Source organism: Panthera leo, chromosome D2 (assembly GCF_018350215.1).
Source record: "Panthera leo isolate Ple1 chromosome D2, P.leo_Ple1_pat1.1, whole genome shotgun sequence".
Taxonomy (NCBI): domain Eukaryota; kingdom Metazoa; phylum Chordata; class Mammalia; order Carnivora; family Felidae; genus Panthera; species Panthera leo.
The window spans coordinates 26,405,298-26,477,386 of NC_056689.1; the positions used below are offsets into that span (position 1 = coordinate 26,405,298).

The window sequence follows — 72,089 nt, forward strand, 5'->3', positions numbered from 1 at the left end:
GGAGGGTCAGAGAGAGAGGGAGACACAGAATCAGAAGCAGGTTCCAGGTTCTGAGCTGTCAGCACAGAGCCTGACGTGGGGCTTGAACTCACGGACCGGGAGATCACGACCTGTCCTGAAGTCGGACGCTTAACCGACTGAGCCACCCAGGCACCCCAAGAGAATGAGTACTTTAAGCAGGCTCCATGTTCAGCTTGCAGCCCAACATAGGGCTCGATCTCATGACCCTGGGATCATGACCTGAGCGGAAATTAAGAGTCAGACCCTCAACCGACTGAGCCACCCAAGCACTCCTGGCTCTGTTTATTTCCAATTCCCTTTTCTGTTATTGTTTTCGTCTGTATGGCATGCCAATTTTTTTTTTCTCAAATATCTGGCAATCTTTGGTTGTCTAATAAATTAAAAATGAAGCACTGAAAAGCTGGTTGGAAACTCTTAGTATATGGAAAGAATTTCTCAGTAGCAGGTGGCACTTTAATTTGACAAATCTTTCATGAAATTGTTGAACGATGACTGATTTTCAAAATCTATAGGTTCTTTTTCCCTTGGCCTAATAAATTCCTCAGAGAGAATTCTCCAAGCTCAGGCTTAAGAGAGAGAGAGAGTCTTGTCAACATTCTGAGAGCAAAATCAGGACAGGGCTGTGAGCCTTGAGGATTGGAATATAGTCTTTCAATTAATCCCCCTGTTTCAGTATTGCTTCCATGTCCTAGTAGTAGTGGGTGTCCCTGAATTCAATTTCTTGGGTTCAGTAACTTCAGAGAGGAAGCTGCCAGTACTCTGCTGGAGTAAGGATAGGCTAGTTCTTTGCTATGTAGATTGATGGGAAGAGATCTGTTAGGCTAAGTGCTTGCAATTCCATTGGCACTCTCAGAGCTATTTGGTATTTGTTAGTATTGAAACTTTCGCGGTTTCTGCAGGTAAAGCCATCTTATAATTGGAGTTTTCTCCACTATCAGCTTTGGTTTCAGATTTCTTTAGTTTTGCTAAGTCACTTAACACCTTTCCATCTGCTTTTCAATTTGTTGCTTCTCCTTTTCTTTTTACTCGGGGCATATTTCCTTTGAAAACCTCGTCATCATCATTTAGAGTTTGGAAGGCAACCAAAACAAACATTTTTAATAGAGCACGTTTAAACAGAAGTTCACAAAGCCCTGGGATCTACGCATGATCATTCAGGAACACTATGGAAGATAGACATTTCCAAAAAAATTGAAAAGTTACAAAGCAGAACTTTCGATAGTTGTTTTCACTTGAAACAATCAAATCACCTTTCAGTCTACCTTATTTTGGTCTCTAAGTCTTAATATTTTGAAAAAAACTTTTTGCCATGTCACCAGTAGCAAATATATCATTAGTTTTTACTGTCTTCATCTAAAAAGTATTCTGCCATTTCTATTCACACAAAAAAATATTTTATACAAATCCCAGGTATGATACTAATTATCAAATTATTTTTATGGACTCAGAGTATCTACCCTGATGTTGTATTTAAGGGGTTGCCTTTGCTACTCGAACTGACTCACTTGTGCTCTATTTTTTTTTCTTTTCCTAGACTGTAAAACTAGTACTCCATTACTGAACCATAAAAGACTATGAATATTTGTTTATTAATTGTAAAAGCCACTGGTTAATCCAACAGAGAGACTCAAATAAAAACTCGTAGAGAGGGTTTTTCTACTCCCAGATTAGATGACAGGTACTAAAGTCAAGGAAGTGTAAGGCAGAGAAAGGGGACGGAAGATCGAGTCAGAGAGGAAAGTTCGAGACCAGTAAGCAGAGGCCATCTATGGCACCCATCTCGCTGCTGCCCGGTAAAAGGTGCTCATGGGGCATGGCCAGAGTGCCACTAGCCTGCAGTGACACTGATCTGTAAGGAGTGACAATCCCACATCAGTGGCTGATGACACTCAAGAGACTCCTGGAAGTGAGATACCATCATGTGCTGTACAATAACAGCGTATATGGACACTGGACAGGGACCAAAGCACTGTAAATGCATCATTCTGGTAAAAACTGTGTTAAGAATTAAATTCTTGGGGCGCCTGGGTGGCTCAGTCAGCTGAGCGTCCGACTTTAGCTCAGGTCATGATCTTGCAGTTTGTGAGTTTGAACCCCACATCAGGCTCTGTGCTGACACCTCGGAGCCTGGAGCCTGTTTCTGATTATGTGTCTCCCTCTCTCTCTGCGCCCCCCTCACTTGCTCTCTCTGTCTCTCTCTCAAAAAGAAATAAACACTAAAAAAATTTTTTTTCTTTAAGAATCAATTTTTTTTCTTTTTTTTCTTGGCTACTTTCTTCCAGTGACAGAGTCCCAAAGTGTTATTCATGAACTCTGACATCAAAATCATTTAGTGTCATCTAGATTGTTAAAATATATGCCCCTCCATCCCACCCCAGCACAAGTGGTGGTGGGGCCTAGAATACTCTTGGTGGTGTTATGTTCACTAAAATTTTAAAGCCTCTGCTATGATTATTTCTACCTTGAATTATTTTCAGGAGGAGGAGTATCACATTAATTAGTGAAATTTTAAATGCTTCTGTTTGTTGTTTGATAGATTTTTACCCCACATTTGCATTAAGGGCCTTCATCATCTGGTCTAAAATTTAATCCCCTATAATTGACCTTTGTTATTCCTAAATACATGTCTATTATCTACTCATCCATCCACCCATCCATTTGTCCATTTATCCATCCATCCATTCATTTATCCATCTATCCATCTCTCTCATGAATTTGTTCATTCATGAATTTTACAGCCATTTATTGATCAAAATTATGTAGTAAATATTTTAGTAGATGGTGACCTCAAAAAGATGAGTTTAAGAAAATCTAATATAAAAGATAGAGTTTAAATAATACATACCTGGATATGAATCCTAGATATGTTATTCAGAAACTGTTAATTTAGACAAATTAGTTTAATTTCTATGTTTATATCCTCAACTTCAATAGAAAAATGATTTCTACTCTGCAGGGTAACTGAAAATAGTAAGTCATACCGTTAACACAAAATATACAGTATATTGTATAACACATAGTGATACAATTTGTTAGTTGCTGTATTATTATTATAATCATTATGAGCCTTACCCTGTACCTCTTGTATCATCTCCCTCTATGCAGAACTACACTGTGGCTGAGGATTTAAGCACAACACATCTTGAAGGCTTTTCCCTGACAGGGATTTGTCCCAGGTGTGGAGTGGAGAGTTTGAGAGTGATTTCTGGAAGGAACACGCTATTATATTTTTACTTCGGTAACAAGTAGACATTCAGCAATTATTTTTCAGTCTCTCAACAGTCAAGTATGAAGAGCAAGGTAATGTGTAAAGCCAAAAGCATTGGAAAACAAGGGCATTTGTGGACAATGAGATTCAAAATGCTAAAGATCAAAGAAATTCTCTGAACTGAAATTTCAGTTTTGGTCATAAGTTGTGTGTGGTGCTATCAACATGGTAGAGAATGGAGTAGTGATGAACAGAACACTTTTCTGGGGTGCTGAGTGGCTCCATCGGTTAAGCAACTATCTCTTGGTTTTGGCTCAGGTCATGATCTCATGGTTCATGTGTTTGAGCCCTGCATCGGGCTCCACGCTGACAGGGCAGAGCCTGCTTGTGATTCTCTCTCTTCCTGTCTCTCTCTGTCCCTCCCCTGCTCACATTCTGTCTTTGCCAAAATCAATCAATCAATCAATCAACAGAAAAGAACACTTCCTCTCATGTTTGCCCAGTGAAAAGAAAACCCATGGAGATGAATAACTAATCCACCACTATTCGAAGTACGATGAAACTACGGTAGAGAAAAGCTAAATTTAAAGACTGTGGATAATTTTTTTTTTAAAGATTGTGGGAAAATGTCTATGGTAGAAATGTTAGCAAACTTATTTTCTAATCTTCGATAATACTTTCAAGGCTCAGACAAGAGTACAAATTGAGGTCTTCCCACCATTGTCTAAACATTTAAAAGTTTAAATCAAGCTAACAAAGTTTTACACAAGCATCTTTGAAATCCCTACTGTCAAAAACATGGACCCTTTTAACAATATTGAAAGTCAAGTGTAAATTTAAATTAGTTCATCTCCAGTGAGTTTCCTATGGGAACTTGGCAGGACAGTAATAAAAGTCCCTGAGTCACAATTCCAGAACCCCCTTTTCTTTTACTACCCCAGGCTTTTTCTAGCACAGCAAAGACCTACAGACATTTCAGACCATCTTCATCACCCAAAGACTCCATGCCTTTGCTTGTACACACCACTGGGTCAAGACCTTAGGGCACGGGAATCTGGATTTCTGGAGATGCTGTAGAAGTGAGGAGGACATGGGCTCTGGTTACAGAATGGTCCCATCCAGAGCAGGGCTCTTTAAAACATAGACCTAGGGCAAGGAACCCTCTTCGTTGAGCCTCAGGTCAGTTTTAAACAAATGCTCCACAGAAAATGTAAATATTGATGAGATAAATTACAGACCAGAAGAGCAGACAAGAGCTTATCTGAAATAGAAGACAAAGACTTTTCTGAAGGGATGCAATGGCGTGAGCAGAGGCACAGAAATGAAAAAGAAAATGGTTTGTGTGGAATAAGTTAACCTGACAAGTGTCACAGCAGAACGCTGCCTACTCCACAGCAGACTTTGTACACAGCCAGTACCCTGCATATCTGAAGAGAGGTGGACTCAAGCATCCCAACCCTTATGTGTGTCTACATTCCCAGCCCTGTACTCCATATACAGGCCTCCTCATGTGAGGATGGGGAGAGATGGTGGGCCTTGGCTGAGATCCTGCTAAGACACCTCTGCTTCCTCCTTAAAGGGGAGATAGGTCATAGCTAGAATGCTTTATTCTGACTCAATTCTCACTACCTTTCCACACCTAGTCCCCCTTAATTTCTTCCAGCCTCTGAGTCCAGAAAACGACAGGAGCCTCTGTTGGGGACTTCCTGGTTTCCCCGGACAGTGTTCTCAGTGGGGTGATGGTGTTGTGCTCTGGCCCCACCCCTGCCCTCGCCCCAGCTTTCACATGCACCTCTCACCCCTGGCCCAAGCCAGCAACCTGACTAAGGAAAATGCTTTGGTAGGGATTCTTCTGGCTTCTAAGACTGGTGAATGCCCTCTTTACCTCCCCCCAATCCTCATCTCTCTTTGCTTGGTAAGAAAGTAGTTGTATGTTACAACATGTTAAAGAGGAATTTTCTTCTGTGTGTTGAGAAATGTTTAAGAAGGAGCAGAGCCTAAAGAAACTTTAAGGATTACTGAATCAACAACTTTCAACCACAGTCTCTGTGACCTCACACCCTGCTTTATAGAAAAAGGCCTTTGGAGAAAACTCATTCAAGTGTCATTTAATGTTCAAGGGGAAATTCAGTAACCAAAGGCTGGTTTCATTTAAGTGTTAATATAAAAGTAAGTGCTATTGCAACTGTAGAAATTAACAGCTCACTATCTTTGTAAAATATAAATAAACAAACAAATAAATAAATAAATTGCTTCACTGTAGAAAAGATCAAAATTTTTATTTTGAAATAATCTTGTATTGTTCATCGGTAAGTCTGCTCTTGTCTGTTTTTATGGGTATAAACTATAATGAAAAGTAAAGGCCCTGATTTAAACATGTAAGTTTTCTTCTGCCAGAATTATTTTATGCTTATTAAAAGTTCCTGATAATAAGTAAGCGCCAAAATTTTCATATTCTCATTTACGCTTCATTTCTGATTTCCCATCTGCTCTGGTTTCTCTAGTTTGGCAGTATAATCAGCTTTTTTTTTTTTTTTTAAACTCACACTCTGATATTCTGCCTCTGTTCTAGGATCTGCAATATACATTCTACCATAAATAAGTGTGGCTTGGGATCATATCCAGTCTAAGCAAGGGGGGAGGAGAGATACCCATAGGTCTACCTAAGAAAATAGAGGCATAACACCCTTAATCTGGACCTCTTGGTTCCAACTTGGCTTACTCAGAGATTTAGACACAAGTTATACACACAAGATCCAGGTGCCAGGGATGATGGTATGTGGGCATAGCTGGGTTTTCAAGGCCAATCTCAGAGTGAAAAATCAGAGAAAGAGGCAGGATGCAAAACAAATGGATCTGGCATATGGGATAGGGAGAAGGAAGGTTTGTAGATAGGAACAGAGGTGGCTCAGGGTCTGCTGGGTTTATAATCCCAAACCAGCTCTCAATGTTACCTATAAATTACATGAGAGAGCTAAAATGTAACCGAGCTTGGTTCTGTTTAGAGCAGTGATCACAAATCTGAAAGCCTACAGAAGACGGATACATATGTAGGCAGATCCTACATAAGAACATTATGATCACGTTGGGTAATTGGTGAAAATTGGCAAAATAAAGAGTCCTTGCATTGTCTAGTGAGAACAGCTGTTACTCAGGTGCTTGCAATCACTGCCATTTAGAAATAAGGCCCCATGTTGCCATCTATAGATTTACGAGGAGCTGCTAATCTGCAATTTAAGTGAAATCGCCCATCAAAAATGTTGGCAGAAATTAAGAAAGGAAAACCCATACTCTATTCAGAGTAAGAAAACCAAGTCTGCATTTGGATATGGACAATGAGTTTGAGATCTACATAGAAATAGGAAAAACTGAGCTGGCAAGTCAAAGTTTGATCCTGCCCATCTTGGAAAATCTCTGTGGGCATTGGCCTAAGAAAGGCTCAGTAATGTTGAAAGTTATTGAACTCCCTTTTCAGAGTAGAATGGCTTTCCCCCACTCTGCGAGTTTCTGTATGAACAGAATCTTCTTAAATGCACTCCTGCCTTCTATCTGTGCCATTACTAACCTTGCCCCAAAGGGTTGTAAAGCGAGATTTGGTGAGTAAGGGGGCAAGAATGTGGTATGCATCACTCTGCTCTTCCTTTCTTTCTCTTGAAGATAAACTGCTCACAGGGAAAACTTAGTTGCCATTCTTCCTCCAGTATTCTCTCACTGAGAAAATTGCTGCCCCAGACCAGTATGGCTTGACCCAAGCAATTGAAGAGTTTGCCCAAATTGGGGCTATTGCCCGGTCAAGACTATTTGTCCATTGTACCCAGAATCATATTCTGTGCCCCAAACATTCTACAAGTTAGGTTTTGCATCCATTTTCTCCTCTTCCAGTTTACGTCTCAGATGAAGTCATGTAGGGAAGAGACACATTATTCATCAGCTGCTTTTGGAGGGACTGAAGTGAATATGTGCCAATTTTGCTTTATCACCAAATGGTGCTTTATTTGAATATCTATTAACATATCATAGAAAACAATCTTTAAAATATTGATCTTATTCAACATCATTTTGTATATACAAAAACCCAGAAGCCAGTATACTCATTTACATAAGCATACCTGGAAATTCTTGTCAAGTCTATGGTCAAAAGTGAGATAGAATTCTAGTTTCCCATCTGGCATGTAAAGAGCTTGGATGTCATCATTCCTGTCTTTACAACAGGAAAAGTTAAATAATTTGTAAAATTATAGCTCTTCTTAGACCCATCAGAGAACTGAGGTCACAGAGTAAGCTGCTACCCTAAAGAGAGAGAGAGAGAGAGAGAGAGAGAGAGAGAGAGAGAGAGAGAAATATGGAGAATCATAGCTTATCAAGGAGTAGGAACCAAGAAGCAGGAATTTATCCCTGAGGACAAGACCAGTAGAAACACTTAAACTGTGATTGATGAAGTGTTCAGTGTGGGCAAGCCTGAGCTACATTCTTCAGGAAGTTACATCCCCTCCTCCCTGACAGACACACACACACACACACACACAGACACACACACACACACACTTTAATGGGTTTTACCTCCAGGAACCCAAGCAGATTATCAGGGTAAAGATTGGATATATATATATATATATATATACATCTTTATGTGTCCATCACGGAATCACAGGGAGGTGGAAAGTAGCCATTTTCAGTTGTTCTATGAACATTCTGTTCTTCTTAAGAAAAGCTTGCCCTTTTTTTTTCAGAATTTAAGGAAATTCTTTTGTGAAACTCTAGTTGATGAGTTTTCTCAGAGCAAAAGTCATTCAATAAAGAAAGGGTAGTCTTCTCAACAAATGGTATTAGAACAACTGAAATTCCAATGGGGGGAAAAGAATTTAGACACTTTTCACAAACAGTAAGTTAAATAGGTGATAGACATAAATGTAAAATGCAAAAGTATAAAACTTCAAAAAGATAACAGGAGAAAATCATGAGTTTAGTGAAGAGTTTTTAGATACAATACCATAAACACCATGGAATAGAATACTGATAAATTAGACTCCATTAAAGATTAAAATTGCCTTGCAAAAGAAATTGTAATGAAAATGAAAACACAGGCAATAGACCGAAAGAAAATATTTGCAACACATATCTAATAAAGATTTGTATCCAAAATATACAAAGAACATTTAAAACTCAATAGTAACAAAACAGCCCAATTTAAAAAATGGGCAAAAGATCTAAACATACACCTTGCCAAAGAAAATATACAGATGGCAAATAGTGTATGAAAAGATGCTCAACATCATATGACATTAAGGAATTGCAAACTCTTTGATTTCCATTTTTTGGTTTTCTGGTCAAGAATTGCTGTCTACCATAGCATAAACACAAATAGCTACACAACACTCCCCAACAATAATAAAGTGCTAGCCTTTCACAAAATGACTGTAAGACTTCTATTCATTTCCTGATAATAAGCAAACAGACATGAAGCATTGTGATGGGCAATAAGTTCTACTCAAAGGATTTTAACTATCTTGTATATCCCAGAAGTAAAATCAGAACTATTCTCTTGAATTCAGGTGCATTTTGCAACCTTTGAGAAAATCATGGCTATATTGAAATCTTTCCTTCAATTTCCATCCTACCTAGGTCACAGTTTTCACTTTATAACCTATTTTTTTAAGCTTTGCCAGGCACCATGCTGAGTATTTTTAAGCATTATCTTATTTTATCTTCAAATATTCCACAAGGGATCTTGTATATCCCAGAAGTAAAATCAGAACTATTCTCTTGAATTCAGGTGCATTTTGCAACCTTTGAGAAAATCATGGCTATATTGAAATCTTTCCTTCAATTTCCATCCTACCTAGGTCACAGTTTTCACTTTATAACCTATTTTTTTAAGCTTTGCCAGGCACCATGCTGAGTATTTTTAAGCATTATCTTATTTTATCTTCAAATATTCCACAAGGTGGGTGTAATCATTCCTAATTTCCTGATTGGGAGACAGGATCATAGATATTAATCCAAGATCATCCAGTAAGTGATAAATGTTTAATATGGAGCCAGATCTTTATAAGTCCAAAATCCATACTCATAATCAGTATGACTTACTGCTTCTTTGTCACTGTGCACCTTAATTATAGTACATTTCATACCTAATGGAATTTCCATTACTGAATGGTGAACCTTCCTATTAAGGAAAATTAAGAAAAAGAGAAAGCTAGAACTGATGGTTGAATATGGAAAAAAAAATGAGGGATGATATGGTCTTTTCCATGAAAATTAGGGCAGATACTGAAAGAGAGAAAATAAGGAAAAATATAAACTCAGATTGTGAGCACTTTTTTTCCTAATTCTGTTTGGTAAGACGTGCATACATCTGTTTTGATGATGCTGTCTGGACTTGCATGGCAGAAGTAAGCATTTATTGTCATAAAGCCAGTCAGGCTTTGAAATGTTCACTTATGGACCAGTCTGCAAAAAATATGTCCTCTTAGTGTATACTTTGTCTTCAAGGAGTATTGATTTACAAATATCTTGTTGCAATTATAAGATTCCAAAACCCTGATGTTAAGAATGAAATAAAAGAACCATATTGTATAAGCTATTACTAAACAAAAATCTGAGAATGCCACTTCTTAGTGTGTTAAACTTAATTCTCTTGCGATGATATTCTTATTCTTTTATTTTTGTGTAAAATAAAATTATAATAACTTTCTTAAAGTCACCATTGACCTGATTTGTTCTTTAACCTTAGGAATTAAAATCTTCAATCCCAAGTATTTCTATGGAGGGATTTCCAAAAATTCAATAAACCCTACGAGAAAAGAATGACAATTGCGACACATGAAGGAAAGGAGACTTTAGATGTCATAGTTTTTTTTTTTTTTAATTTTTTTTAATGTTTATTTATTTTTGAGACAGAGCATGAACGGGGGAGGGTCAGAGAGAGAGGGAGACACAGAATCGGAAGCAGGCTCCAGGCTCTGAGCCATCAGCCCAGAGAGTGACACGGGGCTCGAACTCACGGAGTATGAGATCCTGACCTGAGCTGAAGTCGGACACTTAACCGACTGAGCCACCCAGGCGCCCCTAGATGTCATAGTTTGATCCATGAATGCCTTCTGTGATTTTTCCAGAGACAATTGGCCAGAGGCCACTTATTTGAGTTAGTGACTTGCTCTCTTTCTAGTTTTCTCATGCTCTCATTCAAAGCCATAATTCTCACTTGAGACTGCTGCTTTCCTCCTCCTTGGGCATTTTGTTACCTGTTCCCATCTTCTCAGCCTGCTTTTCTCACCCTAACCCTTTCTCCTCTACCAGACCCATCAAACATGTCCCTTCTATTTCCCTTTCCCTAGAATCTTGTTCTAGAGTTAAAGTAATTTTTACAAAGTTTTTAACATTGGTTTATGATTTCCATAAGCACCCATTACATTGGGCACATTTACGTTTTTATAAATACTTTTAAATCATAAATCCTAGAAGGTGCCTTTTCCCAAAATTATGGAGTTTGGGGCTGGAATTTGGGGCATGTCAGTTTGAAAAAAAAATCTATGCATGGGGAACTTGAAGCAAAGATTGGACATAGGCATTCACTGAGGAACAACGAAGATCTCCCTTCCAGAGGAATTAGAAAACAGTAATTAAAGGGTACTGTAAAATATAAGATTAATGGTCATACGTGTCATGAATGCAGTCAAACCATCTAAGCAGTCATTTTTCAATTACTGTATTTTATTTCTTTTACTTCCCCTACAACTTTCTGAAATTATTTATTTATTATTATTTACTATTAATGCAGCTTCTCCAACTCCAAGGCAAGCTCCGGGAAAACCAGAGTATTATCTATCTTGCTCATTACTTTATGCCCATCACCTAGAACAATGTTTAACGAATTTGAGGCACTCAATATGCATTGGCTTAAACATTAAAAGAATGATACTAATAAAAGGCCGGGGGGGGGATGGGGGAAAAAAGCTCCAGGGAAAATACTAGAAAGCTTAGTGCTATACAAATTGTCTAAATCATAATCCTAATAATTTAGCCTGACAGCCAAGCCTCCACAACCATATATCAAAATGTTTTTCCAATCTAATGAAGGCCTTTTATACTTTAGCCATTTCAAACTAGTCACTACTATTTAACAAGTTCCCTCCTATTTGCTGATGCTATCCCTTGCCTCTGTTATGACTTCACACAGATTTCTTCTCGTTCAAAATTTACTGATTCTTAAGTGTCCATCTTAGGTACACAGCCTGTGTAAAGGCCATCTCGCCAGCTGATGTGACTCTATCATTCCCTTGGGTTTCCATCACATACTTGTTTCCTTCCCTGTGTGTTTGTTCTGCTCTGCTTGTTTTCAAGTCTGTATCCATACGAAACACACTCTTGCAGTTGGGAACATGGCCATACCACTCAAATTCTTTCTGAAAGAAAATGGGTAATAAGTTATTCTTATTCACCTTCACATCTCACTTCTATACTAGCATAATGAAGAACCTCAGTAAATGTTAATTGATTTAAATGATTTAAACCCAGACATTTGAAATTCCCATACTCCTACAAAGAGAGCAACAGAGTGTGTATAGTCACAAGTTACAAATAATAACCAAATGTCTGGCGTTTTTCAGAGTAAGTTATCCATCAATCTCTGTTTCTACTGAGCGTATCTCATTTCCACTTTTCCCTTTTCTCTTTCCCTGGTGTTTACTTTTCAAACTACATCAAATGCCACGGTCTTGGGATGGGGTTGAATGCTCTCTATTTGAATAATGTAACGGCCACCTTAACAGAATGCCATTTCCCCCACTGGAACTGAGATCTTTTGAGTAGGCAAATGGCTAATGGCATTTCAAAATGACCATTGCTGTTTCGTGGCCTTTTTCTTTTTCAGCATTGAGATAGCTGTCTCACTCAGTTTAAGCTCATGCAATCTACAATTTGTAGTTAATTTATTAGTGAGGGATTTCATTATAAAGAAATTAAATGTTGAATGTTCAGTTTGGGGGCAATCTAATAGAGCTGATCTATTGTGGTTGCTTCTTAATAAAGATATTAGACTTGATGTTTTCCTCCAGCTATCTTTGTTAAGTATCCCTGAACAGAAAGACTTTTCAATTGTACTTTAAAGTTTTTGTGTTTTTATTGTTGTGTTTGGAAAGTGTTTGAAGCATTCTAACACTAATGAAAAATTGAATAAGAATAACACTGACTTTCTTGCTCCGCAGGTATGGTTTAATCCCCCTTTAAACTAATCTAAATTTCTTAGGTTATTAAGTCCTTTTCCTTAGTAAAATTTGATTTTTGAGCATTCAAATATGTGTTTTTATCATATAAGGACTTTCAGATAGTTGAAGACAATGATGATTGCCTAAATTTTTGCCTGTAATTATTTTCTCCAAAAATAGAGAACAACAGGAAGGAAAAATATAACACTACAGAGAAAGCTCAACATAATTTCAAGGAAAAAAAACCACCAAATTGCTTGAAAGTAAAACAGAAAAAAAAATGCCACGTTTTAACCCATCCCTCCACCATCTTCCCCTCTGGTAACTATCAGTTTGTGCTATATGACTAAGAGTTTGTTTCTTGGTTTCTGTCTCTCTCTTTTTTTCCCTTTCTTCCTTTGTTGGTTTCTTAAATTTCATATATGAGTGAAATCATATGGTATTTGTCTTTTCTGACTTACTTCACTTATTACTTGTCTATCTGTATGTTGTCTATTTATTATTTATCACTTATCACATTGTCAATCTCCATCCATGTTTTTGCAAATGGCAAGATGTCATTTTTTATGACTGAGTAATATTCCGTTGTATATATACACCACATCTTCTTTATCCATTCATCAGTCCATGCACACTTGGTCTGCTTCCATAGTTTGCCTACTATAAATAATGCTGCAATAAACATAGGAGTGCATGTATCCCTTTGGATAATTATTTTTGTATTTTTGAGTAAATACCCAGTAGTACAATTACTGGATCATAGGGTAGTTCTATTTTTAACCATTTGATGAATTTCTCTACTGTTTTCCACAGTGTCTGCACCAGTTTGATTCCCACCAAGAGTACATGAAGGTTACTTTTTGCCACATCCACACCAATTCTTGTTGTTTTCCATAAAGTATTTTATATATAACCAAAATGTCCTTTAAATACAAAGGCTACTGGGGGGGGGGGGGGAATCAGTTTTCAAAATACCTAGGGAATTCCGCATCCCCACTTTCACCTCAAAGTATCCACTAAAGGAAAAGCTTCACCCACCCAAAAGATGACTAAAACAAAGGAAGTACAAACATTGAATTTATTTTTCTGACCAATCTTGGATAACATAGCAACAAAATAAATAATGACAACAATGGATTATAACCCACAAAATAAAATAAATATCCATTAGTCCATATTGATATTGAATATATATAATGTATATTATATCTTACCTAGATATAAGAATAAAAACATGCATAATAGATAGGAACAATGATTCTTTACAGCAGACTTGTAATTCTTAAATGTAGAAGAATTAATGGAAATAGAAAATCACTATTAGACACTCACCACTGCAATAATTTTCCAGGAAAATATCATGAATGAAACCTGTGATTAGAGAGTTAAGATCAAATGAAAACAGATATCTATCTGAATGATGTTTAAAGTATTCCCAGTAAAATATTTACTAAATACAAAAAAAAGTAACTTTAGAGAATCCTGATAATGCTATGTTGTATGATGAGGGAAGTTAAGAAATCAAAGTTAACATCCCTCATCATAGGACCTAGCATGTATCTCTTGAAAGAGTGCACTGAAAGACAAAGCAAAACAAAACAAAATGACATGTAACTTTTTTGCTGTTTAAAAAATGTATAACCTCAACCTAATCATGATACAAAATCACACTAAAATTAAGGGATATTCTATGAAATAATTGACTAGTTATCTTCAAAAGTATCAAGGTCATTACAGACAAAGCAACACCAAGAAACTACAATGGATTAAGAAGACTAAGAAGTCATGATAACAAAATATCATTTAAGTTTCAGAACTAGATCTAGGGCCAAAAATACAACATTAGTGGAATAACTGACAAAATGGTAGTGACTAGTAAAATTAGTAGCGGTAACTGGGAAAATCCATAAGATATAGATAGTTAAAAGTATACCACCAATATGAATTTCTAAGTTTTGCCGACAAAAATCTTAGTTTTGTCAATAGCATTCTTTGAAGCAATTATGGAGACCTCTCTGAATTGACATTCACATTTGACCCACTTAAAAAATTGGCACAGGGTTCAAATTATCACCACTATTGCTGGTAAACCAAGTGGGAGATCATTGCTTGGGTCTGTCACCACTTTAAAGATTTCTAGAACTCAGGCCTTCCTTAGAGTTTCCCTGAAAAGTTGAAATTTCTGAGGAGTGCCTGGGTGGCTCAGTTGATTGAGCATCCGACTTCGGCTCAAGTCATGATCTCGCAGTTGTGAGTTCAAGCCCCACATCTGGCTCACTGCTGTCAGCACAGAGCCTGCTTTGGATCCTCTGTCCCCCACTTTCTGCCCTCACCTGCTTGCACGCTCTCAAAAATACATAAACATTAAAAACAAAACCTTGAAATCTCATAAGTGTTTGCCCCCTTTCTCTCCTGGTGTTAGAAGGCAGAAACTGGACCTAATTTTTGTGCTTATAACAAATGAGAATTACCCTGTGTCTCAGCAAAATATCTACAAAAATAGAGCTCAATAGAAGGGATTGGCTCAACAGGTCATTTGTTTTCCAAATTTTGCTGATGGGATGAGTCACTCTACCTTGTGGAGTTACTGAGTAAGAGGAGTAAGGAGTAAGGCCAAGTACTCTCAAGAAGATACAGTGTATAGGGGTTCCTGGGTGGCTCAATCATTAAGCATCTGACTTTAGCCCAGGCTATGATCACATGGTCTGTGAGTTCAAGCCCCACATTGGGCTCTGTGCTGACAGCTCAGGGCCTGGAGCCTGCTTTGGATTCTGTGTCTACCCCTCCCATGCTCATGCTCTGTCTCTCTCTGTCTCTTGATAATAAATAAACATTAAAAAAAAATTTTAAAAAGATACAGTGTATTTTTTATCTATTAGCAAGAACCTGGGAAGAAAACTGTTACATGTACTTAAATTGGCCATATATCCTGGTTTATAACTCATTGCACAATGTTATATCTGGTGAGGCCTGCTTTCTTTCTCAAAAGTGTCCTAATTTGAACAAATAAATAATATGGTTACCCTACTCATATATCAATACCCACAGGAATGATAAAATGTCCAATGTTCTGTTTTTGTTTCTGTTTTTGTTTTTCTTTAGGCAGTTCCTCTACTTTTTGCTTTATCTGGAACTTATGAATTTTAATTAACACTAATCAGTGTGACTTATTAACCAATGGTGAAACTTCTTGTCCGGAATAACAATATGACTGAAAATAGTCATATTTCCCCCCGGTTCCATACATGTAGTCCATAAGTTGTTTCCATGCATCAGAAAATATTATTGGTTTAAACAACAGAAAAAAAAACAAAAACAAAAACAAAAAACTGGCGAACTTAGGCAGACAATGAATACAGAAGAGGCTGGAGTAAATTGGAAGCCTGGCCAGGACTGGGAGGCTCCTAAGGGTCCAAACTAAGAACCGCAGCCCTAGAAGGAAGAGTTTGACTTGGCTGCTGCTGCTGCTGCAACATATCATTGGTACAGGACACTCCTACTGCTTCTGCGAATGCAACCTCCATCTGTGCCCACCTACGAAAACGCAAGTCCTTATGGGAGCACGTGAAGGGGGAAGACTGGGTTATGCCCCTGTTCACCTCAAACGTAAATGGCATCTGAATGTTGAGCAGCCAAAAACATCAAACGTTCACTGTAATACAAACGTAAGAAAACACACTGAGATCTGGAAAATAATCAGATTTCAAACTGCATGTACTTATCGATATAACTGGTATGCTTTCCAAAATAGTTCTGTTAGCAATTTGGGCGGGAAAAGATTTCATGTTAGGTGTGGGAAAAACTATAAAAGTGATCAACTTCAGGAATTCTTGTCTTATCCCTGTTTCGTTTTGTTTTTAATTTTATTCAGCTAGTATTCGTGGAATATCAACTAAGATTCAAAGCCTTGTTTAGGGCCTGGGAGCAACACATCAGTAAACAAATCTGACAAAAACTCTACTATCATGTTTCTATTTTGGATCTCTTTGTCCGTTATATACCTCGATAGATATTTACATAGAAAAACACATACATGCCTATGCCTAGTTCTTTTTACTTTTTCTGGTCTAGATATTCCTTTTTCTACATCAATCTCATCTTTCATTACTGTATAACTTACTGTCTGAACCTAGGTAAGTTATTTTCTTTTTATTTCCAGAAAAGTTAAACCAGAATCTGGGGCGGGGGGGGGGGGGCGCGGGGAATGGTAATGTAGGAGAACCCACATCCCTATGTCCTTACAAAGATCAATGATTACACAGGTATTTATGGACAAAAACTGTTCCAGGAAAATTCTAGAGTCCACACAGGAAGGTTTAGTGATACCATGGAACAAAAAAGCTGAAAATAGTTGCATAAGAAGAGAAGGGAGACAACTTCATTTTGCTTGCATCATCCTATCTCCCAAGCTGGCATTGTTCAGTACCAAGAAGGAACTTCCCGGCTAGAAAGATTTTTCTCTCTATAAGAAAAGAGAGGGACCCAGCCTCTCTAGCCTCCCAGTGCATTGCTGATGGTCCTACTTAGGTTGCACTGCCCAGACTGGCAAAGCTGAGGTGTATCGAGCCAGCTAGAAACAAGGAAGAAAACCAGAAGCGGCTATTAGCAGATAGACAGCAGGAGTGATCTCACTTCACAGAGACCTGCTTTTCAGGCAAACTCAGTAGATTTCTCCAGCGATGAAGCCTAGGCCAGCACAGCTACTGTGGATTCTTGCAGATTTTACCAGCTTTCACCCCACAAGGATTTGCATTCACTGATGCCAGCCACCTGAGTCCCTCTCTAGCATCCCCAGAGCCCGGGAACCAAGCTTGCAGCCAACTCCAGCTTCCGTTAGTGCAAGACACCAGCCTAGGCCACCTGGCGTGCCACCACCTCTGTGCTCATGACTGGGGCTAGGTCCTCCAGCTGTGCACCTGCATGCCCCCCTCCCGACCCCCTGAAACTAGTCTCCACTGCGGTGTGCAGGCCAAGGGCAAGATGATGAAGCTATAGGAGACAGAGGATGCTGATAGCCAGGGCCCCTGCAGCTACCAATGAGCCCAAAGTTGGTCCTGGCTCTTGCTATCTGCTCAACATCACTAATCATCAGGGAAATGCAAATCAAAATCAGAATGAGAAAACACCTCACATCTGTTAGAATGGTTATCCTCAAATAGACAAGAGATAATAAGTGTTGGGAGAATAAGATGTGGAGAAAAAGGAACGCTTGTGCACTTTTGGTGGGATTGTAAATTGGTACAGCCACTATGGAGACCAGAAAACTTTTAAATAGCAGTACCCTGTGGTCCAGCAATCTTGCTTCTGGATATCCAAAGGAATTGGAATTGGCATCTCACAGAGAGATCTGCACCCTTGTGTTAATTGCAGCATTATTTGCAATAATGAAGACATGGAAACAACTTAAGTGTCTGTCAACAGAGGAATGGGTAAGAGGGGATTCACACACACACACACACACACACACACACACACACATATATATATATACATCTCCACAGAAGTCAAGAGAAAGCAGAAAATTTTGCTGTTTGTAACAACTTGGATGAATCTAAAAATACCAAACTCAGAGAAACAGACAGTAGAGTGTGAGGAAATGAAGAGATAATGATCAAAGAGTATGAATTTCCAGCTGTAAGATTAACAAGTTCTTGGGATCTAATGTGCAGCATTACTGCGATACTGTATTTTATGCTTGAATGTTGCCCGGAGAGTAGATCTTAAATGTTTTTACCACAAAAATTAAGTAGCGATTATGTGATGGGATGAAGGTATTAACTAATGCTATGAAAGTAAACATTTTGCCATATATAAATGTAGAAAATCAACACAGCATGTACCTTAAACTTACACAATATTATATGTTAATTATATCTCAATAGAGCTGGGGAAAAAGAAAAGCTAAGCTAACTTGGGGTACCTGGGGAGCTCAGTAAGTTAAGTAACTGACTGTGGATTTCGGCCCCAGTCATGGTATCACAGTTAGTGACTTTGAGCTCCTCATCTGTGTAGACCACCTCCCAAGCCGGAATCTGCACTGACAGTGACAGTGTAGAGCCTGCTTGGGATTCTCTCTCTTTCCTTCTCTCTGCCTCTCCCCACTCACATGTGCACACACACTCTCTCTGTCTATCAAAGTAAATGAATAAACTTAAAAAAAAACACTAATTCGGGGTGTCTGGGTGGCTCAGTAGGCTAAGCGTCCAACTTCGGTTCAGGTCATGATCTCATGGTCTGTGGGTTCGAGCCCCACATAGGGCTCTGTGCTGACAGCTCAGAGCCTGGAGCCTGCTTTGGATCCTGTGTGTCCCTCTCTCTCTCTGTCCCTCCCTGCTCTCTCTCTCTCTCTCTCAAAAATAAATCAACATTAAAAAAATTTAAAAAAAAACCTAATTTTATAGGATCTGTAGGGTTCTAATGATAACTAAATTGCACTAGACAGGAGGAAGTGTCTTAATAGCATTTGGAAAATAAGTGCAAAATAATCATATCCATGTGATAATTTAAAAAGTATTATTCCATGTGTGTTACATCACATGTGATAGGATTCATTGATAAATAAGGTACCCATGGTTCTTGTAGTATGTGGTTGCAATTATTCTGAACATTTTGGGGCACAATAGAGACAAAGGGTTTGGTGACTTCGTAGGAAAAGAAAGAAACACTGTGAGGAAATTTGACCCCACATCAAGTATATATTTGTGATCAAATAGTGTTTAAGTAGGGCTATTTGGTAATGTAATTATATAATTTGGTTAATTAATGCTGTCAAAACAATGGTAACCAAGATGCATAAAGGTTTATACTTTTGGCTATCAATATTATGGTTGAGGATTTGAAGGTGTCTGCTTAATTTGGTCATCTACCTATCACTAACTATCCTTAACCTATCATTAACTGAACATCATCCACTAACCTATCATTAACTGAAAAAATAAAATGAGAAAATAAAATTGAGAATTAAAAATATTTCTATAAATGTATTGAAATGTTCATCTCAATACATTAGAAACAGAGAGAGAATGTTGATGATTGAAGCCACAATATAGGATGAGAACTACATATAATTTGTCAGTCTGAGGCTTAAGTATACTTAACTACATAAGCATAATGATACATTAACATGTACATAACAATATGACAGTATTAATTTTCAATCATAATTGACAGAAAATTTCCCATACCAAACTCAAGCATGAACAAGAGTGGGCTCTGTTGCATTTCTGGGAAGATTTATTTCCTCACATTTTCCAGACTCGAATGACCTTTTCTTGTATACTTATCTCTTTTGTTTTCCTTGTCTTGCATTGTTTAATGTTAGAAAGAGCACTGTGTTATCAAAGTCTGTGTTTGCTATCTTATTGTACAGCAAGAGACTTTAACCTACTTTTAATATGTGAAAATTAACCATAAGTCAAGAAAGACCACAAAAAATATTTCATACATATGTTGAGAAAACAGATGGAACTTTTAAAAATAAAATATTTCTAATCTCTCATAATGCAACTTTTACAGCCTCGGGGCTTTGTTTCATGAACAGCTATCAGTCCCACAATGAAATTTGAAGTGTTTATTTTGTATGTTTAAGTAGTATTTATTATTATTTTCTTCCTTTATAACACAAGCAATAAGCTACACAGATTATGGGTATAGCAAAAAGCAAAGCCTACAAGTTCATTTCCTTCCCTCCAAACCACAGCTAATCACTAATTTCCTACTAGTATTGAGCAGAGACATTAAAAAGTACAACAGAGAAGATTGACTTCCAGAGGGGTATCTTGAAGACCTGAATGGACCATTCTCTGAGAAAATATTGGCAATGACTAAAATTAACTATTTCTGGACTCTGAAAATTAACAAATGAAATATAATAAACTAAATCCTTTCAAGAAAACCTATCAAATCTTTGTAAGAAAGCATTGTTTCTGGCATTTCAACTTGGCTATACCCATGGCTATTCCCATGCCCTTTCAAATTCCCCTGTTACCCCATCTCTGAGGTACAGTAGCTATGAAAAACTAGTAGTATCACAGCCAATGGTGAGCTGATGTCTTTTGAAGCTCAATTGTAAGACCCACCCCCAAATAACAATGAATATTTCCACTGAAATCCATTTCCAATGTGTGTGGCTATTTGGCACAATTCAGAGTTCATCTCAGTAGGAGAGGAAAATAAAAACTTATCCCCACATCATTACTAACAACTATAACAATCACCCTGCAACATCAAAATTCTCTAAGGCTGTGATTGCAGTTGTGGTAACCAAGAGTCTGGCACTCCATCATCAAAAACATTGAAAGAAAGTGCAATGAACTAGATGATAACAGGATATTTAAAAAGCGACAACATATTCTTTGAAATCTAGAAAGCTACAACTATGTGGAAGATTATGTACATTTCTAATATAGAACTGGGATAGGAAAAGGTCAGTCATTCACCTATGGCTGACTTTGAGACCATACCCAAGCAAGAAGTGAAAACTAAGGCTGTCTTAGAAACTGCCTGAAGTTCATAAGTGTGTCTTCACACGGAGATGTGTTTGACAAAAGACAAAAGGCAAGGCTTTTAAGAAAATTATCTGACCAATTAATAACTGACAAAATTGTGGTAATCCAGGGTAAGCCCTACAAAGCCAGTCTTAAATAAAATAAAACAAAACAAAAATCCTACAAATATTAAAAAAATATCTAGAAGAGTCTCAGTCACTGCATACTACGAAAAATACAGAATCTACAGAAATCATTCAGAAGAGTGAATAGAAGCAACAAGAAAAATAACAATAGTGATAAATATTAAGGGAAGGGAATATGAAGGGAAGATTTATCTAAGAACAAATCTCAGGGGGAAGTGATCTGATAACTAAAATTGGTAAAACGTATTATCAAAAAGTCCAAGTTAAAAAAATTATAAGATATCCAAAGAAACAGGAAAGTACACTAAATGCACAGGAGAAAAAATAACCAACAGATGTCCCCTAAAGTGTCCCAAATCTGGAAGTTCATCAATTATATTTTTAAGATGGGAAAATTTTATGGCATATAAATTATACCTTAATAAAGTTATTAAGAATATGGTACAACAAATATATTTGGATATTCATACTAGACACAATACACGACCACCATTGCATAGAATCACAAACATGTCTAAACTGAGGATGGCCCAGGTATAAAGAATATAGAAATTTACAAAGGTTTATGCAGGTTTTAAAAATTACAAAGCTATAGAACGGATAGTTGTACACCAACCCTTTGTCTTCTGCCATCTAGGTGAGCATTTCAGTTGATGACACCTTTCTGCTTAGTCATTTTAGTGATTTTCTAAGAAAGGAGTACATTAGAATGCATTAAACACTGAATATGCATTTCTAGGTCTAACAAGGGTTAGTCACCCATTTTGTATCTTTAGTTTTATAATAGATTTTTTTTTTCTGTACACGAGTGTGGAAAATTAACACACAATTTTGATCCACTTGTTTTTGTGTGTTTGTTTGTTTGTTTTTAGAGAAATACATCAGTTGTAAAATGTGCCACACTCTGTAAAATAGAGTGAAATCATGTCTCGGAACAATTACCAAACTTAAAGTTTGTGGACTTACATTTTCTGCTGATAAAATGACATTGAATGAGCTAGTAAAATGTAAGAGAACAACAAGAGATAATGTAACATGTAAGTACATTGTGAGAAAATTTATGTTCTCCTTTCACCTCTGCCATGTAGTCGGTGATTAGTGTATCTATCTATCTATCTAACTATACTAATCAGAACCATTTGTCCAAAAGGCAAGAAGTCGACTGAGGTGAACACATGCCAACCTGCAGAGATGTAATCATACTGAATCCAGATAATGTGCTACATGATGCATAGTTATTCAGGAGCCATTAGGACAAACGAATAACTTCTTTAAAGGTAAGAAAGTCATTAGGTTCACTTCTAAATTATAAAATAAAAATTGAAGCCTGATCCTTGCATTTGAAAATATCATAAATTATTTCAGACACCTAGAAGTCAGACAAAAATATACCACAATTCTCCAGGAGTACTGAGCAAGTATTTGTAAAATGGAGGCGGCAGTTTGCAAGATATCATTTTAATGGATTTGTAAAAGCTCATGTCTCTAAGGGACATTTCTTTGTTCAAGAAAATGTCATGGAGATGTATGTCTCAGACACTGTTTATGAACAGTAGAGTTATTCATAGTTTACTTTGTGTAATTCCTGTGGTCTATGTGTCAAACTGCCTGTGTGCATTTATGATAGCTTCCTGCCATATGAAGCCAGGCTGACTTAATATATATAAACTTGTGTTACTCATACAGTTTTCACCCACCAACTCACTGACAAGTGTCCACAATCCAAAAGGATACTGTATAGTTATTCAATTAAAGTTTATAAGGAAAAAGAAGAGTAAAACCTTGGTTTGAGAGCATAATTCATTCCAGAAACATGCTTGTAATCCAGAGCACTTGTATATCAGAGTGAATTTCAAGAGCCATTGGCTCAGGTGGGATCACGTGACATTTGGTGTCACATACTACTGGGATTACAAGACATCACTCGTTTATCAAGTTAACATTTATTAGAATTGTTTGCTCTTCTTGGGCAACACTCCCAGAACAAGTTATTCGCAATCCAAGGTTTTACTGTACTTTATAATCAGCCATGGATTGAACATAAATGTATAGCTGCAATTCACTCATTAAGCTCTTCTCTCTGTTTGCCCTCTTGACAGAGTCTGGTGGTTGGATTATGGGAATTAAAAAAAAAAAAAAGACTATGTTAATTTGAGTAGAAATGTGTTGATAATTCACCTGAAATTAAGTACAAGAGGAAATAAGAGACAGAGGGACAGAGAAGCAGCGAAAACCACTTAGTACCATGATGGCTTAGATATGCTTCCAAAGAGTATTATTTGAAGGACTTTACCTCCAGACATTTATGAGGAAAGAGCTTAGCCCAGTAATCTCACTGTTAAGACCTATGGAGTCTTAGACAAATTCAGTTTGATACTTCTTTCTAATATTTATTAAATGTATAAAAATTTAACATTTATTAAATTTATTTAAATTTATTGAAATTTCTCCTTCTCACTTCAGTCATTAATAAGATTGTGATAATAATGTCCTACCTGACATCATAGTTGGATGGGTTAATAGAGGTTTGTAAAATCATTGTTAACAGTACTTGACTCATAGTAACTTCTCTAGAGGTGATTGTTATGGTTATTATTAAGATAATTCACCCTTATGTAAGGTGTTAAAATAAATGAGGTTTGCCCAGGTGTCCTCCTATCTCCCTTTCTATCAGCCTTTTCCTGTCTATTTTCTGCTCCTTCATCTTTTCTTTTTCATTACTTCATATTTATTTCAAGGGTATTGGTTTCACTTCCCTTATAGTCAATAAAATTACTTCCTCTACCACCAAAATAATTAAGAAAGCAATCCCATTTACAATTGTATCACAGAGAACAGACTATTAAGGAATAAACTTACCCAAAGAGGCAAGATATCTGTACACTGAAAACTATAAAAGTTTGGAGGACACAAATAAATGAAAAAGTACCCTGTGTTCATGGATTGGAAAAATTAATATTGTTAAAATGTTCATACTACCCAATGTAATCTACTGATTTAAGAAAAGCCGTATCAAAATTCCAATCGCATTATGGCATTCTTTACAGAAATATACATATATATATATATATATATATATATATATATAATATTCTAAAATTTGTATGAAACTACAAAAGACCCTGAATAACTAAAGCAATCCTGAGAAAGAAAAGCTAAGCTGGAGGCATCATATTTCTTTATTTCAAATTTAGTAATCCAATCAGAATGGTACTATTATAAAAACATACATATTGAACAAAGGAACAGAATTAACAACCTAGAAACAAACCCATGCTATATAGTAAACAAGAGTGTCAAGAATACAAAATAGGAAAAGGATAATCTTTTCAATAAATGATGTGGGAAAAACTGTATGTCTATATGCAAAAGAATGACATTGGACCAATATATTACACCATACACAGAAATCAAGTCAAAATAGATTTAAACAAAAAATGAAAGATTTGAAACTATAAAACTCCCAGAAGTTCCTTGACATTGGTCAACTGTAAAACACATGGATAAATGTTAAGGACTTTATTCTAAGTAAAATAAGCCAGTCATAGAAGGACAAATATTTCATAATTCCACTTATATGTTATCAAAAATAGTCAAACTCGGGGCGCCTGGGTGGCTCAGTCGGTTAAGCGTCCGACTTCGGCTCAGGTCATGATCTCACGGTCCGTGAGTTCAAGCCCCGCGTCAGGCTCTGTGCTGACAGCTCAGAGCCTAGAGCCTGCTTCGGATTCTGTGTCTCCCTCTCTCTCTGCCCCTCCCCCGTTCATGCTCTGTCTCTCTCTGTCTCAAAAATAAATAAACGTTAAAAAAAAAAAAAAAGTCAAACTCATAGAAACAAATAATAGAATGCTAGTTTCCAAGGATTTAGGATAGGAGAAAATGGAGACTTGCTAAACAAAGTAAATAAAATTTCAGTTACACAAATGATATTTCTTGTACACACTGTCCCTACAGATAACAATATTACATTATGCACCTAAAAGTCTATTAAGATGGTAAATCTTATGTTAAGAATTCTCATAATAAATAAATAAACAAACAAATTTTAAAACTTAAAAAAATTGAAAAAAAATCTAGTAGAATTAAAGAACTGCACATAGGGCACATGAGTGGCTCAGTTAGTTGTCAGTCTTCAGCTCAGGTCAAGATTTCCTGCCCATAAGTTTGAGCCCCACATCAGGCTGATGGTGAGGGGTCTGCCTGGGACTCTCCACTCTCTATCCTTCCCCTGCTGGCTCACACACACACACGTGCTCTCTCTCACACAATAAATAAATAATCTTAAAAAAAAAAAAAGAATTGCACATAGACATGGTTGAATAGTGGTTTAAAGATTTGATCTGTGTATTGCAGTAAAATAAATACTGAGAACAAACTGAGGGTTAATAGGGGGTGGGGGAGAGGGGAAAGTGGGTGATGGGCATTATGGCGGGCACATGTTGGGATGAGCACTAGGTGTGTATAGAAACCAATTTGACAATAAATTATATTTAAAAAATAAAATAAAAATATAAAATAAAATAAAATAAAATAAAATAAAAATAAAATAAAATATTCTGTGTGGTCCTAGTTAACTCTTAATCTTTAGTAAGTCATTTAACTCATATTTCTTCATCTAAAAATAGCATAGAAAAGATGGATTATCTAAGCCCTATTTTATTATAAAGTGAGAATTTGTAAACACTGTTTTTGAAAATTTAAGTACAAATAAGAATCAGAACAATCCTTTTACAGAATATGTTTCCTTGATAACAAATGTTGACATTTTTTAATATTGTTACCAAATACTTTTCTAGAAGAACAGTTGTAGATAAAGATAACTACCAACCTAAGGCACTATTTTAAAGCCAAGTGAAGCACATTTTCTAAGTTAGAGACCTTTCAAAATACCACTAGGAAAAAATGTGATTTTTTTAGTCAGCATGGGGAATACTGAGTATTTAGCAACATGGGAGTTCTCTATCCTGTCACAAGAAAATCCTAGGATAAACAAATAAGGGTAGACAGTAAGTGGCAATTATTACTAATACTGCTAATGATTCAACTTCCCTTCTTTAGTTTATATAATTTCATCTTTTGAAAATGATGATGAACCAGTGAATCTTTCTTGTGTTATGCTTCAGTAACAAATAGCTTCATGTTTTCAGTGTCTTACTAAACAGCAGCTTTTTTTCCCCACCCATATAATATGTCAGATTCAATGAATTGGATGTAGATCAGATTTACAAATTGAGCAGCCTGGATATTGGACATACTGATCTTGTAGTATAGGACAAATACAAGGCAGATGACAGAAACATGGGTGGCTCTTAATGCTTGTACTTGGATGCTGATTATATCATGTGTGCTCATGAACTGTTGGCCAAAGTAAATCATGAGGCTATGCTCAATATCAATTGGGTATCTCATTAAAAAGCACTACAAAAGACATGGCGATAGATGGGTATGACCCTTTCAAGTATTCACCTAATAATAATGATCTACGTGGCTGCTTTTTCCCAATTCAATCAATATTATTAAAGGCACGTAATTTCAATGGTATCTCATGCATTATTTCATAGGTATAATTTTTTTTGTTTATTAACTTAAAAGATACATACTTACAATATGTACTTAATTTGAAATTGTGTTAATATTGCTATTTTGATATAAATTCAGAAATTTGATGAAACATGTAGTTCTATGTTTAAAATATTTATTTTTTAAGATATTTCTGGCACACATTTGTGTAATTGACCTATTAGAGAAATTTGTGTATCCCAATTTTGAGGGTTCCTTAAATTTTGTATACTTCAATTTCTTTAAATGGAAGGAGTAGTGTTTGTTCTTGAGGGAGAGGAATGAAGATTAGAACCGAAGAAGAATTTGAATCGTCTCATTCGATTTATTTATTTATTTTTTAATATATGAAATTTATTGTCAAATTGGTTTCTATACAACACCCAGTGCTCATCCCAAAAGATGCCCTCTTCAATGCCCATCACCTACCCTTCTCTCCTTCCCACCCCCCCATCAACCTTCAGTTTGTTCTCAGTTTTTAAGAGTCTCTTATGCTTTGGCTCTCTCCTACTCTAACCTCATTTATTTTTCCCTTCCCCTCCCCCATGGGTTTCTGTTAAGTTTCTCAGGATCCACATGAAAACATCTAGACCCTCATTCGATTTAAAAAAAAATAAAGTGTTGGGGTGCCTGTGTGGCTCAGTCAGTTAAGCCTTTGACTTCAGCTCAGGTCATGATCTCACAGTTCATGAGTTTGAGCCCTGTTTCAGGCTCTGAGCCTGGAGCCTGCTTCAGATTCTGTGTCTCCCTCTCTGTCCTCCCCTCCCATGCTCACACTCTGTCTCTCTCTCGAAAATAATAATAAGAAGAAGAATTTTTTTAAATAAAGTGTGAATAAGAGAAACTATATCTTGGACATGTATGCTATGAATAAGAAAGTAATACATCAGATTTTCATGAAAATTATTTTAATAAGAATCAAAGAGTTAGAGAATTCAGTTTATATTTGCTTTTTTTTTCCTTAAGGCAACCTCACAGCGCATACTTAGAGTTGTAAATATTAGCCTTAAAGTGTAAATTTCCAAGCAGAGCATGACCAGTTAGATGAATGGATTCCATTAATGTCAGTGGAAACCATGGAGTTAAATCCTGTTTTCATTTGCCTCAAAAATGAAGCTCTAAGCAAGTTTGTAAATGGCAAGTTTTTTCAAATGACAAGAGAAATAAGTTTAGTCAGAAACCTACCGCTTTTAGTGTTAATGTACTAATTCATTATACCAACTCTTTCTCTCACTAAAGTCATTTTCTAAATGGTTTCTAAGCCCAAATATCTGGCATGATGAAAACCTGGATTTTGGTTGTTTTCTTTATTCCCCTTTCTGAGGCAATTCTTAGAAACAAAATCTTATATCAAATATTTTCCAAAATAATTCTTCAACATGTATGACAGTTTTATTATTTAATAATTTGCATTTTATGATTTCAACAAAAGCTGACTGAGCAAAAATCCACAACTGAGTGTGTTACAAATCCTAAGAAAATGCTGATTAAATCAAGTCACTTAATTTAATAGATCTAGAACAGATATTAGTAAAGTCTGACCTGCAGCCTGTTTTTTAAAATAATGCTTCAATTATTTAGATATTAGTTGTAGCCTCTAGCTTCATGGTGCAATGGCAGACAGGAAAACAAGAGAAGAAAGGAAAAGAAAAAAAAAATACCCAAGGGCTCCTTTTTTTCTGTAGGACACAGATACCTGGCCAAGTTGCTAGATCTGAATTATGCAGCAATTCTGTATTCAACAGTCATTGCTTTTCTTTCTCACCAGATTCCTACCATCCCGTAAGATATTGGAATTTCAGCCATTTAAATAGACAGAAGCTTCCACTCTTCCATTCACTGCATTGCCTTTTTCCAATTAAAAAAAAAAAAAAAGGCAGGGTTTCAGTCAGCCTGCCCATATTTCTCTTTGTTAAAATCCGAAATCTCTGTTTCTTTGACCATTTGGGGGACACACAGTCTGAGATAAGATCTTCATTGTGGCTGACTTGGAAAGTATCCACTATGAAGAACCAAATTTTCCCACACGTAAGTCCAAAGGTTAATATTGAGGGATAATAGTATTGAACTTGATTTTGACCTTCAGTCCAAACCAAGTTCTTCAATGCAGCTCTATTAGTAATATGCAAAATAGCTGATGTTTTGATTCCTATCAATTTTTATTCAAATTACTCAGTTGACTGAAAATTTAAAGACAAGGAAGGAATGAATGAATCCCTTTCTTTAACTCCTATACTAAGACTTTAACTCCATCACCTCTGGTGCCGACCAGGAATCGTTCCTGTGCCTCATGCTTGGCAAGGAAGAATTCTATTACCAATTGACCAATGCTTGGTAAACTCAATGTTGCAAGTGAACAAAATTTTGTAGAGAAGAAAAATGCTTCTGTTCCTATAGCGTACACTGTCCACCCCACAGAATAGAATTTTATTTTGAAACATTGAGAATATAACTGCTGTAGCCCATCCCATCACTCATGTCTGCCCAGGGGAGTACTTTTTCTTAGTCGGAAAGGAAAAAAAAAAGGTCAGTATTAGTGTGTGGCTTAAGACCTTCCTGGCTCTGTCTTAATGATTTGCTTTTCAGCTCATAGAAGAGATTCTCCTTTTAACTCCCCAATTATACAAACTTTGGTCAGGACACAGACCAGGCCTAGGTACCTTTCAAGCTCACTTGGGCTCAAGAGCACACTATATTTGATGAACGAGAAGAAAGTCAGGAATCCCTCTGTGGTGGCATTAGAAATGCAATCTCCTGACCAACAGATTCTACAATTTATTTAAGGAACGGGGAGACAGGGCCAGTTTCATGGCTGGGTGACCTATGCAGTTGCACAGGGCCCCAGGATTAGAGGGGCTCAGTGCTTGGCTTAATGTTCTGTCACCATCTTAAAATTCTTAATTGTTTTACTTTTGTTAATGTTTATTAATTCATTTTGAGAGAGAGAGAGAGAGCAGGGAAGGGGCAGAGAGAAGGAGGGAGAGAGAGAATCCCAAGAAGGCTCCATGCTGACAGCATAAAGCCTGACGCAGGGCTCAAACTCATGAACCATGAGATTGACCTGAGCCAAAATCAACAGTCAGACACTTAACTGACTGAGCCCAGGTGCCTCTCTTAATTTCTTTTTAAACAAGAGATCCTGTATTTTCATGTTGCACAGAGCCCCACAAGTTATGTAGCTATCCAAGGGAGAGGTTTTAGAAGTCATATTCTTTTGTCAAGTTCGACCAAAAATAAAGGTCATTTTGTAATCTGTTTTTTTTTTCTTCCATGTGTATTTCCCAAGTGCTCCATTACTCAGTTAGAAAAGACTGGTGTTTCTCCCCCACAGGAAGAGTTACCCAGAAATCTCAAGTTAAGCAGCTTGTTCAAGCAGATCATCAAATATCTGTCAATGAAAAGCTTCCCATAGACTCACATGTGCACAATTACAACATGTCTTTAGAAGTAAAACCCAGTTATTCCCTATATGGTCATTCAAGGACCTACATATCTTTTTCTTTTATTTTCTTAGTGTGCCATTTTGTAAAGAGTTGTCCTTGATCCAGTGATGAAAGCTGGCACACTGCCATATACACATTCCTGCCCATGGGATAGAAGAGAATGTCTAAGGCAAGAGACTTCATTTAAAAAAAATTTTTTTTTTAAAGTTTCTATTTATTTTTCAGAGAGAGAGAGAGTGAGAAAGCCAGCAAGCTGAGGAGGGGCAGAGAGAGAGAGGGAGACACAGAATCTGAAGCAGGCTCTAGGCTCTGAGCTATCAGCACAGATCCCAACACAGGGCCCGAATCCATGAACTGTGAGATCATAACTTGAGCCAAAGTTGGGCGCTTAACCGACTGAGCCACCCAAGCAACCCAAGAGGCTTCATTTTTTAAAAAAATTTTTGACAATTATTTTTGAGAGACAGGGCGAGACAGAGCATGAGTAGGGGAGGGGCAGAGAGAGAGGGGGTACACAGAATCCAAAGCAGGCTCCAGGCTCTGTGCTGTCAGCACAGAGCCCAATGCGGGGGCTCGAACTCACGGACTGCAAGATCATGACCTGAGCCGAAGTCAGCTGCCCAACAGACTGAGCCAACCAGGCGCCCCAAGAGGCTTCATTTTTAAAGAGATAACCTGTAAATTGCATGCGTGACTTTTTCACAAGATATCATTTCCCCAACTTACTCATGAGACCATAACTATGAGGGAAATTAGCACCAGGATTCCTGTGTCTAACTAAAGCTCAGTGAATTGTCCTAGAAGAGACAGAGACAGAGAAGCAGGGGAAGAAAGAGGAAGAGGAGGAGAAAGAGAAGGAGGAGAAAGGGAAGGCAAAAGGATATGGGAAAGAGAATGGGAAAAGGAAAGAGGAGGGGGAAAAGGAGGAGGAGGAGGGTTGGGAAGAGGAAGATGAGAAACCGGGCTCAGATTATAATCACTGCTACAAGTGTTTACTGTCAATGGAACACTGTTCTAATAGGGTCCAAAACGCATAATGGGTTAATACATAAAGCATCATAGTTAATTCTTAACTAAACTAAATTAAAGTAAAAATTAGAAATAACTGGCTTGACATCAGTCTTTTATGAAGTTGGCTGCTGACAAATAGAAAAATATTGCAATGAATGTATTTATTCAATATAATTTTGTTCCTTGTTCTTAAATTTGCATTCTTCCAAAAATTTCATGTTAAGATTTTTTTAATATAATGACAATCCTATGCTAGGTCTTGCTTATTGCTGTTAGTTCCATATTTCTACAGTAGAAGTTGACAATCTCGATCTCAAAATCCTCGATTTAAAAAATAAATAAATAAGGATGAACAGTACATATAAGCCAAACACACAGGTCCAATAACATGAGGAGGAAATGGAACTTTTTTCTTTATGATGAGTTTATGAAAAAAGATAAAATCATATATCTTTAGAGAATTAAGATAAATTAAGAATCACCTGGTTAAGAAACAACATAGAAGCCGTAAGGGATTTGCCTATGTTACAATTTAGTAAAGGCATTGCTGGCCCAAGATCAGTGGCTTCACGCTCTTTTTTTAAATTATTCTTTCATAATAAAAGTAATGTTTGTGCTAGAATAGCATCACTCAAAGTACATAATGTGGAACATAGTTCCACTGGGCATTATTACTTACAAAATAAATTGGATATTATGCCCAATAAATTTATGAAAAGGGTATGATAAAAATTAAAGAGAAGCTGGTAGGGCTTTCCCCGGTCTTTCCTAAATTAAGGAGATTTGTGAGTTGAAAGAGGGACAGAGGACAGAACATTTCACACAGTCACACATTTGACTTAACGTCGCCTCATCTTTGCTTACTGAGAATACTTTGAGAAATGTTTCTGTCTTGGAAATGATTTTAAGCAGGCAGTCAACAGATTTTCAAAAGCCCATTGTATCAATACATTTCAAACTCACAAAAGCCTTAAGATATGCTATACAACTTGCATATCATGCATAGCACATGGTGGTACTATTAATTGAAAATCTACAGACACAAGCTTAGGATTCAAGGAGTACAAAGCAGTATCTACTTTTCTGTTGTTATGGAATTCTAGTACTTCAGTTCAAAAATATATTGATTCAAAAACAGTCACCTTTAAGTTTTTGAATAGTATTCACATTGTAATGAGGGCTAAAGAAAGATGTTGCGTGACTCACTTATGAAATCATCTCACTTTGGGCTTTTAAGATTCATCCTTAGGTATTTTAAAACACTAAAGGCACATCTCCCCTTGTTGGTTTATGGAAAACAAAATAAAACAAACCATACACATTGGCACACACACACACGCACACGACACACACATTGTGCTAAGAGGTGATTGGAACTATAAAGACAATTCATAGCATGTAATTCTTCTTCCATTCGTCCACATGGTTGTCTACTTTTCCTGATTGTTTTGTGTGTGTGTGTGTGTGTGTGTGTGTGTGTGTTTTGTTTTGTTTTATAAACTGGGTTCCCATTTTCTGGGACACCTGGATAGCTCAGTGGTTGAGCTTCTGTCTTCGGCTCAGGTCATGATCTCACAGTTCCTGAGTTCGAGCCCCATGTCAGAATCTCTGCTGTCAGTGCAGAGCCCATTTTCAGATCTTTTGCCTCCCTCTCTCCCCTGCTCCCTCCCTCCCCTATTCTCTCTCATTCTGTCTCAAAAATGAATTAAAAAAACATTAAAACTTTTTTCAAATATAAACTGGGTTCCCGATTTCCAATGCTCTTCATTCTCAACTGACTTTTCTCTTCCCACTCCGCTACCCATAAACATAACTCATTCTAATTGAGTCACAAGTAGCTCCACGGCAGAGAACGATCTTAAAAAGAATGGTTTTGAAGACCAAAGATTTTTTAAGTCAGACAATTACTATTGCATATCTGGGCTTCTTTCACATTTTACCAGAAGAGAAATGACTATGTGATTAGAGTCAACTAATGAGTATTTTTTGGAAGGTGGTTTGGTGGAAGCTTCGCATCTCATCTTAGCAGGCTTGTTTAACATTAAGAAAGTCCCACTACTAGGGTCTGTCTGATGCTTGTCTCATGTATGGACTCAGGTGTGTGTTCCTGGGAAGAAGGCCACAGTAAAGTCCCATTTTCATCTACTTATATAAAAGGCATATATTATCAAGACGACTTAATACAATTTATGTTCCCCCTGCGTAGTGTTCGTGAGGTTTAACCACTTGAAAGTTATTCCTCCCCTTTTTTCATAGTCTATTCTTTATAAAGAAATCACCATTTAGAGCCCATACCTAAAGAAGTGGGGTTCATGCTCTACCATTTAGGTTATAAGCCAATAATTATTTATTTCATTGTTCGACTTGTCTCTGTTTTAACCACTGGAAATTCTTTCAGCTGGTTTCTGTATCTTTTTTGATATCATTGTGGTGTTTGTGGGATTTTTTCATTTGGTTTTTGTTTGTTTCTTTTTGGACACCTTCTTATTATCTGTTAATAGAAATGCTCCAGGCACATCTTGTACATCTCTGTACAAGATGCCCAGTCCTAGGGTTCACTGAGAATAGTTTTAGAAACCAAGATTTGGGTGCTATATATCTGAGCGTTTTTTTAAATAAACCTACTTCTTCCCTACTTGATATCCCATGCAAATATTGCAATAATGATAGATAGTCTTTGATTGAGTTGTTTCTGAGTGCTCCACAGTTTTAATTACTACATATTACTTCACTTTGTCTCTAAAATAATCCTTTAAGGTTGAGACTATTGTTTTCTTTATCCTATCCATAATATGGCTAATTGCTAAAGGTCACACAAAATAATAAGTTGTGTGGTAGGATTCATACCCATGCAGTCTGACTAAGGTCACTCTAATCCAAAAATGCTGGGCATTTACACCTTTTGTAAGATGTATAATCCTTTCTCTCATTCATCATAGTACTTTGTATTCACACGATTGCCTCCTTTTATTTAGAAAGTAAATTCTAATGCTGTGGAAGCCTTCCCTAAAAACCTAAGTAATATATGGGAGTTAGGCCCTTTTCTTCTGTTTGCAATAGCTTAGAACACTATATTATAATTGTACACATTTAAATCTCTCTTTACCAATTAATAAACTCTGAAGAGCTGGAATTCTGTCTTTTATGTCTTAAAACTTGTCATAATCTATCAATACATTTTGATGAATGCATGTTGACTTTTCTCCATCAGGATATAAACAACTGGTATATTTGATTCATATTAACATTTTCAGGACTAATTCATAGTCTTTGGGCCACATTGTAAATGTCGAATAATCGCCGAGTAAATGAATTTGGACTCATGAAATAAGTCTTACTGCTCCTCACGTGGATGGAATTTGGATTATTTTTCAAATACGAATTAAATACAGAAGGGCTAGATCAAATTTCATGTAAGTCTTTATGCTAAGAATTTGCTGTTCCAGTGTGTGATCCTTTTATCATTTCAAATTGTTTCAAGGTTCATGAAACTTTGTATTATTTTGTTTTGTGCTGGTTTAGAATGAATAATTCTTTATTAAGTGAATAAACACAATACTTGACTCCTTGTATATTTTACCCAGGCCGAAAGAATATATGATTTAAAACAATTGGGTAAAATGGTGAATTTTTTAAGAGTTATAATGCTGGAACAGAGGAGAATTCTTTTTGGAAGTAGATTATTCATAATTTCTTGTTTCTGGCAGAAAGAAAAGGAGGGGGATATAAAATCAAAGAGGACTTAACCCTTTATCTTTATTCGCCAAATTCAGTGAACAGAAAAATATGATGGATTTTCTAGGAAAATATTTTGTTATTTTGGAAACATTAAAAACAAATCAAAAGAAAAATAGTTATTGACCTAAATCTATCTAGTGTTAGAAGAATTTTTTTTCCCATTAATCAGAATCACTTTGCTAAAATCTATTTAAAAGGTACTAATTTTTAAAGTATTTGAAGAATTTTTGAAGAATTTCAAGAATTTTTGAAGAATTCGTTTTTGATACAACTGAACCAATCCAATATGATTTTAACCTACTGGAAAAATTTAGAGAATTGTGTTTATTAGATCTTAATCTCTGTATGGGAAAGAATTTCTTACTTATCTTTCTGCCAATTCTTACCCCTTGTTCTTGAACTGAGTAAATATTTATTGAATGCCTGCATAAAAGACATTGAGCATTGGACTTCAGCTCAAGCCATGATCTTGCCGTTCATGAGTTCAAGACCTGCATCAGGTTCTTTGTTGCCAGCATGGAATCCCCTCAGATCCTCTCTCAGTCCCGCCACCCATCTCCTGCTTGTGCCCTTTCTCTCTCTCAAAAATAAATAAGCATTAAAAAAAAAAGACTGGTTAAAATTGTGTTTTCCAGGAATTTTCTCAGAGGAAAAACTCTGCTTTAAAAATACTAAGTAATCTAATCAAACTAGTTAATAAAATAGTAGGTATTGAACTTTAACATTATTCTATCCTTTATCAGAAATAAATTATTTTGTTTAATTTACTTATATAACTACTATTGCATTCTTGCTACTTGGGGGAGGGAGTAGCAATTGTAATATGCAAAGAAGTTACTTTGACAGGAAACAAAGGACAGATGGAGTCATGTGGGTTTGTTTTCTAAATTGCATTTGGAGTTTTATTTTCAACATTAATAATGACATTTATAAGCATAGGCAAATGAGTCACAAATAATAATCACATTGTAGCTTATTAACACTGATGTTGTCTGCAAAATTCTTAGGATATGTCTGTTGCACAAATAAAAAGAGTAATTTGGAAATTTTGTAGTTTATTTGTGCCTACAATTGCACAAATTAAAAATATATTCAGATATCCTTATATGTTACCACTATGGATACTTTATCTCTAAAATGTTAATTTCATTTTAAGTCCCAGCACACACTCCGCTAATTGGGACATACAAAATAAATATTTGTTGGATTAAATCTTATCCTACATCAGTATCACTTTGGGTAAGAAGGATGATCTACTAGAAATTAAATGACATTAGTATCATCATTGGATTTTAATCAAATTCTATGCATCAACTTTTAAAAATCATTTTAACCGAACTAAATAATCAAGATATTTTACCCTCATGTATTTTATATTTTGAAGTTTTTATTTTAATTCTGGGTAGTTAAATACAGGGTTAAATAGTTTCAGGTGTACTGTGTAGTGATTCAACACTTCCATACATCACCCTGTGTTGATCACAGAAAGGTCCTCCTTAATACCCATCACCTGTTTTACCCCTCCCCCAACCAGACCCTCAGGTATTTTAAGTCTTGTTCTGGAGACTAGTCAATTCAGTAAAGGCTATTGCTTCACAATCCCAATAAATAAGTTTCCTTGTTTTAAAAAGAAAGATTCTAATTTTTCATACAGATTTACACTCAATGAAAATCAACAAATAAATTCAACATATAAAATTGTTTCTTGACAGTGTGCCCAGAATGTTCTAATATTTCATTTGTTATTTCTTCCTGTGAGTTGTAGAAATCTAGTTTTCAAATTATTACATTGATTAGTAGCACATTATGAGCCTCAACTTTTTCCATCATGCATGAAGAAAAAACTAAAGTCTTAAAATGAATGCATAAATATATTTACAACAATGACTTTGGAAGGAGTGACAGAATTTGTGATTTTGTAAATAGTCCACTTTATGACAATAAACCAATCGTAAATCAATCAAAAATAATTTGTTAAGTTTATGCTTTCTTTGTGCCTAGCATATATATGTATAATATGTGACCCTTTTCCTCTGGCTATATATAGCTATTTCAGCTATTACAACAATACAAAATGGTACAGATCAAATTCCAACACCGCAAGTGGCAGGGGGATTTGGATTGCAAGTATGTTATCACACTGGGAAAGAACAGACTAACAATTTCATTGAAAGTTGACTAATTTTAGAAAATGTATCAAATCTGCATATAAAGAGAAGGGACCAATAATGAAAAACAGGGGCTAGAACATGGAACGATCCCTTAGCCAGCCATGATAAACTATTCAATGTTTAACTGACAGTTTGAGGATAGTTTGAAACAGTGGTTCTCAAACTTTTGGCTTTAGAGTCAATTCTAAAAATCATTCAGAATCACAAACAGCTTCAGGGTGCCTGGATGTCTCAGTGGGTTGAGCATGTGACTTTGGCTTCTTGATCTCATGACCCAAGAGTTCCAGCCCACATCTGGCTCTCTGCTGTCAGCGCACAGTCTGCTTTGGATCTTCTGTTCCCCTCTCTCTGCGCCTCTCATGCTCTCTCTCTCTCAAAACCATATAAACATTAAAAAAAATCACTAACAGCTTTTGATTTTGTAGGTTAGATCCACTGATTTTTATCATAGTTTAAATTAAGACTGAAACACTTTAAAATATTGTTTCAAATGGGGTGCCTGGGTGGCTCAGTCGGTTGGGCGTCTGACTTCGGCTCAGGTCATGATCTCACGGTTCGTGGGTTCAAGCCCTGTGTCAGGTTCTGTGCTGACAGCTCAGTGCCTGGAGCCTGCTTTGGGTTCTGTGTCTCCCTCTCTCTCTGTTCCTCCCCTGCTCACGCTCTGTCTCTTTCTCAAAAATAAATAAACATTAAATTTTTAAAAATATTGTTTCATTTAAACACAACAATGATAAGAGCATTTTATATTAATAAAAATAACATTTTAATGAAAAATACTATACAATTTCCACAACAAAGTATAATTTTCATGAGAACAGGTGCATTGCATATTGGCCTTTCTCTTTAACATAGAGTTTAAGACAGCTAGATCTACATAGCAACTTTTTCATTTAATCTGTTGTGATATTTGGTTTGCTTCAAGTATACAAAGAAAATTTAGACTCTACACATATACTTAGGAAAAGGAGAAGGGAATATTTTAATCATCTTATCAGATAGTTGCAAATAATATAATTTGATGTTACATTAAACTTTAACAAATGGCAGTTTCTTAAAGGTTAGTTGCAATTTGGAATCCAAAATCATATCAATAAACTCATATTCTGTTAAATTCCATTGGTACATCTCGTACTTAAAACCGATTATTTATTTATTTATTTATTTTTGTAAAATAATTAGTCATTTCATTTGGAAAATTTTACCAGGCAACATAAACTTCCCAAAGGTTTACACACTTCTTCAAATCAAATTGATAATCACGTGTTAGTATCACCATGGAGCTCATCAGAAAAGTTTGTTTCTCATATATTGAGAAGCTATCTGGCTCATGGTGGTGGATAAAAATTTTCCAAAATTCAAAGTGTCTCTTGATATTAAAAATATGTCATTGGCAACACACACTGCTAGTTGTTTTCCTTGAATTAGCAAGCCCTGTTTCTTCACTTTTGAGCAAATTTCTCCTTAAAACCAAATTCTGAATAGCAGCAGTCATTGTTTCTCATAAAATGGTGTTTAATAACAACAATAACAAAGAGCTGGTTGAGCTCACAATTCATATAACTGTACAATTGTTTGTCTCCGCTACAAACGTCATACTGAGGTGGGGAGTAGAAGTGTTTTATACATACTTCCCACTTTCTCACTTAAGGCAAATATCTACTAGAATTAATAATTTTCTAGGGGGGCGCCTGGGTGGCGCAGTCGGTTAAGCGTCCGACTTCAGCCAGGTCACGATCTCACGGTCCGTGAGTCCGAGCCCCGAGTCAGGCTCTGGGCTGATGGCTCAGAGCCTGGAGCCTGTTTCCGATTCTGTGTCTCCCTCTCTCTCTGCCCCTCCCCCGTTCATGCTCTGTCTCTCTCTGTCCCAAAAATAAATAAAAAACGTTGAAAAAAAAATAATTTTCTAGGACATTCTTAGGTGAAATAAATATTGTTTCCACGTGTGTGCAGCAGGGGAAAAGATTACTTTTTGTACGTTTTGGCACCACTGTCTTGATTCGTGTTAAGACAGCGACTATTTTATACGCACTTTTGCTTTTGTACTGTCAATACAAAGGTCTGCATTTTCAAATATTATCTCACTATTGTTAAGAAAATGATTTTCCTGCATCAGCTGAAAAGATCTCAGTGAAATTTGAGGGCTAAAAATCACACTGTGATAACCATTGCTCTAAAAATATCAACTCAAAGCTGATGGTATTCTAAGGAATTGACAGGAAAGTTACCATTGACTAAAGAAATTTTTGAAGTGAAAGAATACAGTATATTAATATAATGACAGATAATATGAATCTATCTTAGTAATTGATTTATTATGTTATATATATATATATATATATAATAATTTTAATATTATTTGTCAAGAAATACTAAAAACCTGTGAGTGAGTCACTACTGAACTTAGAGATCCAGAGAATTTTATCGATCACTCATAGGTTTTTGTTCAGTACATAGTGGCTTTAATAAACTCATAGCCAGTTTGATAGTAAGCTATGATATTATATCACTTTGGCCAAAAGGATAGGAGAAAGTCTAAAATTTCTAAAAATGTTTAGGGCAGTTCCATAGGTTTTATATAAGCATAACTAAGCAGGAGTGTCTATTACAATGTAGGGATTTTGGGAAATATACGTATTTTTTCTCTATTGTATATAATGTTGAAAAGGGAACATCCAAAAAATTTAAAAAAAAAAAAAAAAAAAAAAAAAAAAAAAAAAAAAAAAAAAGGGGCGCCTGGGTGGCGCAGTCGGTTAAGCGTCCGACTTCAGCCAGGTCACGATCTCGCGGTCTGTGAGTTCGAGCCCCGCGTCAGGCTCTGGGCTGATGGCTCAGAGCCTGGAGCCTGTTTCCGATTCTGTGTCTCCCTCTCTCTCTGCCCCTCCCCTGTTCATGCTCTGTCTCTCTCTGTCCCAAAAATAAATAAAAAACGTTGAAAAAAAAAAATTAAAAAAAAAAAAAAGGGAACATCCATAGCACTGAATATAGTATAAACTAGACACACTATTGTCCTGGTGGTTAATATTGATGGATGATTATAATGAACTATTTCAGAAAGTGTTTAAATTTTAGGGATCAGGCTTGTTGGCTATAAGAAGAAACTAGTAATTTACTAAATATGTAAACAGTATTTTAATGACATAAAAGCAACACAAGTAAAATAATGGGCATCATTATCGAAAATAATGGGCATCAAAGGCAGCAATTGACATCAGTTCTGTCAATAGCTATAGTATATTATAAAATAAAAATAAAAATCACAACTTGGAAATATAAGACCACATCTTCTCAGAAATCAGAAATACTGAGAATAAACTTTCTTCAAAAGGCTCAGATGTTAGCCAACCTAGATTTTAAACTTGACTAACGTCTTTTTAAACACGGAAACTTCTTTCTCAATCTATTTGCAACAAACTTCATCTAAAATAAATGGTGCCAGTTTCTCTGTTGTGACATATATTGTTTTTACTGTATTATTCTTCTATACTTCCATGTATTTTAATCTTGTATAAAAATATTTTACTTTTATTAAAAAATGATAAAACTCCAACCAAGTACACCAAGATTTTAAAAAGTTGTTTATCCTGAACAAGAGGAATTCAAAAAATGATAAGGTTCTTTAACTTTTCTGTATTTTTTTGCATTTTAATAATTAAAATTAAATTTATTAAAGTCATTAATCATATTGTTATTAAAAATAAAAAAAATATTTCATGCATGTGATAAGCCTAGGCACACTATAAACTTTTATACTTATTAAATACTCATAACAACTCTATTCAACTGAATATATTATTACCCCTTTTCAACAGTTAGCAAACTGAGCTTGAGAGATTAATATCTCCTCTAAAATTGTGTTACAGATAAAATTAGAACATAGATATGCTTTATTTTCTCTATGAGATTTGCACTTCATCTGTTCCATTGAGTAAAGGGACCAATTAATTCATTCAAAACTGCAAATCCAGTTGTCTGCTCTGTACAGAGCCTTAGGGTTATAAAACTATTTCTATTTGTAGCCTGTTTCCAGTAAATAGAATTTCCTTTCTCTTTTATACATGCTTAACAAGAATGAAGAAAAAAAGGGTTTGGGGAAGAATATTGAGGAAGTATTTAAATATTAGCATTGGCTGAAGTAAGTGAAAAGATCATAGGAAACATCTAGGTGTGTTTTCACTTATAATTCCTAGAAAAATCAGCCCTGGTGGTTTCTGTGTAGAAGTTAAATACCGTTTCATCTCATCTGGCATGTGTGAATGATTATGGTTAAGGAATAAGAAATTATTTTAGCTAAGGGTGCCTGAGTGGCTCAGTCAGTTAAACGACTCACTCTTGATTTCAGCTCAGGTTGCAGTCTCGTGTTAGTGAGATCGAGCCCTGGGTTGGGACTCCATGCTAACAACTTAGAACCTGCTTGGGATTCTCTCTATCCCCCTCTCTCTGCCCCTCTGTTGCTCTTTCTCTTTCTCTGAAAAATAAATTAATAAACATTTTTTAAGAAGAAATCATTTTAGCTCAAGTCTTACTTTCTACAATGGATCTTACACCCTATGAGATCAAGCTTTTCTGCAAAAGAATCTTCTTTTTAACTTTCCCTTGGTATTCTTTTTCTACTCTTCTGCTTTCTGAGCTCCTTTTCTTCCTCTGAATGGGTTTAGTCACTGTGATCTTTTGCTCCTAATAAAGGGAAGGACTGTAAGGGGAATCATAATGTTCAGAGCTTTTAAACAGAATCAAGTTTGCACCATTTTGGTTTCAGTGAGAGTTAAGCCTGAATAGGTTTCCAGTCTGTGATCCATAGTCTGTTGAGAAAAGGACATAATGTGGGAATGGTGATTAATTTCTCATAAAACATTCTCAAGTCAAGGTTTTCTTTATGGTATAAGGGAACCAAAAAAGATATAACGGCATTTTCATTTTCTTTATATGTTGTCACATTTCACTCCCACTTCTCATCAACAGAGTTCATGGTCTTCTCATCTAGAAAAAAAAAAAAAATCCTGGGGCGCCTGGTTGTCTCAGTCAGACAAGCGACCGACCCTTGAGTTTGGTTCAGCTCAGATCTCACAGCTTTGTAATATCAAGCCCTGCTTGGGGATTGTGCTGACAATGTGGAGCCTGCTTGGGATTCTCTCTTTCCCACTCTTTGCTCCTACCCTCATTCATGCTCTCTCTCTCTATCAAAAGAAACATGTAAAAAATCCTTTTATTTAGGGGTGACCTGGGTGGTTCAGTCAGTAAAACATCTGACTGCTGCTCAGTTCATGATCTCCCGGCTTGTGGGTTTGGGCCCCACATAGAGATCTGTGCTGACAACATAGAGCCTGGAGCAGACTTCGGATTCTGTGCCTCCGTCTCTGTCTCTGCCCCTCCCCCACTCACACTCTGTCTCTCCTTCAAAAAAAAAAAAAAAAAATACACATTAAAATTTTTTTTTAATTTTTTTATTTAACTTGTTCAAGGTAGCAATATGTTTTTAATCTGCATTTGAAGTGTCACACATCATCTTTTAAAAAATTCTTCCAGTTTAATAAAATATAATGGATGTATTGTGTAAGTTTAAGGTATACAATGTTTTTATTGATTTGATGCACTTACATATTAAAAAACGATTACCATTGTAGTGTTAGCTAACACTTCCATCACTTCACATAATTACCATTTCCTTTTTGTGGTGAGAACATTTAAGATCTACTCCCTTAGCAACTTCCAAGTACATAATTCGGTATTGTTAATATAATCACCATGTTGCACATTAGACCCCAAAACCGTATTCATCTTTTATGAAATTTGATTCCAGTATAGTTAACATAGAGTGTTTGTTATATTAGTTTCAGGTTTACAATACATTGATTCAACAATTCTACATGTTACTTAGTGCTCATCAAGATAAGTGTACTCTTAATTCCCTCCTCTTATTTTCCCCATCTCCCCACCCATCTCCCCTCTGGTAATTCTCTACAGTTTATTCTCTATAATTAAGAGAGTGTTTTTGGCTTGTTTCTTTTTGTTGTTGTCGTTCATTTGTTTTGTTTCTTAAATTCCACATATGAGTTTAGTATATGGTATTTATTATATGGTATTATATGATATTTATCTTTTTCTGACTTATTTCACTTAGCATTATATCTCTAGATCCATTCATATTTTTGCAAACAGCAAAATTTCTTTCTTTTTTATGGCCGAATAATATTCCATAAGATTATATATATATATATATATATATATATATATATATATATATAATGTTTTTCCATTCATCTATCCATATTTTCACTATTGAAAATGCTGCAATAAACATAAGGGAGATGCATCCTTTTGAATTAGTGTTTTCATATTCTTTGGACAAATAATAGTATGATTACTGGATCATATGGTAGTTCTATTTTTAATCTTTTGAGGAACCTCCATAGTGTTTTCCACAGTGGCTGCACCAGTTTGCATCCCTATCAACAATGTCAGCCAACGTCTTTTAAAATTCTCTTTAGGTGCAGCTGTTTGGCTCAGTCGGTCACATGTCCGACTTTGGTTCAGGTCATGATCTCGCATTTTGAGAGTTGGAGTCCTGCACTGGGCTCTGTGCTGACAGGTCAGAGCCTGGAGCCTGCATCAGGTTCTGCGTGGGTCTCTCTCTGCCCCTCCCCAACCTGTGCTCTCTCTGTCCCTTTCTCTCTCTTTCTCAAAAATAAGTAAACCTTAATTTTTTTATAATTCTCTTTAAAAAAAATTTTTAACTCTATAGACTTCTAGTAGATTTTTTTATAATTTTCTTTTTCATCCGAAGTTAGTAAAAGGAATGGAAGGGGAAAATATTAAAGAAAAAGAGGGTAGAAAAAGGAAAGGATACAGTAAGGAAAGTAAAGAGAAGAAAGAAGACAGAAGACAGACCGCTAACTTTTACTCTTCATTGAACATAAGACCAGATATATGTGTTAAGTCATTTCATGTTCATATTTATAATGGTTGGAAGAATTTCTACTTTGTGATATGTTTACATAAGTGTTTATATAAAATCTTGTTTTATATTTTGAAAAAAAATCAGGTTTCTCAGCATATAGCTTTCATTATTTTCAGTTAAAATACATGATTTGGTTATGCATACTATATATTAAATTAAATTATTCCAAGAGGCTATTTATCCATTTTTTATTTTCAAAATACAATTGCCTTATTACAATTTGACATCATTTTATGCTACTTCATTTTCAATGGCTCTGTTATTAGATCTTCTTACTCCTTAATGATTAATATTTTAAATAATTATAATTATGCATTATCTTCATTCTTTCATTTTTTTCTTCAAATGTTTGCTTGATGTTTATGTTGCTGTTTTAGAAATAAACTGAAAATTAGGTTTTGCCTGATATATAAAATCTTCGAGCGCTGCCTGGGAGGCTCAGCCAGTTAAGCATCTAACTCTTGATTTTGGCTCATATCATGATCTTCCAGTTCGTGAGATAAAGTCCCATGTTGGGCTCTGTACGAAAAGCGCAGAGCCTGCATAGGACTCTCTCTTGCCCTTTCCTTTTGCCCCTTTCCCACTTATTCTCTCCTTTTCAAAATAAATAAATAAATAAATAAATAAACTTTAAGAAAAATAAAATAAAATCTTTGAGGTTATGTTTTTTTAAATTTCCATTGAAATTGGCTGTACTATCTAGATCAGTGTTTCTCAAACTTTTATATGGGAATCATATTGAATGCAGGTATGATTTCCCTGTTTGGATTGGGACTAAGTTTCTGCATGTCTAATAAGCTTCATGGTGATGGTGATTCTACTATCCTGTGGACTGCATTTTGTGTACCAAAGACTCAGAGAAAAACGTGCTGTATTTGAATTCTCATATAAAAGCAATCTCTTATTGTGTTTTATTCATTGTATTTTTTCTTTAGTCAATTGATTTTTAAGACAGTGTTTTTTGGTGTGTGTATGTGTGTATGTGTGTGTTCTTTTTTTTTTCATTTTTTTTTTGTTTTGGTTTTTAATATGGAACACTTCACGAATTTGCATGTCAGCCTTGCACAGGGGTCGTGGTAATCTTCTCTGTATCATTCACATTTTCGTATATGTACTGCTGAAGTGAGCACAAAACAGTGTTTTTCAATATTTAACTGATATTGGATTTGATTTGTCTGATTATTCTTTTGATTAGCAATTTCTCTCTTTTTAATTTTTTTTAACGTTTATTTATTTTTGAGACAGAGAGAGACAGAGCATGAATGGGGGGGGGGGGGGAGGGTCAGAGAGAGAGGAAGACACAGAATCAGAAGCAGGCTCCAGGTTCTGAGCTGTCAGCACAGAGCCGGATGGGGGCTCGAACTCACGGACCGCGAGATCACGACCTGAGCCGAAGTCAGACACTTAACCGACTGAGCCACCCAGGTGCCCCTCTTTTTAATTTTTTTAAATTCTCATAACATATGTCTCAAATAAGCATGCAGCAAAAAAATTACTCATTATCTAAAATTAAAATTTAACTTGTAACCTGAGTTTTATCTAACAAACATACTTTAAGTTCTTTTTTAAAAATTATTAACGTTTATTCATTTTTGAGAGACAGAGCATGACCTGTGGGAGCTGGGGGGGGTGGTGGCAGGGCACAGAGAGAAGGGGAGACATAGGATCCGAGCAGGCTCCGGGCTCTGAGCTGTCAGTACACAGCCTGATGTGGTGCTCCCACTCACAAACCATGAGATCACGACCTGAGCTGAAGTCGGATGCCCAACTGACTTTTTTGTTCTCTTCTCCCCCACTTTTGCCATGACATAGTGTGTTCTTTATGTTTTAATGGCTTTAATCAGAAGTTCTATTTCATTTATTATTAAGCTGATAATATTCCTTTTCCTTATGTTTGAGTATGACATTTACTTGTCTAATGATCCATGATAACGCATTCGGAGATTTTTGAAGCTATATTGGCCAGTATACAGCATATCATTATTTTAAGTGTGCATAGGCTTTTTTACTTTTAATGGTGGAATTTGGATAATTTATGACTTTAGCTATATTGGCTAAAGTTTATGTCATCTTATTTTATTTTTTCTTAGCATTACTGCTTTGCCCTGACCTTATTAGGGTATTATTAACGTAAACAGCATATTTGATTTCCTTTTATCTTTTAAGTCAATTGGCAAGGTACAAGCTTACTTAAAAGTTATAATGAACTGTAGTATTTTGCTATGTTTTCCTATTCTCAGGTAATCAGAAATAACTTTGGATTTTACTATATTCAAAACAAGCAAGTAGTTGTATCCTTTTTTGGGATGTGGGGGCTTCAATGTGTCCCTCCTTTACCTACATTTGCCCATCTCTATCAATTTAACCCCAAATTCAGAAACTCTTTTTCTGTGGTCTTTGTTCTCTTTAAATTCTGTGTCTTCTAGCATTCAATAATTAGTTAGATACGTAAAATATAACCTACCCTTGTTAATATTTGTCACAATATTACAAAAGATCACATCTCAAAACTAAACAGCAATATATACTTTAAAATAATTCATCCAAATAACAGAAAACAGTATCCAGAAATTGTTTAATGAAAACCTTGTATATACTCAAATACTTTAGAAGTCGTGAATGGCTTTTTAATTTTTGTTTACAGAGGTAACTTCTGATTGTTCACAACTTTCTTCTCTGACAGACCTTAAAAGTTCTGTTGCATTGCGTTTTCATTTTGTTACAGTAAGAACTTGAAGCTACTCTGATTTGTGCATTGTATTATGTCTATTTTTACCTACTTACACTTACAAAATCATATTTCAATATATTACCAAAAAATCAAAGGATATATCATATACAGACACTGATTTTCCATTGATCATTTTAATTGGAGCTCAAAGAGTTAAAGTTCTAAATTCAGAACTCATTCCACCAGGTGAAAATTTATTCCACATTATATTTTCAGATGAGTTCCATGAATCTTCTTCTATGTTCTTCCTCAATACATTTAATTGTTCCCATAATAAAGTTCTAGGTTTACCTTATATCAAATATGTATTGTGGTAGTACCTTTATATCTATATAACACCTTGATTGAATTTTCTCTTTTGTCATTTCTGCATTTTACTGCTTCCAACATTACCCTATTAATACATTATTCCATTAATGTATTATGTTTCGGTTTGAAATATGCATCTGTGTGTTCAAATCTACACAACTATTTTTCTCTAATACTCATGGAGCAAGGATTAATATTAGATATTCTTCTTGTTCTATTTTGAGGAAATGTATTTAAGAGATAAATTTATTTCCAAAGACTTACATTCAGAACAAAAATTCATTTGAGCTATATAGCATTTGCATTAGTGTTTATTTTAAACCATCTTCTATAGGGGCACCCAGGTGTCTCAGTCAGTTAAGCATCTGACTCTTGGTTTTGGTTCAGGTCATGACCTCACAGTTCTTGGGTTTGAGACCCAGATCAGGCACTGTGCTGACAGTGCAGAGCCTGCTTGAGATTCTCTCTTTCTCTCTTTCTCTCCTTCTCAAAATAAATAAATTGATTTAAAAAATAAAATGCTTTCTTTAATAAAATGTTTTTAGTTTTAATAAGTTGTCTGTACTGACAGCTGAAAAATTCCTTCATTTAGATGATTATATTTGTATGTTTGTGGAAGAAAAAGAAAGGGGTTGAGGCAAATATTGTTTAACATGCTCCAATGTTGAATGTTTCTTATATACTTCATATTAAACAAAAGTGCTACTGCATTGCATTTTCATCTTGTTACAGCAAGAGCTTGAAGCTACCCTGATTTGAACATTCTATTATGCCTGTAACTGTAAGTTACAAAGTCATATTTTAAAATATTACAAAATATAAGAAAATAATTAACAGAAAATTCCTACCAAGTAGTTCAGACAATTCATCATTCCAAGACAGTGTGGAGTTACAGAGATGAGATCAGGAAAGGAGGGAAGATCTCGACTATGAGCCTGGCCATTTTTATTTCACTTTTTTCCAGAGGCTCTTTTATTCCAGAGGCTTCTCTAGAAGTAAGAACAAACTAAGAAGAGATCAGTACTAAAATCATGGCTGAACTTGCAGTCATCTACACTTCTAATTGGATTACAATGATCATGGATTGGTGAAATTCCTCTGCTAAGTGAATGCCAGAAAAAAAGCATACATTCTTTGGAGAAAATAGAATCAATATAAAACCAATAGAAAAAGAAAATATAATAGAAAGTAGACACTTATATTATTTTTACCTTTTTTATGCATCCTGCTTGAGTTTCAACATCAAATAGCCAGCCAGAAAAGAGAAAGATAATAATAAAGACTGAGAGAGAGAGAGAGAGAGAGAGGAGAGAGACAAAGACAGATAAAAACAGATCTTTAGGAAGTTCAAATGATGAGATTATCAGACAAGCTATGAAATCAATATGATTAATTTGTGGAAGAACTTAAAACACAAAGTAGAAAATTTTGCCATTCAACTGGGGATTGCAAAAAAGGGAAGTAACTGTTTAAAAAAATTACAAAAAGATAATACCTAAAATTAAGAACACTTAAGTTTAATAGCATAATTGACAGAGCTGATAAGAATAGGAGAGCTGTGAGATAAGTCAGTATAATGTGCCTAGCAGGACAAAAGGAAGGGAAACAGACAACAGAAAGAAAAACAGAAGATTCAAGAAAAAGGTCAAGCACAGGGGTAACCAAGTGCTAAAGAGGTGAGAATGGGTTGGACTAGAGATATATGTGAGGAAGTCATGACTGATAACCTCCCAAAGTGATGAAGGTCACCATCCACCAATCAAGAAGTCCACACATGTGTGCGGCGTGCACACGCATGCGTGTGCACACAGATACAGTTGGTCAAAGTTAAAGAACATTGCTCCTAGTTTGTATTTCTCAAGACACCACAGAATACACTTTAAAACATTTTCAATCCAGCATAACACACACTGAGTCCACACCTTAACACAGTAGTTTGCCTCAGAACATTTTTGAAAAATTGTATTCTTCAAGCAGTCTTATATGGCATAGAGACAAGGAAGATACACATTTGCTTTTCCAGTAAAATTGTGTGCCAATAACATAATTATTTCTCTCTTTCATTAATAATAATCATTTCGTTAGCTCATTATTACAAAGTTTCAAAAACTTTTTTTTTAATTTAACGCTTAATACATTTTTAAATTTTTTTTAACATTTATTCATTTTGAGAGAGAGACAGACAGACAGAGTGTGAGTGGGGGAGGGGAAGAGGGATAGGGAGAAACAGAATCCGAAGCAGGCTCCAGGCTCAGAGCTGTCAGCACAGAGCCCTATGCGGGGCTTGAACCCACAAACTGTGAGATCACAAACTGTGAGATCATGACCTGAGCTGAAGTTGGGTGCTTAACCGACTGAGTCATCCAAGCACCCCTGCTTAATATATGTTTTAAAAAACTTATTCATTTTCAGCTAAGAAGTGACATTTAATATGGAAATAACTGCATCTGAAAATTTCTACGATAATATGGTTTTCATCAACCACCTCTTTCAAAGAATTTTATTCTGACCGTCTAAAAGTGATTATTTCTGGATACCTATTATAATCTTACATTCAATTACTCTTTCTGTGACTATATTTACCTATTTTTACAAAAGGCTCCTAAATATGATGCAATTAAATAGCATTTCTCATCCAGGTTAAAAATTCAGCTGGTCATATAACTGATCGAAACTTGATTGGATCAAATCAGGTCATCCGCTTTGGTTTCTTGTTTACTTTGTTAGTTTCTTTGTTTTTGAAACAGTAATAAACTCAGATTTCAAAATTCAACAATTATTAAAAAGAAAACAACAGGTGCATCTGGGTGGCTCAGTCAGTTAAGCATTGACTTCAGTTCAGGTCATGATCTCAAGGTTGGTTGGTGGGTTGGGGCGCGTGGGTGGCTCAGTCAGTTGAGCGTTGGACTTCGGCTCAGGTCATGATCTCACAGTTCCTAAGTTTGAGCCCCGGTGGGGCTCTGTGCTGACAGCTCAGGGCCTGGAGCCTGCTTCAAATTCTGTGCCTCCCTCTCTCTCTACCCTGTCCCCACTCATGCTCTCTGCATCGAGCTCTGCACTGACAGCCTGGAGTCTGGAACCAGCTTTGGATTCAAAGAGAGGGGGAGTCTCCCTCTCTCTCCCTCCCCCATTTATGTTCTCTCTCTCTCTCTCTCTCAAATAAATAAATAAGTAAATAAATAAATAAAACATTAAAAAAAGGAAAAGAATAAAAATTAATTCCCTTGAGTCCTCTGGAAATGCAGTCACCTCTCAAGACACAAGCAACGTTACAAGATTTTTTATTTCATTGGAGAGATATTGTATATGAGTGTGTGAAGGTGTGTTATGTCTAATATAATAAATATAATATAATATAATATGTATAATTTTCCTAAATTTTTGAGGAAAGTGATATCCTGCATTACATCTTTCTCTGTTTCAGAGACCTTTTACATGCCTCTCACTGGCTTCTAAGCAACTTGTTATACTAGAATGAAACTCATTAAAACTAGTCAAATGAGAAGGGTACATTCTTTCAAGAGTTCCTAACAGATTGCCATATATTATAGTCACAATTTATAAAGTATTCTGTCCTTACTTTGTTCATATTCTGAAATGTTCCTTTTGTTCCACTATTTACTTTTGCTTTCCACAGTTGAGTTTGTTATACTAAATTACAACAGAAAACAAGGCAGGGTACAGACATCAAACAGAGACAGGATGACAAGAATTTGCAGTTTTTTGTTTAATATTTCTAATGTAACATCAAAATTGAGTATTAAAATCAATATCCTTGTGAAAGATATCAACATCGGGAGTGAATATTTGAAATGTGTTTCTTTATACTCGATAATTTACTAACATCAGTTTTGATATATATGTTACTTCCTTGCACACATGCTCTTTATATCCTGGAAATATAAAGACCCCTAGATGAAAAATGAGGATGGGATAAGTGACCCCATTTTAAAAACCTCTACCCCAACCAACTTTGGAGATTTAAATAGTGACATGGGGATAGATGAGGTTATTTTAAAATATTTTTAAATATGTGTATTCTGATAAGCTTTTAAATAATTAAAATTCCTCAGAGTAACTATTCTGGGCATCACATGAGCAAATGTGTTTAAGGATCCAGTGGGAAAACAATGAAGCTTGTCTGTGGTTGCTAGCATGGCATAACACAAAACATGCTAAATTCTTAAACAAGCTACTCAGATCCAGCATAGTTTTGCCATGTAAGAGAAAGGAAATACAGGTCTTCTGCCACTGTAGATTTTCTACAGAAATCAGAAATTCAGATTGGTATTGAAATACTCTGATTTCTACATGTCTCCCAATTTAGCTGATACTTAATGATGCGTGTTTCAGAATATATAAGGTTTATTCTACTATCTCAGTAGATTCTCATGACACTCCTATACGTCAGGCAAAGAAAGCAACTGAGGATCAGGAAGTATAATTTGTCCAAGGCTGTTCAGTAGCAGCCAGTAGTTCAGCAGTAATTCTTGATGCCTGAATTCTGATAACACTTCTCCCATTTGATACATTAATTTATGGTGAGTGAATAAAGAGTCCTTCTGATTTTCTCCACTTTGTCTGAAAATACCAGCAGGGATTTTTGTTGTTGTTTATGTCCCTTTGCAACAGGTGTCTTTCTTTCATGCTCAATAGTTATTTCAATTAAACTGTCAGGATATGTTTCACACTCACCCAGACCTGGCATCTTACAGCAGTGTGTGCACAACCTTTTACTAGGAAGTTTGGAGGGCTCTCAATGAATGTACAAATGGCTTCATATAAAAGTCTTCTGATCTCTCTCTGTATAGCACTAAACAAATCCCTAAATAGGTTATTGTTGTAAGAAAAATCAAATATTTGGTTCTAATTACACGTAGATTTAAAACTCAGTTTCTACAAGGACTGAAAGTAAAGGACATTAAGTTTTGCTTTGTAAGCTCTTCTAGGAATGAATTGCATTGGCCTCTTGAAATGCCTCCTAGTCATCATTTTCAAAGGCATTTAATGGTTGTACTAGATCTAAATCATAACTTACATGTGCATTGATACTTGGTAGTTGTATTAAAGGCCTGAGTCAGCACTGGCCATGGCCGAGCAAGATCAGTTTATTTGGTGGCTTCCACCCAAGTGGAAAAGGTTGCAGCTTTCACCGTGACTGTGATAAACCACTCCGTCTTGTAGCCTGATAGAGAAGATTCTTTGAACTTGTTATATTATTGTCTTCTTGGTTATAAATCTGATATAAGTTGTAAATTTAAATATGGCTTTTCATAATTAAAAAAATCATAATTGTAGAGTTTTGACTTTGAAGGCAAATGAGAGAACACAGCCCAGTCCCTTATTTTTAGGACAATGAGGCACACAGCAGGATGACTGCTCCAGGTCATATAGCTTGTTAGCAGCTAAGTTGGAATGAGAACACAGGGCTCCAGAATGTAAGGCTGATATTTGAACTCCTGTTCTACGTTGTTAAGTGCTAGGATTTAGTATTCAGCCATGCTGACATAAATGGAAAGAAGAGGAGAGGTGGGAAGTCAGACTTGGAAACAACACTGATATTCTTTGTTAAAGATTTCCTACCAAATGTTCACAGAGGCTATAATGTTTTCTCTCTTACCGAAAAGCACCTGAGATAATCAACAACTCCACAAAAAAAGGCAAAACCACACAGGTTTGAAACAACCATGACATTTCACAAGCAAGAATTTCTTCCTACAGATATTTATTTTAATTAATCTTTTGATGCTCTTTTGCATTCAAGCTATTCTTCTAGGTGACATGGGCGTAGAGAGTTCCCATACTATGAAACTTAGAAATGACACAGTGCAAAATAATTCTTCCATCAAGTGTTATTTAGGATCAGGAGGAAGTGATATCATCTCTGATTAATATATCCAGAATAGATTTATGGAGCTAATACATGTGATTTGTCATTAAACAAAAAATAAACAAACACTTTTCAACAGGTGGTAATGAAAGCATCAGTCCCAATACAATTAGTAATGTATATTCCCGGCAGAGGGAGTGACAAAATAAAGGTATTGACCTACATCAAGAACGTAGCAAAGGGTACAATTTGAGAGGTAGTATATTTCAAAGGTAGAAGTTGAAGATAACCTTGGTAAATAAAAAAATCTTGAATGTTATACTATTGCACTTAGGTGTTATAAATATATGAAGAACTATAGAAGATGTTTAAACAGAGAAGTGATAATGATTAAAACGACAGTTTAGAAAGATCATGCTACTGATAGGATGGATAGCATAGGGATAGTACTGCAAGGAACGAAGAATTTGAAGACCTGCATTTGGATGGAGCGGTGGAAATGTATGATACAGAAGCATGTGACCTCCTTGAAATAAAATCAACATACCTTTGTAATTAATTCAATGGGGAAAGTGAACAATAGAAGCAAAAAGTTACCATTGGGGCCCCTGGGTGACTCAGTTGGTTAAGCATCCGACTATTGAAATCAGGCCATGATTTCACAGTTCGTGAGTTCAAGCCCTGCGTCAGGCTCTGTGCTGACAGCGCGGACCCTGCTTGGGATTCTCTCACTATCTCTCACTCTGTCCTTCCCCTGCTGGCACTCTCTCTCTCTCTGAAAATAAATAAATAAAATTTTTTTAAGTATCATTAAAGATAATTTAAAATTTCACACCTTTGAAGAATATGATACAATAAACAAAGATAAGGAAGTCAGTTAAGTGGAACACATTTTGAAAGAAAGGTAGTGAGCTTTGTTTTGCATCCTCTAATTTTAAGAAGACACTAGTCTGGCCAGGTGAATTTTTATTGAAAGATTTAGATATGTGAATATGGCAGGCATCCTTCAAAATGTGATATTGGAAACAAAGGGAATGAAAATCAGCAAAAAAAAGTGAGAATTTCAGGAATACATGCAGGAATATAGAGAAGGTAGAAACAGTGATCCAAGCAAAAGAGCCAGAGAAGATATAGTCAGAATGTATGAGGCAAACTGGTGGGTGCTGAATGATAAAAATAACCAAACTGAAAAAAAATCCCGGATGAAGTTGGAAAAGATGAGTAACTTCTATTTTCTTTAAACTCTGAACCCAAAGCAGACCTTAGAAGACAGAAAGTCTGAAAGTCTTACCATGGAGTGTAAAAACATTACATATATTTCTTATTTGAAAATAAATAGCCTGAGATTTAAAACACCTGTCACACCGTCAGAGTGATATGTGCCATTTTAACACATTATGACATCATTTCATGTTGAAAAGCCTTTTTCTAGATTTTGTTGACTAGATTATATGATGCCTGTCAAACTGACGGAGTCCATCACTGACACAGATAAATGTACATTACGAGTAAACACAGTATGTTTGATATGTGAGTGAAATGTCAAGGCAAGTCTCCTAGCTAATCCACGGCTTCTTCCAAAATAAGCACTTCTTTATCTGATGAATTCCTATGAATGAGAAATACTTTGCGTGTTAAAGTTACATAATATTAATTATTTTTTTTATAACAGAGCAATGCATGTCTCCAAAAACTAAAACACAGCATTAGGAATTTCACACATTTTTTTAAAATAGTTGATAAAATGACACATTTGGTTTCAAATGACACATTCAATTTTCCCCATTACATTCTTTACTCTTCATTAGCATTACATGAGACAATTTTCCAAAATAATATTTATGAGCAGGACTTTCTAACAAGTAGAAAACTTTTTAAAATAAACTTCACTTCAGGAGTAGAGAATTTCGTATTCCAATTGCTTGCTTTTATTGAAGTGATAATAAGTATATTCAAAAGAATAAAAGGCTACTCTGATGTGTTGAACAATAGTAAGATTGTTCTACCATTATTTTACATTTTGTTGTGAAAAATATTGAGAAAGTTATACAAAATCCATGGTTCGAGTCAATAATAAATAAATGTGACCTTATTTTTCAAATATAAGACAAATGATATTAAATTAAAAAAAAACTGTTGAAGAAAATTTTATACACCTTTTTGTTCACACACACACACACACACACACACACACACACACACGCATACCACACCACTGTCTTTCTCTTTATATCATTTGTATCAGAGGATTTTAGCTTTCCTAAAATACAAGGGTTTGGATTTTTGTTTCCAACATTTAACTGGAAATATACGAAAACTTCTCTGCTACAACTCTCTTCAAATTATTGGAATGTGTGTATTTAAAATTGAGATGATGCAAAATTAATGCAGTTTTTCAGATCGTGATTTTTTTTTTTTAATTATGAATCCATAGAAATAAAATGGCTTCAAAAACAGAATTTGTGTTGATTTTATCTACTGAGTTTATCCCTGGCTACTGGAGACTCGGATTTACCAAGTAAACAGGTCAAATGACAAAGCCAGGGCTACAAGCAGAAAAAAAGTTTAAACGGGAGCATCCAAGTGGAGCTAAGACTCCAAAATCACAAAATCCTCGTAAGTGGAGCTAGACAACAGGGAAAACACGCATGTCCTATTTTGGCTCTGGGAAGAGCAGGGGAAAAATTTTTGTGAAAATTTTTAACCATGAATGTCCATTTAGATTTGGGGTTAAAATCCACTTACCTTTATGACTGGAAACCCCAAAGTAAAAACTCTGAAGAAATTTCTGATTGGTAGGATGTTTAACTCCATGACAAAAACAAAGACAAAAATGTTTTAATTCAAGCCTCAATGTCTTGATTAGCAGACCTTAAGTTTTGAGAAAGTTTATTATGAATTATTCAAATTCGCTTAATTTCCAGTGTTTTGCATTTCCATATACATTTAAATTATATTTAAAATAAAATACACAGTCTGCTTGGATTTTGACTAAGATTACATCAAATGTAACAATATTGAATCTTAAAATCAATTAACATGCTTTATATCTTCAAATTTCGTTCCTTTTTGTTTTCTGTCATCAGGGCTTTCTAGTTTTCAGTATACAGCTTACACACACATTTTGTTCAATTTGTGCCCAATATTTTATTTTTTGGAGCTTTTGTAAATAGTATTTGCTTTATAAATTGGATTCAATACTTCACTGCTAGTATACAGAAATGCAATAGATTTATTTGTATTATCTTGCACGCTGCAACCTTGCAAAATTCACATACAACTAATGTGTATTTATTGCAGTTTCTTTGGATTTTCTGACAATGATTTCATCTGTGAATTGAAACAGTTTTATTTCTTCCTTTCTAATCTGTATGAATTTTATTTCTTTTCATTGCCTTTTGCATTGGTTAAAACTTTAGATACAATGCTGGATGCCAGCCTTGTTCTAATCTAAGAGGAGAAAGGATTCAGCCTTTTAGTATTTAAGCATCATGATAGCTATAAGGTTTTTGTTGATGTCCCTCATTAGATAAAATTGTTCCATTCTACTTTTAGTTTGCTGAAAATTTTTACCATGAGTGAATATTGAATTTTGCCAAATGCCTCTGCATCTATTAAGATGACCATAGCATTTTCCTCTGTTAGCATGCTGGGAAACGTTAACATTCATAGAAAATATTATTTTTCAAGGTTATTCTTTTTGTATATTGCTAGAATAGGTATATTAACACGTTGTTAAAAATTCTGGAGTCTAAGTTCATGAGTATTTCTGCCCTTATAGTTTCTATTTTTGTTGTTTCTGTGTTAATTTTGATATTAATGTGACCTCATAATATTTGACAGAAAGTATACCCTTCTCTTCAATTTTTCTTTTTTTCCTTTTCTTCAATTTTTCTGGAAGTTTTTGTGTGAAAATATAGAATTGTTCTTTCTTAAGTGTTTGAAAGTTTCTCCAATGAAATTTTCTGTGCCTGAGGTTCTTTGATGGAAAGATTTTTACTAAAAATCCACTTTGTTTAGTAGATGTAAGACTATTCAGGTTATCTATGTCTTCTGAGAACTTTTCATAATTTGCATCTTTTGTAGAATTAGTCCATTTCAACTATTTGTTGAACTCATGAACACAGAATAGTTTGTGGAATACTCTCTCTCTCTCTCTCTCTCTCTCTCTAGTGGGAAATGACTTTATTTCTTACACTGGATTCCTCTTTTCCATAATCCTTGTTTGTCCTAATATATGGCCCTAATATATTATTTTGGTTCTAAGGGTAATGACAGGCAAGATGAAGAAACTCCTTCAGGGATAAAAATGATTCATTCTGCAACTATTCATGCAGTCCTTGGCACACCTATTCCCTGAGTTAAAGAAAGAGCTTCTTGGCAAGAAAGTGATGTCTAAGGCCATTCAGGAACCGTCCGTGTAAAAAAAGTACAGCTGTGAAAGGAGTTGGCCCCAGAAAACAGACTGTTGATTAAAAAAAAAAACAAGATTACACTCCAATAAACTGTTCTTCGTTTCACATTTGAGGAATGTAGCCATGTGGCATAAATGTTGAACCTATAGTCACATTGTTGTTTTGAAAGACCAGGAACTAGAACAGCTAGGTGTTTTCTCAACTTTATTGTGGGGGGAGGGGGCAGTCAGGAGGGAGGAGGTGTAGATGTGAAGGTTTTGGGTTTTTCAATGCAAAAGAATTTATCTTGTGTTTGATACCAGATGAGACTATTAAGAGTCATGGTCCTCCTTATGCCTATATGCCATTTCCAGGTGAAATGTTCCAGGCTTCTGGCCCTGATGCCTAAGAAGGGAGGCCCTTCTAGGCCTGAGCTCTAAAGACTGCTTGTGATTCAGTTTGCACATTATGTAAACAGTCACAGACTTGCTGAAGGGGATGGTGTTCTCGATGCTGCCACCCCCGATCGAGGGGGATTTTGGAATGCAGGAACGGGAGTTGCAGGCCAGCAGCAGCCTGACTCTCACGGGCATGGTTCCGTTCAGACAGTGTGGGAGACGTACAGCTGGGTGATAAGCCGGTGGAGCCCTGGCCCAGGATTCCCGAAGTCTGCCAGTTTAGGACGAATCATCTGAACCTGGCCATCTGGATATAAGATGTGGACCGTCACAGTACTCTGAAGATCCTGCACATGTTCTAGGCTTGCATCAACATCCAGGGCCACAACCAACCCAGATGTAAACTGCAAAGCGATGTCTGACTTGCCCACTGGCAAGTGGTGGTGGCTGAAGCTTTGTGGATCTGCTCTGGAAGGGGGATGTGCAGGAAGGTACTCTGCCACAGCATGGTCTGTAGAATTTTGACGACTTCTCTAGGTTTGGATGTCATGCGTCAGGGCATAAGGTCAAGAAATTTGTCCACAAAGTCGTCCTGCAGGTTGGGCAAATCAGTAATAAAACACCTCTGAAAAAAGTCCACATGGTGTAAAAACTTTGCACACATCCCAAATAAGGGTCACCTCCTCCAGTTGTCCGTGCTGCTACCATAAATTGCAGTGCTGTGACTTGCAGCCTCATGTGATGTATAATCACCACGTGTTTGTCTTCCACACCACTGTACAGGAACTCCATTTTGTACGTCTCTTCCATGATCTGTTTTGCTGCTGTTGAGGCCAAATCACTCTGTTTCACATACAAAAGGGTGGCCACATTCCACACTTTCCCTTGCAAGGCCTACACAGACAAATCAGGAGAGAACAGAACACAGAGGTTGCAAAGATTGGCATATCATTTGAGATTTATGCGTTTGTTTTGCTTTTGTGTGAAATCTCTTATGTAACGGGCAGAAATACCCCCTCTCACTAAAAAAGTCCACACCCTAATTCTATCTTAAACTAGCTTACAGGGAAAATTGACTTGACCAATGTGATAAAATTGAGGCTTAAGATGGGGAGATAATTTTGGATTATCTAGGTAAGCCCAAAGTCATCATAAGGACCCTTGTAGGAGAAAGAGAAGGGCAAGAGAGTCAGAATTAGAGAAGGTGCTATGATGGCAGAAGTGGTGAGAGAGAAGGCAATATGAAAATGGAAGCAGATGTGAAAGGGATGCAGGTCCCAGTAGAAGATGAAAATGGCAAGGAAGCAGATTCTTTCTTAGAGTCCCCAGAAAGAATGTAATGTGGCTGACATTGATTTGAAGATTTCCAACCTCCAGAAATGTAAGAAAGTCTATTTCTACTGTTCTTAGCCAATAAGGTTATAGTTATTTATTACAATAATAAACTAGTATCTTATTATACCTTTAATGCCTGTGTGGTCCACATGGTACCCCCTCTTTTGTTTCTTACATTGGTAATTGTGTCTTCTCCACTTCCCCCCTCCTTTGCCTTGCTCAGTTTGGTGGGAGCTCAATTATACTGATGGATTTTTAAGAAGCCATCTTTTAATTTCACTGATGTTCTCTATTCTTTCTCTGTTTTGATTTAATCGACTTCATTTCAACTATTTAACTTATTCTTCCCACTTGTTTTGGATTTAATCTTCTTTTCTTTCTCTAGTTTCTTAAAATTTTCTTATCTTATTGATTTGAGACATTTGTTCTTTTCTAGTCTATGCAACTGAGAGTCAAAAATTCCCTCTAAGCAATGCTTGTGCTGAATTCTAAACATTTTGATATTGTGCATTTTCATTTTCATTCACTTCAAAATATTTTTAAACTTATTTTGAGAATTCCTCTTTGACCCATGAGTTACTTAGAAATGTTTTGCTTAAATTTTAAATAATTGGGAATTTTTCAGTCATGTTTCCATTATTGATTTTTAACTTAAACCTCTTATTATCACATAGAATATACACTGCATGATTTTTATTCCTTTAAGTTTCTATAAGTAGTGTCCCAGAATCGGATTTATCTTGGTTAATGTTAAATGCACTTGACCAATGTGATTAAATTGAGGATTGAGATGGGGAGATTATTTTCAAGTAACTGGTTTCTCACCAAAAATATTAAATGACAAAACTATGGAACAACATTTTAAAAGAAAAGAAGGAAAACACAGAGTTCTATATCTAATACAAATACCCTTCATATATGAATGACATTTTCAAGTGAAGGAAAACTAAGAAAATAAACAGCAAGCAAACTGGCTATATACAAAAATGCTGAAAGGATTCTTCACACTGAAAGGAAATAATGCTAGTGGGCAACATTAATGGTAACTAGCTGGATAAATACAAAATACTAAAAACTTTTTCCTTAAGTTCTTACAATTACTATATATTTAAAATATGTAATATTGGTTGGTAAGTTTTTAAATAAATGTATATTAAATACACATAACAACTATAATATAATTGTTGGTGGGAGTAAAAAAACCAAACTATTAACAAACTATTTGTCTTCAACCTTTCTATATTTTATGTGAAGTGATACAATATTAAGTCTAAATAGTCTGTGAAATCTTAGGTCTGAATGTTTCAATTTCTAGAGCCACTTCTAAAAAAATACAAAAAAAGGCAAAAGTAAAATAGGTAAATTAGAAAGAGGTAATTAGAAAATTCTAAATAAGCTAAAAGGAGCCATGGAAATGGAAACAATGACAATAATAACAAAACAAATGGGGCAGACAGAACACAAAGGAGAAAATGGTGTACTCAAAGCCAACCACATCAGTTGTTGCATACCAAAAGCTAATGATCTAAATACTCCAATTAAAAAGAAGAGATTGGCAGAGTTCAATAAATAATAACCACAACAGTATTTTACTATATGCCACATACAGGAGATAAGTTTTAAATATAATGACACAGATTGGTTGAAAGTGAAGGATGGAAAATTATACACCATGCAAATATACACATGAGAGGACCAGGGTAGTTATTTAATCAGTGATTTAAAAGACTCTAAGACTAAGAGAATTACCAGAGATTATATAGATATTTTGTAATTTAAAAATGAGGCAGTTCATCAGGAAGAAACAATTATAAATATGTGTGTCCCAAATAACAAACTCTCAAGTTATAAGAAGGAAAAAAAAAAAAAAGGTAGAACAATTAGGTAATAAAGGAAATAATGAAGAGCAAGTGATCAATGAAATAGAAAACAGACACATAATAGAGAAAATCTGCAAAACAAAAACTGGTTATTTAAAAAGATTGACTACATTGCCAAGCCCATATCTAGATCAAAAAGAAAATTAGGGGAGCAACACAAAAAAACTTAATATCAGGGATAAAGCAAGAGATTTTTCACTACAGATTTGACAGATAGTAAACCAATAGCAAGATAATACTATAAATAATATTATGTCAAGAATCTGATAACTTCAACAAAATATACATTATACATTTCATTAAAAAATTACAATTTACTGAAATTAACACCAGAAGAAACAGATTCTGGGAAGCATAATACCTATAAAAATAAATTGAACTAATGACAAAGCTTTTACAAATGAGAAAGCTCTTTTCCAGATAAGTTTACTAGTAAATTCCATCAAATATTGAGGAACAAGTTAATACCAATCTAACATAAATTATTTCAGAAAACCGTCAAAGAAAATTCATGGCACATTTCTCTCTGGTCACCCAGCTTATTGGCATAATGTTTTTGAGGGCAATATAACCCTAATATGAAAACCTAACAAATATATTACAAAAATGAAAAGCACAGGGACACCTGGGTGGTTTAGTCGGTTAAGCGTCCAACTTCGGGCTCAGGTCATGATCTCATGGTTCATGAATTCAAGCCCCACATTAGGCTCTCTGCTGTCAGTGAGGAGCCTCCTTAGAATTCTCTCTCTCTCTGTCCTCCCCCACTGGTCCCCTTTCTGTCTCAAAAATAGATATTTATAAATAAACAAACAAACAAACAAGTGAAATTTTAAAAAATGAAATGCACAGACTAATAGCACTCATGAGCATAGATGGATAAATAATAAAATATTAATGAAACTAATTTCAACATAAAAAGAATAATATATCAAAACCAAGCAAGTTTTATTCAAAGAATGTGAAGTTTGTGTAACGTCTGAAAATCAAATAATGAAATTCATGATAGTGACAAAATAAAGGAGTACTACATAATCATTGTTACAGATTCAGAAAAATCACTTAACAAATTCAACACCTATCCACTGAGAAACAAACCAAAAAGAAAACCTCTCTGAACAACTAGAGATAGTAGGGAACTTACTCAAACTGATAAAGAACAGATACAGAAAACCTTCAGTCAACATCATTCTTATTTTTGAAAGTCCAAATTATTTCCCCATGCTTTTTATAAAAAAACAAAAGTACCCTTTTCCACCACTTTTACTCACATTTTCTTAGGTTCGGTAGTTATTTGCAATTAGCCAAGAGAAACTAAAACATCAAGAACAGAAGGAAAATACAGTCTAGATATGCAGCTAATATAATTGTTTTCCTAGAAGATCCCAGGAAACCTATGAAACAAGAGCTTGTAGGCAAATTTAGCAAGATCAGAGTTTACATGGTCACTATACAAAAATCAGCTAGTCTTTCACATTAGCAGAAAATAATTGGAAAAAATATGAAAAAGAAAATTCAACTTTCAGTAATGCCTAGAAACATAAAATGTTTAGAAATAAATCTAGCAAAAGGCATCAATGACCTGTATACAAATATTGTTGGATAATATTTTTAATGACTTAAGTAAGTTTGTGAGATATACCATGTATATGGATTAGGAGATTCAATCTACCTTATGATGGCAATTGTCTCTGAATTGGTCAATACCTTCAAGTATCAATCAAAATTACACTAGGCTTTTTTGATAGAGATTTTTGAGTTTTGAGTTTTTCCTGAAATGTATGTATAAATGAAAAAAAAAAAAAAAACTAGAGGATAACTATAAAGCAGTTTTAAAATAAAGAAAAAGTGGAAAGATTCACTATATCAGATTTAAAGCCTTACCTCTAAATATGCAGGAATTAAAACACTTTAATAACGGTGAAAAGATAGATATGTAGATCAATGTAGTAAAATACATTATCCACAAATGGGTGGCAAGGCAATTCAATGGGAAAAGAAAGTTTTTAACAAATAGTGCAGGGCTAACTGGGTATACTTGTAAAAATAATTGAGGATTTATCCTAATTTCACACCATATTCATATTATTTATATTAAAATAGTTTTAACTATTTCATAATTCATAACTTGAACTGGAACTAAAAATAAAACATAAATAGATTAAACCATTTTATTGCAAGTTGGTTATTTCTGGAACAGAGATGGAAATTGTTTTCATATCAATCTCATATTCTACAACCTCTCTTATGGGTACAAATACTATGTCTGCTTATTTTCCTCTATTTTCAGCTACAAATATGTATTGGCTCCAAATAATAATTATGTCTCTTCCCTACAAACTCACACTGTAGCTCTCTTTTCATGCTATTATCTTATCATGCTATTATTATATTTTTGACAAAATATTCTAATGTGGTATTAAATAAGAAAATAAAGGCAAATATAGGCACTTTTGCCTTGTTAAATGTCTCTGTCTCTATTATTTGGTTTTTGCCTTAATAAAACAAAAGTTTTAGCATTAATTATAAATTTCATTACAGATTTTGGTGAAAAAAATAATGTTATGGAAGTTCATTTTTATTCCTTTATTTTCTAGTATGCTTATGACAAATATTGAACATTAAAAATGCTTCTTTGCATCTATTGAGATGATAATCAGTCCTTTCTTTAGTATTTTAGTGTAATGCGTAATGTTAATGGATTGTCTACATTTCATTGTATTTACTTTCTCTGGATAAATCTAATTCTTATCTAATTCTTTTCTGAAATGTGTTTACCTCAATGTATCTGTACAATATGGGCTTATTTTTTTTTCCAGTACCTGTTTATCCATGTTTGATGCTGAAATTATATATATTATATATTCTTCCGATTTGAACTTATACATCCTCCCCACATTCTGATTTTTTCTTTTTTTCTTTATTTTTTTATGTTTATTTATTTAATATTTTGAAAGAGAGACAGAGAGCGAAAGAGAGAAAGCATGAGCAAGGGAGGGGCAGAGAGAGAGGGACAGAGAGAATCCCAAGCAGGCTCCAAGCAATCATCACAGAGCCTCATGCAGGGCTCGAACCCACCCTCCCTGAGATCATGACCTGAGGCAAAATCAAGAGTCGGATGCTTAACCCACTGAGCCACCTAAGAGCCCCTTTCTTTTTCTTTCTTTCTTTCTTTCTTTCTTTCTTTCTTTCTTTCTTTCTTTCTTTCTCTCTTTCTTTCTTTCTTTTTCTTTCTTTTGAAATGGAGCCACTAAAGTTACGAAAGCAAGGAAGGGGCATTTTATGAAGATTATTAAGATATCAAAGTCCAGAATGAATTCAAAGAAAATTATGCTACTAGAGTCAGGAAAAGCAGTTAAGAGAGAGGGGTTTTTGTTGTTGTTATTTTGTTACCAAACTGTTAGATTCTTCCTCTGAGGTGTGTGAAAACTTAGCAGAAGATAGAAAGGAGAGGGGACCCCAATGAGCTGTGAACAAAAAGTGGAAAGGAAGAGGATGCACACCACACCAGGTGTTAGCCAGGGTGAAAGAAGAACAAAAGTAAGAAAACCTGTTGCAACTATACCTTTTGACCATTGTGCTCAGATGTCCCTGTTGCCTCACCAAGGACCAGCCTGGAGTCCTCTACCCTTCTCAGGTGGTCTTTGTCCTAAATATCCAACCTCAAGTGGGAGATGTCTCTCACTCTCCCAAGAGTGAGTCCTAAAGTTGTTGCGCCACTTGTGAGTTTTTACCAATCACCTAGGAAACCTGTTCTGTCCATCGCTGTCCCTCTCATCCATGGCCACTGTCACATGGAGATGATGGTCACAGAAAGGGCAAGCTCAGGCATGAAGTAGGATGGCCCTTAGAGACCTCCCTAGCCAGTGATCCTCAGAGGATCTCCTCTGGTCCCAACAATGTGACAGGAGTCAGGTGACTCTTGGAGGCCACTGGAGGTCCTCCAAGCTATTGGAGGACCAAGGCTGTCTAGGCAAGCTCACCAGAATTTGTTCCTAGAGTGGTAGGTTCTTTCCCTACTCATACCATTCACCAAAAAGTCAAATAGCAAAGCAGTCTTTGACAGCAAGTGGGTAGTTTATTCAATCGCTATAGAATGAAGAAGGGAAGCTCATGTTCTAAAAATGCCTTCTCCCTTCTCCCTCATAGTATGGGGTTTTTGGGGGTTAGAGTAAAATGAAGGGTCTGGTAAGTAAGCTGACCTTGGAGTTTTTCAGGGAAAGGGAACAGGGTTTCTTGGAATCAGTCCATCTGTTTCCTTCCTTTAAATACCTCACTCCATTCTGTCAATGTACTGGTAGGTGTGTTTCTTGTTATTACCATTAGACAATTGTGACCTCAAGTTCATCTGGAAGGTTAGCAGGATGTCTGAACTGGACCAAACCTGTGAAAACTAGGTCATGTGGACTTGTTTGGAGCTCATGACTTATAGGAGCTTAGTTTCTGTTGGCAAACAGCACCTGTAAGCAGGGCTGGAAGATTGGGTTATTGTGGCTTGTTAGCAAGTTCTGGTGACAACTGTTTTATGTTTCTTTGGTTTTGGTAATTTGAGTTTATTTTTTTAAGTTTATTTATTTACTTTTGAGAGAGAGGGAATGCAGGTGGGGCAGAGTCACAGAGAAAGGGAGAAAGAGAATCCCAAGCGGGTTTAGTGTTGTGAGCACAGAACCTGATGTGGGGCCCGATGCCATGACCATGAAATCATGACCTGAGCTGAAATCAAGAGTTGGATGCTTAACCAGCCAAGACACCCAGGTGCCCCTGGTAATTTGGGTTTAAATTACGAGGCAGCAGAAAAAGATAAAGATCTAAAGGTTGTCAGTAAGAAAACATGAGATCTATATACTATAGTGGCCATCAGATATGTGGGGCAAGAACTAATGAAGTTTGGGAACCTCTATGATAAATCCATTGCTTGGAGAGTATAGGACAATATCATGGCCACAAAGATGGCCATGATAACTTTGATATGCCTATGGCAATTGATAGCCATTTAGAATTTATAAGTAAAGGGCTCTGAAGAGAATTTAATTTTAGAGATTCCTATCTAAGAGGGGCTAGAGGTCATGGTTGTAGCCAGAGAATGAAAATATTCAACCTTCAGTAAGCAATTCGGTAGAAAGCAAGAGTCCTGTGAATTGAGCGCATATTACAGGAGGGTTATGCAAACTAAGATTCAGCCTTCCTTTTTTTGTTTGGTTTTGCCTTAAGCATGTTACATACCTTCCCTTGAGCTGTATTCCAGATTCAGTTCAGTGGCTCCAAATCTGAGGCCTCGAAATTAGGGAATTTAGAGAGTCACTCAAACTCCTTACATCCGAGGGATAACAGCTATTAGACTGCAGTCTGCCCTCCATACTCATACCCCTGGATTTCAGGCTACAAAATGGCACCTTAATAGACTAATTAAGCACCAGTGCTATAGGCTTTTCTTTCACAGCCCCGATGTGTAAATTTGGACGAAAGTAGTTTTGGAGGGTATGAAGACTTCCAGTCAAAAAGAAATATAAATGCATGATCTTGGTTAGGATTCCCTGCAGCTTTGTACCCCACCAGCTGTCCCTCCTAGGATTGTGGTGTTAGCAGGAAAGTAGAGTGGAGCCTGAGCAAGGCTCCACTGAAAGCCTGCGTTAAAGGGCTTAACACCTTGCTATATAAAGAGAACATAGTCCCCATCTTTCCAGAAATGTATCCAAGCAATCCTTGTTCTTGTGCAAGTGAACACTGATGCTTTTATTCTTCAGATTTCACCTACAGAAAAAGTATCATGTAAGTCCCTTTCATTCCCCAAAGTGGCTGCTATGGAAACAAGTTCTGATGCACGCAGGGAGGGAAACCTAGCTGCACTGTGCTTAAACAAAGAGGAGACATTTCCACAAGATTTCCAATTCTATGTGGAGCCGATAAAGAAGCAGCTGGGAAGTACATCGCACAGCAAATCTAAGAAAGAGATTGCTAATTCAGTTTTGCCAGTTATACCTTCTCAAAGCCCATGATTAAAAGGGAGCTTCAGGGTACTAGCAGAGAAGTCAGATTTGCTAGGAGCCCGAGGGGTTTATAAATTGGCGGCTTTTGCAAACTGCTTTCACCCCTATAGGTTAAGAGGGGAAGAATTAATGCCTTTGTGTGATGGAATAAATGCTCCCCTAGTGGCTTGGAAGAAGAGATTTGCCTCTCTAACCTTCTAAGATTACATAGACAGGGAGAATTGGCTCTGGACGAGTAGGTTTGCTGTGAAACGTTACAAGAATACTAGATTACAGCGCTGTGTCTCGTGTTATGGTCACATGGCCCCAGCGTTGTCTTCCACATGCTCTTTACCGTAACCGTATAATTGGGAGCTTAACAAACACATTTATTAGGTTTATGTTTAAAAGTCTAGGTCAAAATATCCTGCGGGCAGCAGAAGTTATCTGTACGTTCTCATAAAAGAGAGGTTTTCTCAAAATCCATGTATATTTTGGAAAAAGTCTCGGAATCTCTCTCCCTAGGATATCACAGCCTTGGTTTAAATCTAGTCACATTAATATTTATAAACCATGTTTCCAAGGTTTTCATCCCCTTCTGATATAATGGGATCGCTAGCCTCAAGCGATGTTTTACGTGTGCTAATAAACAATGCCTACAGACTCCCACAAAGTCTACTCCTACCCTGGCCTACTTTCCAGATATCCCTGACAAATACTGCAGGTAGCTCTTGGCTGATGTTGGTACCTAGAATCTAAGGTGCTTCGAATCTGGTGTTGCTAAGGACTGCTGACAGACACCAGTGCCTTACAGAGTCCCAAAGAGCCAAAGTGAAACTGAGATGCCTGTGAGAAACTTGTATGGCAGAAGCCCTTCATGATCCATGGACAAGTGGGGTCAAGGTTTCTCTCCTGGGTTACAGTTATATGCAAATACATAATGAAATTGAAGGGAAGCACTTATATTGACTCAGTGTCTATCCAGCACTCTTTCTGATTCCCCCTGTATATAATCTTATTTAATCCTCAGAACAGCTCTATGATGCAGGCTTTTTTTTTTTTTTAATGATTTAATCTACGTATCTATTTGTTTATTTTAAATGTTTATTTATTTATATTAGAGAGAAAGAGAATGAGAAAGCTGGGGAGGGGCAAAGAGCCAGAGGGAGAGGGAGACACAGAATCCAGAGCAGGCTCCAGGCTCTGAGCTGCCAGTGGACAACCCAACGCAGTGCTCAAACCCACAAACTGTGAGATCATGACCTGAGCCAAGGTCTGAGGCTTAACCAGCTGAGCCACGCAGGTGCCCTACCCCAGTGCAGGGGTTTAGGTAGTGGGGGGATGGGTTCAGTCAGAAGGAAGAGATGTGATCCTTGCTCTTCAGTCTCTCCTTTCTGCTCTCTCAAATGTCTTAGGTATGACGAGTTCTCTCCCCTCTGGGATGGAAATGTAATATTTGTCAGCATTGCTCAACTTAGAATGGCTCTGATTTGCTCTAACCCCACATGCCCGGTCTGGATTACCCCTCGCGGAGTCTCACCTTGAGCACCTGTAGCTCAACTTTCCACCAAAGATTCTTGAGAAACCCCCCCGCAAGTTCTTCCGGAACTCAACCTCTGCACAATTCTCTCCTCCATACTTGCCGTCGTGCTGCAGAGCCTCTTTAACAATCCTGAGCTAATAATTAGTGCTAAATTTGGGCGATTGAAGCAGTTGGTTAGGAAATTTTCCTATGCAGATCATCTGACCAATAGCAGGGCTCATCTGGTGAATGTCCCTTTTATTCTGGAATCCTGTCTAGTTTGGTCTAGTTTTCGATGCCTCAGTATTTACCTCCTATATTTTCTCTATTTTACAAATTGCGGAATTGTTAGTCCACTACCGGTTAGTCTTCCTTGGCTGAAACTATAGTTTCTTAATTTCATGATAAGAAGTAATTACCCTGAACTACCCCACCCCTCCTCACCCAAATTGTTGGAGGAATGAAAGGTACAAACTGGGTCATTCTGTTAAGGTCTCTGCAGTAGATGCGAGTGCCACGTGGATGCTTCTGAAAGCATTTTTATTTAGGGGGGTGCTGGGTGGCTCAGCGGACTAGGTGGCCCCCTTGATTTCAGCTCAGGTCATGATCTCACAGTGAGATCTAGCCCCATGTCTGGCTCTGCACTGACAGTGGGGAGCTTGCTGGGGATTCTCTCTCCCTTTTGTTCTGCCCACCCCCCTCAAAATAAATAAATAAACTAAAAAAATAGGATTTTTATTTATGTTCTGTTTAATCATCCAAAGGATAGGGGCTAGGATGTATATGTTGGCAACACCCCCATCTTGGCACAGAGCTCAGCACATAAGGCCGCTTAACGTTTGGTGAATAATTAATTGAATATATAAGTACACTTTTCTCAGATTTTAAAATGTAAAACAAATGTTAATATAATAAGTTCTGTAGCCATTATTTGGAAATAATAATTTCTTTTTTGGAACTATAAGATTTTCTACAAGATTTTCTACAAGACTGAGGAAGGCAGAAAATATGGCTAAGTGTTAGAAAAAATATTTGGAGTTATTTTCACATTAAAGAATGCTAAGGGAACTACAGAATCTAGAGTAATTTAAAATCAGAGGATTTAAATCATATTTCCATATTGGAGCTGGAATTGGAAATACCTGTGTAAAGATACACCCCACCTTTTATATATATATTTTCAAGTTTGCCTCCCTGTAGGAGATACAAATCAAAACTACAATGATATACCACCTCACACCTGCGAGAGTAGCTAAACGTAACAAGGCAAGAAACAAAAGGTGTTGGCAAGCATGTGGAGAAAGGGGAACCCTCCTGCACAATTGGTGAGAACGTAAACTGGTGCAGCCACTCTGGAAAACTGTGTGAAGCTTCCTCAAAAAGTTAAAAACAGAACTATCCTGCAATCCAGCAATTACACAACTAAGTATTTACCCTCCCCCAAAAAATTCAAAAGTATTAATTCAAAGGGATACATGCACCAAAAAGAATGAAGTCTTGTCATTTGCAGCAATGTGGATGGGAGCTAGAGAGAATTATGCTAAGCGAAATAAGTTGGTCAGAGAAAGACAAATACCACACAAATTCACTCATATGTGGAATTTAAGAAACAGAACAGATGAACATAGGGGAAGGAGAAAAAAAAGAGGGGGGTAAACCATAAGAGCTCTTAACTATAGAGAACAAACTGAGGGTTGCTGGAGGGAAGGTGGTGGGGATGGGTTAAATGGGTGATGGGGGTTAAGGAGTGCACTTGTGATGAACACTGGATGCTGTATGCTAAGTGATGAACCACTAGATTCTATACCTGAAACTAATATTACATTCTGTTAACTCACTGGAATTTAAATATAAACTTGGAAAGAAAAAAATAACAAAGTTTACCTCACTGTAGACTTTATTTATCTTTTCTTTTCAATATTGGCTAAAGTTATTTTTTAGAGAAAACTTCAGATTTTTAATATTTCTGTTTAAATTTTTTATATAACCAGAGTATAACATTTAAGTATTTTCTCACTATATGACAGTATCATTTGAATCGATTTCTTGATACCGCTAGCTTATGTTTGTTGAAATTGGTTGGGGCTAAGGTCCTAATGTCCCTAGAATACTGTCACCAGGAGATCCTTTGAAGATGACCCCTGGGGTACCAGATACTAAGACTAAGCTTTAGCAGAACTTTTGTCAGTATGAATATGCAAAGGAAAATGAAGACTTGCCCAAGAAAATGCTTAAATTTAGATTAATTATATCTTGTAAATATTCAATGCAAAAATAACTCACTGGATGATTACAGTATTCTCTATTTTGTTCAGAAATGTGAAGCATTTACTCTAACACATATCAAGATTTAACTTTTAAAGGCATTCAGCATAAGTAATATCAAGAGTCTACTTTTTGGGGGTGCGGGGGTGGCTCAGTCAGTTAAGCATCTGACTTCAGCTCAGGTCATGATCTCATGGTTCATGAGTTAGAGCCCTACATCAGGTTCTGTGCTCACAGCTCAGACCCTGGAGCCTGCTTAGGATTCTGTGTCTCCCTCTCTCTCTGCCCCTCTCCTGCTCAGGATCTGTCTCTCTCTCTCTCTCTTTCAAAAATAAATAAACATTAAATTTTTTTTAAATATATAAAAGGTGGTAGAAAGAAAAACTCACTAAAATATTTTAATTTTGTTTAAATTTCATTTAAGCATTTTGTTTATAAAGGCTCTTTCAAGAGGCTATAATTGAGACCTTTAGGGGCGCCTGGGTGGCTCAGTCGGTTAAGCGTCCGACTTCAGCTCAGGTCACGATCTCGCGGTCCGCGAGTTCGAGCCCCGCGTCGGGCTCTGGGCTGATGGCTCAGAGCCTGGAGCTTGTTTCCGATTCTGTGTCTCCCTCTCTCTCTGCCCCTCCCCTGTTCATGCTGTGTCTCTCTCTGTCTCAAAAATAAATAAACGTTAAAAAAAAATTAAAAAAAAAATTGAGACCTTTAGTTAACATTTCCATGAAGTGTATTTGTTTTCTTTACATATTCCTAACAAATTTCCTCTTCCAGTACAAAGCAGATCTAAATTCTATAAACTGGGAGAGGTATTTAATTCATTTAAAATGGGAGAGGTAAATCAAGGTATTTAATTCAACCTGCCTGATTATATTAAACCTCAAGTTAAATGAAGTTATTTTCCTGCTCAGTACTTTCCAGTGGCTTATCACATCACTTTTAGGGAAAGGCAAAGCCCTCCTAGTAGCCTGCAAATCTCTATACACACATTTTTCCTTTAGGCATTGCAGAATTTTTGGCATAAGGACAATATTCTCTATCTTCATTAGGTCCAAGTTACTTGCATGATTTCATGGGTTACAATTCAGCAAAAAAATTTTCAAGACACATTGATTCATATGCTTTAAATCCATATGTTTTATTATATAAGCTATATCTTAATAAAATTGAGTAGACAAAGTAGAGGAAGGTTGAGGAGCCCAACAAGCTCAAATACAATTTATTTGGCATTCCCAACGAAAGGTAAAACTTGCCTTTTTATTCAGAGATTCTTGAATAACAGGTAAGAAGGTATATATCAACTTATAAAAGGCATTGTGGACAGTTTGAAAATTGTTAAGAATTTATACAGAATAATATTGAAGTCACACAGTGACAAGCTATTTAAATTTGTTGTATTTTACTTTGATTTTTTTCAGTGCTTTTATTTTCATGATTGCAATGATTCTAAATCTATGCTATGTTCTACTCTTTTCTCCTTCATTTTAGGATTTTTGTATCATTCACAATGAACAGGAGAAC

General features: G+C 36.0%; 1 non-coding gene across 1 annotated transcript; it reads right to left on the reverse strand.

The window, feature by feature from the left end:
- Nucleotides 1-44,967: 44,967 nt before the first annotated feature.
- Nucleotides 44,968-45,074, reverse strand: LOC122202874. The gene has a single exon (XR_006194929.1). It is a non-coding gene; the product is annotated as a U6 spliceosomal RNA (small nuclear RNA).
- Between the last annotated feature and the right edge of the window lie 27,015 nt (nucleotides 45,075-72,089).